Here is a 72,089-nt window from a genome sequence, read left to right on the forward strand (position 1 = left end):
AACTCTACACACTGTTTTTCCCACTTAATTTGAAAATTCAGAGATGCATTGGAACATTTATTTTTATTACTTATTGGCTCATGTTTGGGAAGGATAGCAAAGGTTGCAGGTTTCCACAATCATAAACGGACATGTAGTTGCTTCTACCACCAATTATGTAGAAGACAGGGCGCGTCAAGGGAGGTAATTCGTCACGGTAAACTCGCGTGCAACGGGGTGAACTGAGGTGCACACGAACTATTGTATCCAACGTCTTTAAGAAGCATATGTGGATCTGTTAGAGGAGTGAGTCATAGTAAAATATATAATGAAATGTACTAAGTGATCGCCGGCAAAACAACAAAATGGGTGTATTTCACAAAATGTTCGGTTTAATTCTTTTTCACATTTCTGCCACTTCCACGTATGTAACAAGGTCATCCAACATTCTCCAAATACCCTCACGGAAACTTCGTAGAAAATCGTTTTTGCCATCATTAGTACATGATTGGAATATATTGGATGTACATTTATATATATTTGATGTTGAACCTTTTGTCATCCACTGTGTGTTGTGATATATTATATAAATATTTTTGTGTCGGGGTCTTTAAATAAGTATTGCGCCTGTTGACTAATCCATTTTGAAGAAAATAAAATATTATTTAAACCAAAATGACTGTTCATATAAATGACATGCTACTGAAACAGACTATGAACATAGTACAGTAAAGCCAACCCTGTGGGTGACACGGGGGTGTGTCCACGCACCCAGCAGCCGGACACCCAACTCGTGCCAGAATCCTATATAGATCTCGATTGATACACTGATCAGCTGTATTTCCTTATCAATTTATATACACTTAACAACAAAAGTTCCTGTGACACCAATATTTTAGTGTATTTTTCAAACAAGTAAAGTTTAGTTTTCAATATTGTAGTACATGTATGGAATCAAGTCACAAAAACGCAACTGCCACAGAAAAGCATTGCATTCCATGCAATTTTTGACGTTTTTGCAAGCCCCATGCATTTCACTTCCCAGGAATGAGTATAAAAAACGTGCGTTAACGGGGTTCAATATGCATTGTTTAGCATCGTGCTAAACTCAGAACAACAACAAAATTACGCAATTATTCAACATTACGAAATCCCACGCCTGTCCGAAAATGAGCGTCTGCGAGCCATTGGTATGCTTGAAGCAGGATCGAGTCAACGTGATGTTGCAAGACAATTTAACGTCCACAGAAACACCATTTGGTGATACTGGCAACGTTGGCAACAGACGAATGCAGTCAGAGACCATCCTCGGAGTGGCAGGCCACGCGTAACCAATAATCGACAAGCCAACTGGATTCGAACAACACGCCTACGAAATTGATTCCAGCCAGCAACAGTGACTGCAAGAAGCATGCCTGGCCTTCGACGAATATCTTCACAAACCTTGCGTCGTCGCCGCAGATGTGCAGGGATTGTCGCCAGAAGACCCGCCAGACGTGCCATTTTGACAGGAAACCACCGTCAAGCACGTCTACAGTACACTAGTGGTGCAGACAGCGTCTACGCTGGACGGCCATGCAGTGGGGACAAGTTCTATTCACTGACGAGTCTCGTCTTCACCTCAGCCACAACGATGGACGGATTCGAGTGTACCGACGTCGAAGTGAACGTTACGTCAATCATTGTGTCATAAAAAAGAAGATCTGTGATGGTATGGGTGGGATTACAGCAAGACAGAGGACCCGTTTGATAGTGGTCGAGGGAAATCTCAATGGACAGCGCTACCGCGACGAGATCATCGGCCCTGTTGTTCTTCCTTTTTTCCTCGTCATGACACTCTGAACTTTGAAACATGCTCCAGCAGAAATGGACAGACATCCCACAGGACTTTGTGCGACGCCTGGTCCATTCCATGAGACGAAGATGTGTTGCTTACATCGCATCCAGAGGTGGACACACACGCTATTGATTTATAAATTGACATTTTGTCAAGTTCATGTTTTTTTTATGAAATCACGCATTTTCTGAAGTCTGTGCGGCAAATTAAACCATTTGAACATTTACAGAAGTCTTTTATCTGTTGCAAACCGAAATTGTTTCAGATTTGATAAAAACATAACTTAGCATTAAATTTTATTCAATGTCACAGGAACTTTTGTTGTTCAGTATAGTATATAAAGGATTATTATTATACCAACTAAACATATATACATACTATAACAGTGCGAAAATCATCATATTTTTTTCAAGTTTTATCAAAATCAAATATATTCTTCTACTTTAAGTTTCACATCCCCAAGCCAGTAAACGCTACATAGTTTACAGGACGCCTATCATAATTCGTAACGCATGGAGATGCAAGCTGTCGAAACCAGTCAAACGAACTGGCAGATGCTAATCAGCTAGCGCTATAGAAATTCTAGACCCGGCTGACCAGATTCAGACACAGCTGACCAGCCAATAAACAATTAACTAAGTAAGTCAGCACATCAAAACTTGCATAATTTGAACAACATGTGAGAAGCCATTGTGATCAATTGAAATTCTAGACCCGGCTGACCAGTTTCAAACACAGCCGACCAGCCAATAAACAATTAACTAAGCAAGTCAGCACATCAAAACTTGCATAATTTGACCACCATGTGGGAAACCATTGTTATTAATCCCAAACTGGACAGATGGGTAGTGACATGCTTTCAAACGTGGACTGGAGGTCTCGGGTATAAATGCAGGGGTATCTTGGCATAGAGTCATTCCTGCGTTTCGCCTGAAAACCTCTGTCTGTTTTTGAAGGTAAGTTACTTTTACTCATTACTTTGCCATTTTGGTTAAACGTGCTGTAAATAATTCTAACTTTGTTACTCTGCTGGTACAATGAACTTATGTTACAGTTAATCAAAAAGTAATTTTTCAAAATCTACGATTTGGCTGCTATATGTTAATTTCATACAGTTCATCTAGAAATCATATACTATACTGAATAATAGAGCGTCCTGGATAAGATACTAGCGTTAGTATTCTAGTCGTTTAAATATCAATCTAACATATTACGCCATTTTAGTTATAGAAGTCGTGGATGCTTATTAAACATTATGTTCAACGTGTATAACGTTTCTGTATCAAGTGACTTGGTGGTCAACGTGTTCTATTATCTGCATTTATATTTTTGGTCATGTTATTCGTCTCACTAGTACTGTTTGTATTTTCACGGGAAACATTTCTTGTTTCGATATAATGAGTAGCATAGCATCGGCAGCTAAATGTATGTATTTAAAGATAACCAGTCTGTGACCGTATATGTCTAGAACACAATACACGAAAAGTAACACTGTTTCCGTAGCTAAATACGCACAGATTCGGCAATGTCTTTTACCTATTTATCACATAAGTGCAGCGCCGGTTGATTTTGTGTCTCATATCGTAGAATAGTCTATAAAGATACAGGCAATTCAGTGGCAGTCTAGTAGATAAGAGTTACAATACAATATCCAGCATTTCTTATATAAACTGTTTCTCATGTTATAATTTATTTACTTATAATTGGTAAACGTCAGAAGTTTTTGATTTGTGTTAAAGTGTTTAATCATCATTATCTTGAAGTAAGTGTCGTATCATTCTTAATTATTGATTTCAATATGTTAATGCTGTACTATTTAATTGCTTATTATGATGTCTAAACTATGAAATATAATACTGAGATGTGTTGAATATATGTTGTTGCATTGTGACGTCACATATAATAAAGATTCCTGCATTCCGCCTGAAAACCTCTCTGTCTGTTTTTGAAGGCGTGGAGATCCCGGAGTTAATTCCCCGTAACAATTCTAGGTATAAACGGTCCCCTAAAAAGGACGGTTTCAATATTATAAATACCACAATGAAGCTCTACCATAATAATGCTTATAATACAGGATTGATAAAATATATCAGTCTTATATCTTACAGAAAACAGTTAAAGAACAAGAATTACTTGCCAGCATATTGACTAGAATACAGAAAGCAAATGATATACACACATTCATACAAGTAAAATGGCAGATTGTATATGATACGTATGTGAACTTACATTAGGTTCATCATGAAATTATTTATACATAATTTTTGCAATGATTCAAATCAGCTTTTAGATTATAATCTTATAATAACTAAAATGTATCTTAACTAACCTTTGAGTTTGATCATTCTTAATATAGATTTGATTCCTCATGCAGTGACAGTGTGGTGCAACTAATTAGTAACATGGCGGGTGACATGTAAATTTGAAACAGGACCAATCAGCTGGAGAAATTTGGTCTGGGCTGTTGTTAAGACAATACAGACAATGCCATCAAAATAGATAAACCCAAATAAATCTTAACAACATGTAAACCTACTATGAACCAGCCCTGTGACACAGAACTGTACAGCAAACGCAAAGACAAGATACAACCAGACTGACAACTAATTGTAACTATTAGATCTTGTCAAGCAGGAAACGTTCAGCTCACAAGGGAAAGGACAGGCATATGATCCGCCTGCAGATTAAATATGCTAATATCGAACCTTACTTTGTTCAGGTCTTTGCAACTAGCCGACGAGATTTATCAACAGAAAATACTGAAACGTTTCGCACACGCCTCGCAAACGTCACAACTAATTTAATGTCAATATGTTGTCCCGATAGTCCTGTCCAGTGAACCTCTCTTGCACAAAATGGAGTTGCCTTCGGTCAGTCAAAGTGATGCCACTCCACACCATAACCGATCCACCGCCAAATCTGTCATGATGTCACGGGCTGGTTATTGGCTCTACGTTCACTTCGACGTCGCCAGACACGACCACGCCTATCAAGGAAGTTGAACGTGAATCGGAAGTCATCTGAACAGCGACGATTTCCCCACTTTCAACGTTGTGTACACCTTTGACGTCTGTTGGCGATATGACGAGTAGAAAGAGGCGGCGCAACACGTGGCCGTCGAGCATGGCAATGGGCTGCATGTAGAAAATTTCCCGTAACGAGACTCGTAACTCCAGTTGCCTGATGAAAGTTTGCGGCAATGTGATTCGCCGTTTTAGCTTGATTTCGTAGAGCCTGGTTTCGGATCAATCGATCCTGTACTCTTGTCGTTCACCTGGGGCGCCCTGAACGGGTCGATCGTCAACATTTTGGGTTTGTTGGTACCTGCTCCATAGTCTGCTAATCATGCAAAGATGATGAACGTATTGGTAACTGCACATTGACTTCTGTCTTGCGCCAGCAATCCGAATAGGCCGTAAACCCTCCGTAAATCAAAACTACGGTATGCAGAATCAATAGGATTAACAGTAATAATGGTCCATGGAGATTTATCGACCTTCCATGGAAATGTCAAACTCAGGAATGACATCCTCAAACTCAGGAATGACACACTACGCACGTGTGTTGCAAAACTGCGTGAGACTGTGCAAACTGAAGGATGTGTTTTGGTGTTTTTACAGACATAAACGTTCGTGCATAACATGTTTGTCTCAACACTCTTTGTTCTAATACTTGGTATTAACATTTCTAATCATGATCCCCTATTTTCTTTTCGAGAGTGTGTACAGGCATCAATGCTCAGTAAAACCTCATGAAATACATTGGAAAGAGAGGAGAGTTAAAATAGGGTTTAACGTTGAATCCAAGATTATGGCACTAAAAATACGACATGCGTGCACGTCTCTCTCTCTCTCTCTCTCTCTCTCTCTCTCTCTCTCTCTCTCTCTCTCTCTCTGTGTCTGTGTGTGTGTATGTGCGGGCGTGACTGTTTGTTATAGTCCGGACTGATGCCGATTTATCGTGCTTTCACCCACTGAGATAGCATGCCGCAGTTTAACATGAATACCTCACTCAGACGCAGTATACTGACTCCGAGCTGACCAGTCCTTGTTTTAGCCCCTAAATGCCGAGCGCCAGACAGGGTAACAACAAGTACTATCTTTTAACATCTTTTGGTATGACGCGGCCGGGAAATCGAACCCAGGACCTTCGGGCGGACGCTCTAACACTAGACCGCGGAGGCGGTCATTGGAATATAAGGACATATAAATAATTAGATCTCTGCTGTCGCACCGTATCACCGTAGAGTCTGTAAACCAAGACGTGAAATGAATTAGAAAAAAGCCCGGCGCACAAGCACTGTGTCTCGCTTGTATGATAATGATGCCCTTTGCTTTAATTCCCTGTTCGGCTTGAATATAGCAGGGGCATAGACATTCTTTGGAAATACTTTCACAAATTCAGTTCCAAACAGGTCTGATATCATAGGTCGTTGGTGCCACAGTATTCAGGCAGCATCCTTCCATGCCGATCACCCGTCAAGCCAGTAGAAGTGGCAATAAGTCCACAACACACCAGTTCATGATACTTGAGCGAGTCATTATAGATGTCCCGGTAATAAACTTCCCTCCAGTCGTTTAAAATCTGTTGCAGTAGCCAGTTATGCTTTTAACAGTTGCATTTCGCACAGCTGTGATAACCGCAGATATCAAACATATTTTGTGGTCAAAATAGTCAGGATTTTTTATGTTCGGTCACCTAATATATCGGTAAACAAAATGCATTGGCGCATTTGCGCTGAAGATATTTCATAAACTTTTCCCATTCAAGTAATTTGTGTTGAATATACAGTCTCAGTTTTGAAACTATTCGGGTCTGACAATACTAGCATACTAACGGAAAAAAGTAACTGTGCTACAACAAAAATTAATATCTAGCCATCAGGCGCTAATAAAAGCACTTTTGTTTTGTTTAACCGTAATTACGCTGGAATATTGCTGAGTGCGGCGTTAAACAACAAACCAACCAACCAACTAAGGCTTACGCAATGCCGCGGCTTGATGAAAGAAAATCAACGTCCACTTGCTGTGGGCATGCTGCAAACAGGAACGGCGCAAACCGAAGTTGCCAGACATTTTAATGTTCATCGAAACACAATATCATCTCATTGGAGACTTTATATACAGCAGGGCAACACTCATGTCACGGGATAGTCGTCCGCGTGTGACGTCACCTCAACAAGACAACCATATTCGGTTGGTGCATCTGCGGAATCGATACCAAACTGCCACATTAATAGCTCGGGCAATTCCTTGGTTGAGACGAATTAGTGGCAGAACAGAACGCATCCGGTTGAGGCCACGACGTCCACCGTCAGGTAGGCCTAGCATGGTGTCTGTGTTATGACAAGGCCCATCCGATTACTGGGATCAGGTGCAGCCTCTGGTGCAACGAACTAAACTATGACCAGTATTTCTAGAAGGGTAGTAGTTAATCTTTATAGTGTCAAAACAGTTGAAAATCAATGAATGTGTTTAAATAAAATCACATATCAATGATATTTGTTTCGGAGTCTATGTGGACCCATGACACCATTTTGTTTTATTATCTTATTGTAATTACTAATGTTCTCAAATACAAATAACGAATATTTTATTTTGCTGTATTAAAAATATCGTTTGGATTTTGAACCAGTTTCTTTCAAAAAATAGTTTGTTAACAGTAGCTTCTCATTCCTGACGTTGGAATGGTGAAAATGAATATTTGTTTCAAAAGTGTTTGTTCCGTGAATCTACTGGTTGGATGAATAAGCCAAACATGGCTTCTGTTGTCGTCACCCATGTACATCGTGTTTCGGACATACAGTCGGACCCCCTTATCTCGAAATTCGTTATCTCGAACATATTCTTTTTGCATGTTATCTCGAACCTTGGACTTTGTCTCAAAAATGTGTTGACATTTGCCACATTAACAGCTTTGAAAAGCCCAAATTAGCATTTTACATAGCTGCTAGCAATTATCCCACAAACAGGACGCAAAATTTGGGATGTAATAACCATGTTGTAACCTTGTTGTAATCATACACCCGATTTACATGTTAGTAAGTGTAAGTATAATAGTAAGTATTAAAGATGGTCGCTATCATAACTTCCTAACTATATAAATTTCAAACTTACTCATCAGTATACGTTCATAAATAATTTACTGGTCATGGACAATGCCCAAATGGGCCGCTAGCATTACATTTTGGTCAAACTTGTTCATACAATGAGTGGAAGGCACTCGTGAAGAGCAACCTCGTGGTGAGTGCGGGGTAACGCTAATAGCTCTTCACCCGTGTAGAACCGGGGCAGAATATTCCCACAGCACCCGATTGCTAGTCGTAAAAGGCGATCGAATTGGGCAACCTGTTTGCCGTGGGTTGCGCCATTGTGTCGGCGGAGGACGGGATTCTGGTAGTTGAGGGCACTGGTTCCAGGAACAGTGTTCCTTTGCCCAACACACTACTTTGACCCTTACTTCGCCTAGACGGGTGGTAGAATGGACCCGGTTCTATCGGCTGGTCATATCTAGCCTTGTGCTGGAAAATTATTTGTATAATCTATTACATTATATTGTATTTTGGCTTTGAATGTTAAACTTTATGTAAATACGTTTGCCTAGAGTCCCATGCCAGAAGGCGGTGGTTCATGGGCCAATCTGGTAATGTCGACCTCTGAGTTCTATATGTTTCCAATTTCTTGTTATGAGCAGAACCAGCCTTGCATTATTATTGGTAGACAAATATAGCTATTCATGCCGTATTTACTGGAGTATATCACCCTTGTATCCCCAGTGTTTGCATGCCGGATCTCCGCTGCAGTGAAACACTGTCCTTGTTGACACTCCGTGGTGGGTGAGAAGCAGGGGTGCTGAATCTTATTACCTACATCATGTCGCTTACCCATTCTGGTTCCATAAGAAATGACAAGAAAAGGCGTTTAGAGGCTGATCATCATTCATTTCATGATGATGTTTCAGTTTCCAAGCAACAAGAAACTTGGGCAAGATTTGTAGTTATTGAAGCTACAAATGGAGAGCCACTCAAAATCAATCCTTTTGTTGTATCAAAGACAATTCAATAAATTTGTGGTGAAGTGAAAAACGTTTCCCGTCTTCGAGGTGGTTTGCTCCTTGTTGAGTGTGTGAAACGACAGCAGTCAATAAATTTGTTACAGAAACATCAGTTTGCTAATATCAGTGTTGCTGTTTCAGCACACAAAACACTGAACTCTAGTCGAGGCATAGTTAGAGATAGAGCCCGTTGTCTGGCGGACATGTCTGAGATAGTTGCTGAACTCCAAGATCAACATGTTACCTCACTTAAGCGATTTACTGTCAAGAAACAGGATGGGAGGATTGAACCCAGCAAATCCTACCTGTTTACATTCGCGCTGTCATCTGTGCCAAAATCTATCAAAGATGGTTATTTCAATATCGAGGTAGAGGTGTATATCCCCTCTCCACTTCGATGTTATACTTGTCAAAAGTTTGGACATGGATCCAAATCCTGCCGTAACTCTCCTCGTTGCCCTCGCTGCAGTGAGGATCATCAAAACCCTGATTGCACTAAAGATCCAAAATGTTACCAATTGTGGTGGTGAGCATCTATCCTCCTCCAAATCATGCCCTTAATGGCAAACACAAACCAAAATCCTCAAATTGAAATATGAAAGCAATATTTCCTTTTTTGAGGCTAAAAAAATATATTCTCAAGCAGACTACATATAAACCATCTCCTACCATTACCTACTCGGTTGCTGTGTCCAGAAAACCACAAACAAGTTCTATTTCATGTCAAACTGATCTCACTTGGATAAAATCTGAACAACCAGTGAATACAGTCGCCGTGGAAACTGCTTCTGACAGCCAGTCTACCATGACAACGTCTTCTTCCAAGACCGTTTGTCAGTCACACCCTGAGGTTGCACAACCAGCGGTTGATGTTGATGTACATGTTGACATGCCAAAGAAACAGCGAAATCGTAAACATAATCATAAACAATTGTCCAAGATCTCATCTCCTGTAGAGGTACCCGTAACTGTTGAGGTTCATAACTCCTTTGAACCTCTTGAGATGGAGATGTCTCCATCTTCAGAACACAGGAATAGGAGTCCATCTTTCTTACGTACACGTGAAAGATCCCCCATAGAACTTCCATGAACCAATCTCCTAACTTAATTCAGTGGAATTGCAGAGGACTTAGGCATAATTTCAATAAAGTTCAATTATGAGCACAAGATTATAAACCATCAGCATTTAATTTGCAGGAAACTTATCTTAAGAATACTGATAAATTTGAAATGCGTCAGTACAATTCATATCATTCTTTTTCCCCACCAGGTGATAAAGCCACTGGGGGTGCTTCAATTTTGGTGAGGCAGTGCATTATCCACAGCCCTGTTTCTCTTAACTGTAATCTTCAGGCTGTTCCTGTCCGTCTTACCTTGCACATAACCTTCACACTTTGTTCCTAATATATTTATCCATCCTCGAATCTTCAGCAGTCCGATCTTCAGGATTTATTTGACCAACTCCCTAAGCCCTGTATCATCATGGGTGATCTTGGTGGACATAACCCTCTACGGGGAAGTTCCAATACTAACAATAAAGGGAAAATCCTTGAAGATTTTATTTCTAATAATAATCTATGCATATTCAACGATGGCTCGAACACATATTTGCATCCTCCAACTGGTACCTATTCTGCATTAGATCTGTCAATCACAGATTCTAACATATATAATGAATTTGAATGGTCAGTTCATGATGACCTTTGTGGAAGTGATCATTTTCCGACTGTAATTACAACTGTAAATCCCACTGATATTCCCCCTTCAACACGATGGAATTTTTCCAAGGCCAATTGGCCATTATTTCAGACCATATGTACTGACATATTGAAACCAAACCTTTTCATGGATGTTCCTGATCCAATTCAATTGTTCTCTGAAAAACTGAAGAACATAACTGATGGAACCATTCCTAAGTCCTCTGTGAACCCACATATTCGGAAACCATGGTTTAATGACAAATGCAAACAAGCGAGGAAGCGTAGGAAGAAGGCAGAGAAATATTTTCGACGCCATCCTACTGTACATAATTTAAACAATGTCAAAATCAATTCTGCCAAGGCTCGACGAACATTTAAACATAATAAACGTCAGTCTTGGAAGAATTCTGTTTCTAAAATATATTCACGCACGCCTATGTCAAAGATATGGAATATGATCCAAAAAATCAAAGGCAAAAGTTCCAAAACTGGTATTCGTCATCTAATAGATGACAATAATTTATTGACTGAAAAATCAGATATTGCAAATAAATTGTGCGAAACTTTAGCTAAACATTCTTCTTCATCAAATTATAATCCAAAGTTTCAGAAGTATGAACAACAAGAGAAGAAAAATGTTAATTATAATTCTGACAATGGCTAAGATTATAATGAAGTTTTTTCACTACATGAACTCCACACTGCTCCAGCACAAGCTCATGATACTGCAACTGTTGCTGATGATATTCAGTATCAGCTGTTGAAACACTTGCCTGAATCTTGTCTCACAACACTACTGAATATTTTTGATAATATTTGGACAACAGGACATTTTCCTCCTTAATGGAGAAATGCGATAGTTGTACCCATACCAAAACCTGGCAGGGATCATACAGATCCATCAAAGTATCGACCTATTTCATACACTAGCTGTGTTTGTAAAACCATGGAGCGCATGGTAAATAATCGATTAGTTTGGTTTTTAGAAACCAATAATCTGATTAGTAATATCCAATGTGGTTTCCTTAAAAACCGAAGTACAATTGACCACTTGATTCGTTCAGAATCATTTATTAAAAATGCTTTTGTAAATAAACAGCATGCTGTATCTATCTTTTTCGATCTTGAAAAAGCTTAAGATACCACTTGGAAGCATGGTATTTTAAAATATCTACACGACTTTGGTTTAAGAGGCCGCTTGCCTCAATTTGTATCACAGTTTTTAACAGACAGACAATTTCAAGTTCGTGTTGGATCAACCCTGTCTGATCATTAGAATCAGGATCAGGGGGTTCCAGGGCAGTATTTTGTCTGTCACATTGTTTAGCATCAAAATATATAGTTTATCTAAAGTATTAAATGACTCAATAGATGGGTCATTGTTTGTGGATGATTTTAATATTTCATGGCGTGGTAAAAATATGCATACCATTGAAAGACAGTTACAGTTGTGTCTTAATAAAATACATAAATGGTGTCTTGACAATGGATTTAAACTTTCACAGACCAAGACAAATTGTATACATTTCTGTCGGAAATATAAACCCAATAAAGTCCCAGAACTCTCTTTAGATGGCACTCCAATTAAGGTTGTAAAAGAAGCCAATTTTTTGGGATTGATTTTCGACCACCATTTGACGTTTTTACCACATATCAGGCCATGAAGGCCCTAGATTTATTGAAAGTTGTCTCAAATTCAAAGTGGGGAGGGGATCAGGCAACCCTTCTTCACTTATATAGATCTCTAATTCGCTCTAAGCTGGACTATGGCTCCATTGTGTATGCTGGAGCTTGCAAGAGTAATTTAAAAAAGCTAGATTCCATCCACCATCAAGGACTTAGACTATGCATTGGTGCGTTTAGAACTTCTCCTTTTGACAGCCTCTATATCGAGGCTGATAAACCCTCTCTGAAACAACGCCGTATTTAATTGTCTCTCCAGTATATCACTAAATTATGTTCCAATCCCTCCAATCTTGCTTATGACTCCATTTTTCATCCCCTATATGAAGAGCTGTTTCAGAAAAAAAACAAAGCTGGTTCCACCACTTTGAATTCGGATCAAATCTCATATTAATGCTGCAAATTTAGATCTGGATATTATCTCTCCTTACCGACTTATGTCTTCTCCTCCCTGGCAGTTGGTGAGGCCGGAAGTAGACATTTCCCTCACACGTTTTATAACATCTGACACTTAATCAACTGGTATATCAACAGGAATATTGACAATTAAGAAATAAATACGACACACACCGTTCAATCTTTACTGAAGGATCCAAGGACGGTGGCAAAGTAGCATGTGCCACGGTAGTTGGATCAAAACATTTATCATCTAGAATACCAGACAATAGCTCTATTTTCACTGCTGAGGCCAATGCTATCCTTACAGCCTTGGTATCAAGAACACTCTGCATATAAACAGTTTATCCTCTTTTCTGATTCTCTACCTTGTCTTCAGGCACTGAAAAACGTCTCTCCTAATCATCCAATTATTTTAAACATTTTAGAACTTTATAATGATCGTTCAACTAGCCAATACAATATCGTCTTTTGTTAGTTGCCCAGTCCTGTGGGCATAAAGGGCAACACAATGGCCGATGCTGCTGCTGATGCAGCACTAAACAAATCTGTGACACCACTTCTAATTCCATACAGTGATTATAAACCTGTGATCAGATGTTACATCAGAGTTCTTATGCAGAAGAAGTGGGACACCCAAGTGGGTATCAATAAATTACATCAAATTAAGCCAACTATCGGTTACACCTACTTGGGTTGTCAGTCCAGATTTGAAGAGGTCATTTTACGACGATGTCGTATTGGCCATTCAAGATATACAAATGAATATTTGTTAAAAGGTTGACTGTTAAATGAATATTTATTAAATGCTTGACTGTATTGATTTTGCCATTACGAGGGATCAATATTTCAAAGTTTCATCCATAAAGGAGCTTTTTAATCTCATTTAATAATAAGTTTTTTAAAAGAAGTAGAATTAATTGATAAATTTTGATGTACATAGTTATTTTTTTACTAAATGGTAGTTTATAAAAATTAACCTAGATTGTTTGTGGCTGTGCCCTCGAAGGGGGTTGAAGTAGCGTAAAATTGTTGTCCCCCTGAGAGGGTATCATAAGACCTAATCATTCAGTTTGTTATTCCTACCGTATTTTTTAATCGCAGAATATTTGTTGATTTTAAATAGTGACTAAAATTGACTACAATCACCAGCAGCTGAAGCGATAGTGTAAATCCTGCTGTGGAACCTTGTAGGTAGCAGAAGTATCGTAAGTTCCCACGGTCCCTAGCACGGTGGCCCAACTTTGGTTGTTGGCGATCTATAGACCGTGTTTTATAATGTATTGTCGAATCATAGATTATTCTTTTAATTGTTCGCAACTAGTTTTACTTCTAAACTGTGATAGTCTAGTGATTATACAGGTTTTTATTCATCTAAGTTTAAATTGTATTAATGTTCTCGTCACTATATGGCTGAAATATTGCCGATGTAACGTAAAATTGTAACTCAGAAGAATGAGTTGAATATTCCTAATATATTACTATAAGTACAGTATACACTTGCCGAGAACCACTTAAAGTGCATTAGTTCTAATCTAAAATTGGCACAGGTTGTTAATGGACCATGCCGTCAATGATAGCGGCATTTCCCGTATATAAACCTCGGACTTCTATACAGAAAATAAAACCTACAGGAATTTTTGTAATTATCCTACATTAACATAACTTAATTCATAATGTAATATAACAGCAAAGGCGGATGCAAAAGGTGGGGTAGGATGATTGCTTTTGGGGACGCCGGGATGCTGACTAAGGCCCCAAGCTGTTAATTGCTATTGCCCTGTCGTACACAAGAACGTATGTCGTAAACCCTCGTCTTTCTCATTTTCAAAAAGACGAGAGTAAGCAAGGGAAGGTGAGTTGGTGGTGAAGTACTTGGGTAACTTCAAAGTTGTCTTTTAGTTGTTTGAAGAGGGTTTTATGTTGGTGAAGGAGTTTGGCAGTTGGGTCCTTCTTGATCTTGGAGTAGGTGGTGTGGTCTTGGAGGATGTTGTTGACTAGCTCATGGATGTGGACAGTGTCCACGATGACTATGTTCTTGTCGTCTGTGAGAGATTATGTTTACAATGTTTATTCCTAAAACAGGATATTTACCATCTTTAAAGCACAGACGGGTGATAACCTCTCTCTCTCTCTGCATGCAACCAAAATACAATAGAAAAATCATGGTAACAAATCATTCAAAAGCCACCTTAAGTACAGTCCGTTTGATTCCATCTGAGACCGATGAATTGCTCACTAACTCAAAATTTAATAATTGCAACAAAATCAAAATGTGCACAGCGACATGAATTGGACAGACCAACTCTGATGATTTGTCTCATAATTTTGGACACCCGAATAAAAACATTGTTTAACAAACGATCATCATATTGTTGACATTTTTCGCCATCCCATACCAGGGAGAACCAGTCGCTCATAGAACAGCAAAGTGGGCGAGTTTCATGTGCGAAAGTGACGTAAGGCTTGCCGAGCAAACCATAGATGCGTAAAAAAATGAGAACATCACTCGACGCGAAGTCAATTATTTGCAAGGTCTGTCCAATTCATGTCGCTGTGCACATTTTGATTTTATTGCAATTATTAGATTTTGAGTTAGTGAGCAATTCATCGGTCTCAAATGGAATCAAACGAACTGTAGCATATATCGTTACGAAACAACTTTCACCTAAATTGTGCAGTTTATTAATACTTAATAGGCACATTTGTGACGGCCCTGTAGTTTCATAAAGGTCAGCGCGCGAAAAAGTATTCGTTTTCCTGTCTACCAAGATCAATATGTAGATAACACAATATCACAGGCGTTTTCACACGAGGGTCCTACTCGAGCATGATGTCTTATATTTTATTATCAAAATCAACGGATATTCCATATTAATCCGACCTCGGCAACGTCGGACAAGTCCATTTTATGCACAGATGGGTATTTCCCGCATATTCTCACAATCCTCACGTCAATTACCTGTACCTTTTCTCCTGCACCGAATGTCAAATCTCTCCCGGTTTTGGTACGATAGTTCTGCCATCGCGCTTATCTGCTTTGCCTGGCTCCATCTATGGGAAACAACTCACTAGACACTCTCCTCTCATCAAGTTGCGAGCTCAAGTTCGAATCTCCTGAAAAAACGTCATGATAGAACCATGTATTATCGTGAAATAAACCACGCTTCGTTCTTCATTGTTCTTTGCGATTTATCGATCTTATATTAGGTGATATGCAATACCGTACATTTACAACGTTATATGACTCGATGGTGTGGTCTATTTTAGAATATGAATCTTGTATGTGGGGAATAAATAAAATGCCGTGTATTAATGCTGTACAGAGTCATGCAATGCGTGAACGACGTAGTCTCTCAAACACGTGTCTTGTGTTAAACACATATTTTATCAAACTGCGTGATGTACAGAAAATAGCCTATATTTTGTCAGATAATATTACGTGTCCTCTTACCACAAAAACCGTCATGAAACTAGCATTCAATTCATGTCACAATTACGCATGAATATGTATGAATATAATAGATAGTTGAATATTGTTTCATCTGATAGGCCTACTTGAACATACATACCATGGCTGTCGTCCTGGGAAGGCAACAGCTTCCTCGGCTATTATCAACTCTACAAAACATTCGGAAGGCAAATCATGTGAGTAAATCATGTGTTACATTATCGTAAACGTGTCTTCAATGATTAGTTTATTTATTGCTACGTTGATGTCTCGTTCAAAACATGTTGTGGTCGACAGAGTACAGATCCGCGGATGTTTTTCCACTTTGGTTTGGTCGGTTTGTTGATTAACGCCGTCAGCAATATTCCAGCTACATGACGGCTGTCTGTAAATAATCGAGTCTGGACCAGACAATCCAGTGCTTAATATCATGAGCATCGATCCACGCAATTAGGATCGATGACATGTATCAACCAAGTCAGCGAGCCTGACCACCCGATCCCGTTAGTCGCCTTTTACGACAAGCATAGTCTCCTTTTTACGGCAAGTATGGGTTGCTGAAGACCTATACTACCCCGGAATCTTCACGGGCCTATTGATGTACAAGTATATATGGATAAACTTATGGTCACAAGTCATGTGGGTTCACATTGATATTTATATATTTATGTCTTTGAATTGATATTGTTATTGGTTGGCTGGTTTGTTGTTTAACGCCGCACTCAGCAATGTTCCAGCTATATGACGGCGGTCTGCAAATAATCGAGTCTAGACCAGACAATCCAGTGATTAGCATTATGGACCACGCAATTGGGATACGCTGACATGCATCAACCAAGTCAGCAAGCCTGAACAAAGGCGGTACATAACAAGATATTATGCTTACTGATGTGATAATATTCTGTTGAAACCTATGTGGTGCAATATAAGATACAACAATAGTTTATAAGATTAAAACTCATTTTTAACAATACTGAAACATATTACACAATGTCGTCGCTATAAACTGTAAGATTGCTGATGCGATGTAAAACTTTAACATGTTCCCTATACATAATAATAATAATAATAATAATAATAATAAGAATAAAGTTTATTACAGTGTCATGTGTTACAATGTAATGCAACATTTAGCACATACTTAAAATACAAACACCAGGCCTCAGAGGGCCGAAATGACACCTTAAGACATTACAAATATTAAAATACAATTAGATATAAAAAGTAATCATGCACATTCTTAGTATCTACATATACACATATATTCTAACACAATCACATAATGTATGCATGCATACACACATACATACATACATACGCACGCACGCACGCACGCACACAATCAATCATTCTAATATTCTCCCGCACATACTAAACAGACACCCAAGCACATTCAGATATCCCCCACCCCCTCACTCGAGACTTACACGCACACACACACACACACACACACACACAAACACACACACACACACACACACACACACACACACACACGCACGCACACACACACTTCCATTCTGCACAATAATCATGGAAAACATCTAACGAAGCCAAAAACTACATTAATATTATTGTTACTTGTAATGGCCCACTCCCCGCTTGATATCTTATGAAGGTAACACACACACACACACACACACACACACACACACACACACACACACACACACACACACACACACACACACACACACACACACACACACACACACACACACACACACACACACTCAACCTCACCCACAAATACACCCATACCCAAATTCCTGCATCTACACACACTCCATATCCTTTCTTCTGACCATACCAACCTTCATATCCCCTCCACACACACACACACACATGACCCTATGACCTTTTTTCAAGGATCCCAATGAAATATATGCCACAAGTACTTATGTAACAGCTTTGTGTCGTCATTATCCCATAGCATAACCCTATCACCTGTGGTTGTCGTCATTTTCCAGGTCATCAGTGTATTGCTTTAAGGTGAAAGTAGTGGTATACAAACCTCTGTCCCTATCTATAAAGGGTGTGGTCTGACGAGGGTGTCTGGTATAAAGCAGCGGTTCTCATTTGGCGTTTTCTCTTCTTTGGGGTAATTATTTAATCAACGATTTGGGTATTAATTTAGATGTGGTCATTGATATGAATGTCTAACTGCAGTCAGATATGACTGAACAGATTAGAGGGTCAGTGCAATATCAATGGATGTGAAGTCAACCAACCCACAGATTACGGATTAAACATCAGAAGTGCGCGTCAGGTTTCTCAATGCTTAATTCATTCTTCTGGATAATTTGTTTCTTCTACATGCGCCATACCTGATTTCAACATAAGAAATATATGAATGTTAAATGTAACGGTAGTCAGTATCAGTGTGTAAATAAGATATTTTAGTAGCGCTTTATTGTTTCTCCTCGTTAGTGGCAAGTATGTTTTAGCTCCCTTGGGGTATGCAGCGAGTACCATGCTTTCCGCTGAGAAAGGCCTTTGTGTATCTGCATTCCGACAAGATGTTTGACGGATTTCAGGGGACTGGGTAACTGTGAGTTTCTCTATGTTAGAAATTCTGTATAATAAACACCATGAATACTCAGTTTCTCCGTTTAGAGTTTTAGAAAACATTATATTAACACATAAAGCGCTACGTGTGAAGATAAATTCATATACGTATGACGAGTTTAAGGATTTCAACACATTTGTTTCACGGTCACATTTAGATTCATTCAAATTATGGTAGCATATCACACTTGGAATTGAAAGCATTGCATAAAGTGTAATTCCTACCATCGATGGTACAGAATGGCATTTATTAAAAATATTCGTCGATTTCTGTTAATATTCAAGACCTCTATTTCAGTTCAGTTGTTTCTCTGACAAGTTCTTAACCGCATGTGCAAATGTTCGATTTTTATGAAAGTATTTGAGGTCTCTAAAAATGATGAGAAACCCGGATTATCTGTTGAAGATCGCGAATTTCTTCAAATCATGGACAAGGAAATATATGGAGGCAGAAGTAGCACCACTTCCATTCAAGTCCCCCTTCTAACAACAAACCTCAAGCTATCATTCATTTTATTTCCAATACATATAGGCCACAGGACTTTGTGTACAAAAGGTGAGTACAGACAGGTTTTAAGCTTTCAGTTTCGCATTTCCTACTTCATTTGCATAATGTAGATATTTTGCTAGATTTGTTATAATATGTGTATCTGGTGATGACAGAGGTATATTAAATTTATGAACGTTAGTACGACAATAAAACTTTGCTTTGAGATATAGTTGCCGTAACTTGACATACGATGGACAAATAAGCAGGAAGTGGTACTCGCTTTCAACACAGTCTAATTTACAAAGTTTGCATTTCTTGGGATTTTATAATGACGTCCATTCTCAATTTCCAAAGTATGACAACTCAGTCTGAATTTCGTGAGGGTTGTTCTCATATTTTGCGAATTTAAGAATGACATATAAGGTTCACATTTAACATAAGTTTTAAAACAAGCATAATATGACATTTTTGAACTTGCAAGAAGTTCGCTATGCCAGATCTGCTGAAAAGTGTCTTTCAAACGTTGTTTAAACATATTAAGAAAAACCTTTCGGTTTCCATATATTTGGAACCTCCATACATCTCCGAACCCAAGTTTACAAAGACAATTCCTTAATTTAGTTACCCAATTAACACGACCATGTTCGTCATGCAGGTACAACATACGAGTATCTGTCACACTTGCCCAATACAGCATTGTTTGATGCGGATAATTTTAAACCCCCAAACCGTTTACAAGCATGTAACTGCACAGTTTCCAATTTTTCAACATTTTCAACCCCCCATACCTCGGCACCATACAGAAGCACTGGCCTGTATGTTGTACCTGTATGACGAACATGGTCGTGTCAATTGGGTAACTAAATTAAGGAATTGTCTTTGTAAACTTGGGTTCGGAGATGTATGGAGGTTCCAAATATATGGAAACCGAAAGGTTTTTCTTAATATGTTTAAACAACGTTTGAAAGACAATGTCAGCAGATCTGGCATAGCGAACTTCTTGCAAGTTCAAAAATGTCATATTATGCTTGTTTTAAAACTTATGTTAAATGTGAACCTTATTTGTCATTCTTAAATTCGCAAAATATGAGAACAACCCTCACGAAATTCAGACTGAGTTGTCATACTTTGGAAATTGAGAATGGACGTCATTATAAAATCCCAAGAAATTTAAGTAAATGCAAACTTTGTAAATTAGACTGTGTTGAAAGCGAGTACCACTTCCTGCTTATTTGTCCATCGTATGTCAAGTTACGGCAACTATATCTCAAAGCTAAGTTCTATTGTCATACTAACGTTTATAAATTTAATATGCTTCTGTCATCACCAGATACACATATTATAACAAATCTAGCAAAATATCTACGTTATGCAAATGAAGTAGGAAATGCGAAACTGAAAGCTTAAAACCTGTCTGTACTCACCTTTTGTACACAAAGTCCTGTGGCCTATATGTATTGGAAATAAAATGAATGATAGCTTGAGGTTTGTTGTTAGGAAGGGGGACTTGAATGGAAGTGGTGCTACTTCTGCCTCCATATATTTCCTTGTCCATGATTTGAGGAAATTCGCGATCTTCAACAGATAATCCGGGTTTGTCATCATTTTTAGAGGCCTCAAATACTGTCCTTCTTAAAACCCTTCATGCGACAGAATATCCCATGAAATCTTACCTTGCGGGTCAAACGAGTTGAGACATGGCTTCAAAATAAACGTGCGTCCATTTTTCAAGAGGTGTGTCTTCTTAACATTTACGATGTCAAGTTCGTGCGTAGCACTAGGTGCAGATGATGATTGGCGAGAGGGATTCTTCTGTGCCAGATCTGTTGAAGATCGTTTCAGCTTTTCATCTACATTGATAAAACTGACAAACGGGATTCAAGAATCTACTCCATGGAATATTTTTGTTGGGCGAATAAGTGCTCCAACATGTCGATCAGGTCTTGAGCTAGATCTTGATGTTGTCGTGTCTTGGGAGTAGTGAGTGAGTGAGTTGGGTTTAACGCCGCTTATAACAATATTCCAGTTATATCGCGGCGTGTCAGCTTAATGTGGGAGGAAAGCCCGAAGTGATGCAGGTCTCAGACGTTTACCACTTCGGTGAAACCCACGAGCACGGGTATGGTGCTGACAAACCTAGAAACATAATCGGGGCGAACCGGGATTCGAACCCACAATCATAGGTTTCTGGCGTACCCAAGGGACGCAACTCTGCACAGCGAATCGCGGCGCCTTAGACGACTGGGCCACCCGTTCTTGGGAGTAGGCGGTGACATGCCTAGTATCGACATGATGGCGTCCACTTCTTTTTAGCCGCTTCTTTTCTCCTGGCTTTGCTGATAGAGTCAGATAATTAGGAGAAGGCCTTCTTGGAGAGGGCAGTGTAGAGCTCGTGTATGATCTTCTGTGCAAGTATCGTTACTGCTCTACCAACATGAAGTATGAGGACCCACAGAAACCATAAAATGGACACACTTCTGACACACGGAAGAAGGCGCCATTATTGATATCACAACACACCAAACACCTTCTCTTCTCAAGTGTAATCAATAACTACTTGTAGAATTAATACTAAATAATGGACTAATTGAACTGAGACGATGAGAATAGTGTGGACACATATCCAAGTGCTAGAGTTGGGCAGCTACAGAGATGTTTACTTCAGCACACACGGGAGAGAAGTGAGGATTTTCCCGACTTTGCACTCGGACGAGTTGTAGTCCGGAAGTGCTATTGTGGGTACAACTGGTTATATATTGTTGACAGTGAAGAGGACTTCTGTTGAAAATCTGAAGGTTTAGTTTTAGTGTGATTTATGACAATGACGTAATAGAGGTAGAGGATTCGTAAGAATTATAGACATTTCTACCTGCCCTTGTTTTTTTTGCTTACGTATTGTCGGTATTAAAGAGATCCAAGTCAAAGGTTCTCCATAGTCTGTTTTGTCAACATTATGAACATACATGTATAGACATCACAACTTTCTCTCTCTGCCTTGACATACATGCATATTTTGTTGATAAAATAACTCTTATCCATTTTCTCCATTCAACAGATTCGAGGTGAAATAATTTCCAAACTCCAATCAGTGATAACTGACTATGACTTTATAGTGGACCGCTGGCCAGATTACAGTGCCCTGGTAGTGCGTGTCAATCCTCCTACAGCCAAGGTAGAAAATGCTACAGACTGTTAAATCCTTTCTTGAGAAAATCACACTGAGATCAACAAAGACGCCAACAAACACTGGATCTAAATAACTCTAATTAATCTAATTATCTAATTATTGGACTAACTGCAACAATCAATTGAATAAACACAAGGGAAATATGACTGAAGAGATTGCTGTTTCCCAACATGTTCTTCATATAATTAATTGGTGGTCTCACTCTGGGTAGCCGCGAATAGCTGGAATATTGCTGATGCGGCTTAAAGCAACATTTATTCACTCAATCACTCTGGATTTTGGCTGATTGGGGGTCAACGTGTTTTTTGTTCATGTCACTTATGTGACTGGTCCTGAAACGAATATTTAGCGGAGTGTGGCGTCAAATAATATATATCCCTCACTGCCCCTCTATCCACGAAATAACACAAAAAGTGAAATGTTAGTATCTTGTGTGTTAATTAATTAATTAAGTTAAAATATATCGTTATAAGATGTATATTTTTTCAGTACCGAAACCACCTGATTTTGGAAACCATTGTCCATGCCACAGACTGTGACGCTCTGGAGTCCCTGGTTCAACTGCCTGAAATCATAGACTGGTCAGCAAGAATTGGGTTTGCAGGTGAGATCAGATTGAATGGAAGCGAGTGAGTGAGTGAGTTTAGATTTATACCTCTTTAAACAATATTTGTGTTATGACATGGTCTGCCATTATAATGTTGAAGAAAAACCAAGGGTAACACAAGTCGAAGATAATCCCCTGTGTGTATACAAACTTTGACAAAACTTTTAAGTTGTCATCAAGTGTCGCGTTTTTGTAAATGACTTGTTCAGTTAATATATTCCACAGGTATATATCCTAACGAGTTGCCATCGGTTCTCAGTGTCATGCAGAAGCACCACAGGCCATATCACTTGGATAAGTTCTTTGACATGAAAGTCACGGAAAAGACGCTGAAAATCAGGTAAGATAAGAAGCATGTTTAGATGATACATTACGATGATTATCCTCAAGCCACCAGTTCATATCGTAAAAAAATGTGTAGTTTTTCAATCACACAAAATCAACTTTTCAGCGTTAAGTTTAAACATTTTATCACAGCTCCATCGTCATTTCTTTCCCCAAACATAATCGGTGTCACTTTCGTTATAGTCTAGCCCCTTATCGTGCAGATGTGTCTACAAGCATCAAATTTGGCACAGGTGTAGACCAGAACATACTAAATTCATTTTTGGAGGGCGCCAAATCCGGTGATCATTGGGGCCGCCATATTAGCAAAATCCAAGATGGCCGGTGTCGCGAAATATATTCAGGGTCAGGGTTGGTATAGGGTTTATCGTACAATCGTCATTAAAGTATGGGTGTGGGGGAGGATGGAGGTCGTTATCGTACATTGTTGTAAAGTTATATGTATATATAAACGCCAACCGAATAATCAGGGGGGAGACTTTATATTGAGGGGGGCGCGAAATATATCCGCCCGGGGGAGATATTATTTCAGAACAGATTCTCCGGGGGAGAATCTGTACCGGTATAAAATCTCCGGGGGGAGAATGTCTACGGGGGAGAGTTTATACCGGAACACCGGCAGTCATACTTCATAACCAAAAGTCATAGGATCATGAATGAAGGCTCTTTTTATAGGGTTTTGACCTAAAGGATTCCAAATCTGAGCTTTGATTCGACATTAAAGTGCGTTTGGGCCAATTAAGTGATCCTCGAGAATCGGATATGGTGACGAGATACCACCGCCTTGCTTTTGCCACCCCTATTCACTAAAGTGAGGGATTTCCTGGTGAACTGAGACTGCTTGCTCATGAGCTTAGTTTTAAACGAGACGACTTCGAAATGCAAGTAATATCGTGCCAGCTAAACAAGAAGCGTGTCCAGTGAGTTGGTGTTGCTCCAGAACCCTGTTTGTGTTTTGAGTTGGTTTTATTAAGCGGTACTAGATTTGTATGGTTTCATTTCGAAAAGAATGTCTTTGAGGATGTCAACATTTTCACAATGAATTATTAGGTTGGTTTTCTGGGAGTGGAGGTATGTCTGCAATAATAATGGAATAAAGTTTTGAAATGCTACATTACCAGAAGATTATCTATATGATATGTTGATGACCATGCCATAATTTTCCATATTATTTACGTGGAATGCTTTGTAATAGAGATAATGGCTATTTCTTTACAATTCCGGTGGGTAATTTGTAAACTGAATTTCGTTTCTTGTTTTATGTTGCAGGCCTATTCCAAACGGATTCAAGATAGGAAGTCTTATTCCTGAGCAAGCCCATCTAGTCAACTCTATGTGGTCTTACAATGGAGGGACACACTCTGAGCTATACATAAAGGAACTCATCAGGAAACTACCTTCGTGTTGCCTGTACAACAGGGAAGGCTCCCTGGTTGGGTACGCCCTGACATACCATTACGGGTACCAAGGTGTCTTACATATTCTGGAGGCACACCGAGGGAAGGGATATGCCAAGATGATCATGTCCCACTTGGCCGGTTTGCATCTACAGACGATGGAAGAGGTTCATATTCATGTTCATGAAACAAATAAGGCATCAATTGCGCTTAACAAACAAATTGGCTTTGAGACTAACCTGCCTGAGGATACTAGTTGGTGGATAAACACACCAGCGTCGGAGTAGAAAATGAGGATATGATTACGTGGGATGACTATCAGGGTCAGTTTTAAAACTACAATAGTTGCAATAAATATCACGATAGTTACCACACTACTGCGATACTTTAACAATAATGATACATTTGACGTTTGTTGTTAAGGACCTCTACAGTCCTACAACAAGCCCCTTTCATCATTCGAGTGAGTGAGTGAGTGAGTTGGGTTTAACGCCGCTTTTAACAGTATTCCAGTTATATCACGGCGTGTCAGCTTAATGTGGGAGGAAAGCCCGAAGCGATGCAGGTCTCAGACGTTTACCACTTCGGTGAAACCCACGAGCACGGGTATGGTGCTGACAAACCTAGAAACATAATCGGGGCGAACCGGGATTCGAACCCACAATCATAGGTTTCTGGCGTGCCCAAGGGACGCAACTCTGCACAGCGAATCGCGGCGCCTTAGACGACTGGGCCACCCGTGCCCCCCTTTCATCATTCGACATGATGACAATGACTTAAACACCCACTAAGTGTATGATAATAAAACAGGGGGAGGAGGGCGTGGCATCAACGCTCCCATACTCACCCAACATTCCGGCACAACAAATATGTATATATTTTAAGAAATTGGCAATTGAATCCTGCATAAAATGCTAAAAAAAATATCAGATATATCCATATTAATGGGGATGACTGTGTTCATTTCAACACTTGTATGTTTTGGCCTTTTATAAAATACAAAATGTAGAGGTAAGGGCCAATTGTTTCAAAAAGGATGTTTTTAAAGGTTTTAAGGAAGAATGTTTGAACATTTAAACATAATCAGGTCCTTGGCCTAAACCGATTTCGCATATCATGAGGCATGTAGGTAAACAGTACAGTAGTTGGGCAAACGTTCATCTGTTTTAAGGAAGCATGCTTAAACATTTAATAATCAGGGGAGTATAATTGACCCAATCAGATTTGCATATTGTAAGTAATGTAGGTAAACAGTACAATAGTTGGGCAAACGTTCATCTGTTTTAAGGAAGCATGCTTAAACATTTAATTGTCAGGGGAGTATAATTGACCCAATCAGATTTGCATATCGTAAGATATGTAGGTAAACAGTACAAACATTTGAGGAAACGTTGTCGACTCGAACTCCATCGGAAATATATTGAGTTAAACTGTATTCGAAAAAAGACAACATTAAACAAATGCCTGATAAGTATCATTGTGTTACATTGCCATAAGCCTGAATCCTCGTATATACCATCATCTATTAAATTGTGAAATACATTACCCATTCAACAAAGGATTAGTGGAACCTTCTCGATTTAAATTCACTTTGAGAACAGAGTCCACAGTTCCACCACAGTTCTAATATGGTAACAGAAAAAGTAACAGTATACAAATACAAATTTAAGGCATGGTTAGAACTGGGGTCGCTACAGATAAGTGGCTGGCTGGTGTCTCCTGGTGTCAATGCATGTACATACTAGATCCCTTGCAACTTTGGCCACCAGTACATTGGAAAAACCCTCAGGACCCCTCAACACCAGACTTAAAGAACATCGGACCTCTTTTAACAAACTCGACCGGAAATCCGCCATTTGCGAACACATCCTGAAGAACCAAAACCATAACGTCATGTGGGAAGCCACCAAAGTTCTGTCTACCAACAACAACACATGGCGACAAAGGAAACTACAAGCGGGCCATTGACATCAGGAGACACCAGCCAGCCATGAGCCGTGACCAGGGAACCTATCTGCCTAGTGCTTTGAACTTTGTCGGTGCTAATTACCTATCTGGCTTCAATTTACCAATTGCTATGTCCACTCTTATTACCCCCGGCCTCCCGGTTCCCAGTGTCCATTACATATTACTTAACAACTTAAGTACCATCAGCGCTAATTACTGTCAAGTGTTGGCTTCCATTGTCTATTGCTAATCACCTATCCGCGCTAATCATCTGCTGTCTTCCCTTGTTAGTTCCTACCCTTTGTTATTTTCCATCTTTTGTTATCTTTTGAATTTTTGTTGTCCTTACATGTACATATATATCTTCTCTGCCTCATGGCATTCGTAACAAAACAAATTCCAAATTGGCAGCAGTTCACTCGAGGGGTAATAAGAGTAAACCCTAGAGAAACAGCCGAAGACCTAGAACTCTACACCCAAGAAGGAAACACAAACCAATACCCTCAACCCCAAATAACCAGCACCCGCAGGATAACTTCAAACAGAATCAGCAAAACGGTCCCTACCTTAATCGTTATTGTAAACTTAAAAAAACCTGCTAAATTTCCTGAAGCCCCTAAACACATCTCTTTCGGTGCCCACACTAAACTAGAAGTTAAACCATACATCAAACAGGTCAAACAATGTTCTAACTGCCTTAGATATAACCACACGGCCACCCAATGTACATTTAAAAAACTAAAAGTAAAAAATGCGCCCAAACCGATTGCCCAGGCACATGCTCTGCCTGGTGCATCCATTGCAAATGCATAAAACATACATCACTCTCAAACCAGTGTCCGCACAGACATGCCCTAACACAACAGGCCAACAAACACATAAACATAGATTCGGCCAAAATCCAAACAAGAAAATATGCACCACCTACATCCAAACCTCTCCTCCCCACACCACACTCAAACACCACACACAAACTCCCGGATTCCCTCTGGGGCAACCACATAGAAACCGCACCAACCACATCCACACATCACCTCACACAGCTACCTACCAGCTCCCCCATAACATCAACACCCGCATGCAAAGCAAACAGCAAAACCAAAGACACACAATGACCCTCAGCCAGACATTCAACAGCCCCCAAGGCAACAACACTTCCCCACAAGCAAGCACAACAAAAAAACTCAAACACTGAGGAAAGCACAGCTACACCCAACACGCAAGCACAAACTCAACCCCCCACACCACAAACACCCCCACAAGCCTCCCCAATGGAAACTCAAACAACAAAAAACAACCTAAACGACGAAGACGAGTATTCTTCCACCGAGGAAATACATGAAATCACTTTCTCAGCCACTAAAACAAACAAAAACTTCAGGCACAAAAATCCTCAATTAACTAGCACTAAAACTCTTAATAACCTCACATTACTCTTAGCCTACATGCATAAGCAATACTCACCAAATGCTAGTACTAAAGCTTTTCACTCAGTAGCGCAAAAACTAAAACTCACAACTCTCTCCTTTGAGTTATTTCTCTCCCAACTCATGGAAGCTACCAATTAAACACAACCTAAAACTCAAAACAAACTAATAACCTCTCACCCCCCAAAATGGAAGGACTAAATATATTTCAGTGGAACGCCAACGGATTAGCCTCCCACGGCCAGGAATTAAAAGCTAAATTCAAACGAGACAAAGGTCCATACCACACAACCAACTAAAACCACACAATCCTTCCGACTCCCAAATAACCAATCAATATTCACGGCAGAACTAATGGGCATGGCCTCAGCCCTCCACAATCAAGAATCCAAAAACCACCAAAAAATCCTAATACTTACTGACTCCCTAAGTGGACTACAAGCCCTACAAAACAAAAATACCAAAAACCGACCTAAATTAATAAATCAAATACTTAAAAGCTCCAACGACCTAACTAAGGCAGGCAAACAAATAACCTTCTTGTGGATACCCGCCCACGTAGGAATATACGGTAATGAAAACGCCGATAAAGCAGCTAAACTATCCCTCAAAATCCCAGAAATAAGCTTAAACTTACCCATCTCAAAATCAGAAATTAAAAGTGTAAACAAACAAAAAATCACAAAAAAATGGCATAACCTATATCTAAACTCAAATAGCCAAATCAAAAGAGTGCTCAGCAAACCACTAACCAAACCAAAAATTCTCCATCATCAAAAAAAATCGAGAGAGTAATCACTAAACTCCAAACAGGACACACCAACCTAAATAACCACCTAAAAAAAATAAAAAAACACACTACAGGTAACTGCCCACACTGCAAACAACCAGAAACCCCAGAACACGCACTCATCCACTGCACACACTACCTAACACATCGAACCGCATTACAAACCACCCTCAATCTAAACAAGGCTCTCACTCTAGAAGCAATACTAAACCCACAAAATAAACTAGAAAACTTCAAGGCCTTAGGCGTATTCTTAATCAAAACGGAACTAATAAAACGCATCTAAAAACATAATAACCTACCAAATCAAAATCACATAAACAAACAATCATCCACCATACCCAGCTCCCTTAGTTCTCCACCCCAACCCCATCGGCATCTATTCCAAATCTCAAAATTCCCAAATTCTATATAAGCAACCCCTAAGGCCCCCTCTTGGGTTGCACAGACCACCCTCGCCCCTTTCTGTAACACATTAAATGGCCTGGCCGGGCCCGTGTGCGAAATACGCATCAGTCGGAAAGCGCACGTTAAATCTCCAAAGTAAGTAAGTAAGTAAGAGACAAAGGTCCACACAAAGTCTGTATACAGGAATACTAGATCTAAATTCACCCTACCAGACTATAACTCAATAAGAACAGACCGATCCAAAACAAACCCTGGTAGAGCCGGAGGCGGCCTTATCATATATGTCAGGGAAGACTTAAGCTACAAAGAACTAAAAATAAACATATCCAAAGGGTATCCAAATAACAGGGTATCCAAATAGGGTATCCAAATAACAAATAACAACCAAAAAATTAATATCATAAATATATACCACTGGGTAGAAAAACAGGTCAAACCTGAGGATTTAAACACCCTCCTACAAATAGGCAATAAATCTACAATCTTCCTAGGAGACTTAAATGCCCACCACCCTACCTGGGGTATAGAAGATAAAATAGATAAACACGGAAAACTCATCTCAGAATGGATAGAACAAAATGACCTAATACTACTAAATAACAACCAACCTACTAGATACGACAAAATACACCACAAAATGTCGGCTATCGAGTTAACCATATGCACCCCTGATTGAGCCCAAAGTATTCGATGGGAAGTACAAGGGGGACCACTAGGTAGTGACCACTTCCCCATAAATATAACTATAGGAGACGTTAACATCCCAACACCAACCTAAAACCAGGAACCTAAATTCCACTACAACAGAGCCGACTGGGACAAATTTCAGGAAATTTGCAACCAGGCTAACATAGCTGACCTAGAAAGTAACGACCCCGAAATCTACTGTAAAAACCTCATTGACTATATAATAAACGCAGCTAAAAACTCCATTCCTTTCAAAACAACCAACATAGGCAAACCCTCAGTTCCTTGGTGGAACGAGGAGATAGAACAAACTAGACGTAAATGCAAATCCGCATTCAATAAAGCCAAACGTGACTTCAAACACCTAAAGATAGCACATGAACTAAATCACAAAGTACAAAGCTTAGTTAAAACAGCTAAAACTAGAGACTGGAATTTTTTTTGCGAAGAAATTAACCATCATACAGACGCCAGAACATTTTGGCGCAAAATCCACGCCATTAGGGGCATTAAACGTCATAAAAAAAACTCCTAACTTATACAATTCAACAAACCCCACTGAAAAAGTTAATAACCTAGCAAATCACTTCTCGGCCGTCAGTAGCAATAGCAACTTCAACCAAAAATTCCAGGAACAACTAAAATCAGAAACCAAATCTACCAAAGAGCCAAAAGATAATAACCTAGAAATTAATCTCCATTTCACAATGGAAGAACTACTCCACGTCCTATAAAATAGGAAAAAGGGCACAGCCCCAGGCTTAGACCTTACTTCATACTAGATAATTAAACAACTACCACCCAAACTACTCCAAACTCTTCTAAAACTCTATAACCTCATATATCTAAACGGACAGGTCCAACCACCTTGGAAACAAGCCCTGGTCATACCAATCCGCAAACCCAATAAACCAGCTGACCAGGCAAATTCATACAGACCAATCTCCCTAACTTCTAACTAATGCAAAGTAATGGAATCAATGGCAAAAAACAGGTTACAACACTACTTAGAAGAAAACAACATAATAAATCCAGACCAAAGCGGTTTCACTCCTGGACGCTCAACCTTAGATAACCTCGCCCGACTAGAGCAGGACATTAAAACAGACCAACGTAACAAGCAATATACTACAGGCATCTTTCTAGACTTCTCCAAAGCATTCGACATGGTTTGGCATAACGGGCTAATACAAAAACTACAAAAAATAGGTCTTAAAGGTCAAATAATTAACTACATCCAAAGTTTCCTAACAAACCGCAAAATCACCGTGGGCATAGACCAAACGCTATCGGATCAATGTCCCTTAGAAAATTGCACTCCCCAGGGCAGCACCCTAAGCCCAACACTCTTCAATATTATGATTAACGATCTATTCGAGGGACAATCCCCCAAAGTAACACATCAAAATTCGCGGATGATGGAGCCCTCTGGATCCACACTAAAAGCATTAAAATGGCCCAAAACTTACTACAAAAATCTCTAAATAAAATACAAAAATGGGCTGACAAATGGGGCTTCTCCCTAAACTCAGAAAAAAACACAGGAATAGTAAACAACAAACCAATCAAATTCCAAAAACAAACGAAATTCTTAGGATTAATCTTCGATGAACATCTCACCTGGGATGCTCACATTAAAAACCCAGTAACCAGATGCAGCAAAGACCTAAACACGTTAAGATGCCTAACCGGCTCCAACTGGGGGGCCTCTAAAAACACCCTGCTTTCACTCTATATATCACTAATTAGATCCAAACTAGACTATGGCAGTGCCATTTACGACACCTTAAACAACTCTCTCATTAAAAAACTAGACTCAATCCAGTATCAGGCCCTTAAACTAATCACACGAACTCAACATGGCACCTCCTCCACCTCACTCCAGGCCTTAAAGGGAGAAATGCCACTTAAACTACGTAGGGAACAACTTACCCTATATTTCTGGGCCGCGTCCCAATCAAACCCTCTAATCGAAAACTTAATAAAAAACAATATTAGCCAAGGAAACCAAGTCCTAGCCCGGAAACATCCACTACTTACTCCAATTTCCCAAAGAATGACCAATTACCTAAATGAACACAAAATAAATAATCTTAAACAAAACAATAAATCATCCAATATCTTCACTCCAAAACTTAAAATACCAAAAATAGACACAACACTACCCAATACACTAAATAAACAGACCGATCCTAACCTCGCTAAAACCACTACACTAGCATACATACATGAAAATTGGCCAAATTGGTGTCACACATACACAGACTGATCCTCAGATTCGATCTCAAAACACACAGGTTTCGGAGTCCACATCGCACAACCAACCAAAAAGACACAATCTTACCGACTTCCAACCAATCCATATTCATGGCCGAACTAATGGGCATGGCCTCAGCACTACACAATCAGCAATCTAAAAAACCACCAAAAAATCCTCCCGATTCCCTCAGTGGACAACAAGCCCCCAAAAATAAAAACACTAAAAACCACCCCAAACTAATAAATCAAATACTCAATAGCTCAAACAACTTAACTAAGGCAGGTAAACAAATAGAGTTCATTTGGATCCCCGCCCACGTAGGAATCTTTGGAAATGAAAAGGCAGATAAAACAGCAAAAGTATCCCTTAAACTTCCAGAAATAAGCTTAAACTTACCCAGCTCAAAATTAGAAATCAAAAGTGTCACTAAACAAAAAAATCAACAAAAAATGGCAAAATATATACCAAAACTCAAATAGCCAAATCAGTAAAGTACTAAAAAAAACCTAATTAAACCAAAAATACTACACCCATCCAAACAAATCGACAGAATAATTACTAAACTACAAACAGGCCACACCAAACTCAATAATCACCGTAAAATAGCTAATCTACACACAACAGGAAACTGCCCACACTGCAAACAACAAGAAACACCAGAACACGTACTCATTCACTGCACACACTACCAAACACACATATTCATGAAATCTCAATATAATCCCAGATGCTACAACAGCATACCAGATTATTTATCATCCTTTCAGTTTCAGCAGTTTCGGAATCTAGCACCGAGGCTTGTCCACAGCCACCCACAACACAGACTCTCCATGGCAGATACGGAAAACGATACTGACATGCTATTAAATATCTCAACACAGGAGAATTTTGTTATAAGAAATTGTTACAAGGAATCAGCAGGGAGGTTCAGAAGCCGATACAAGAGCTCCTATCACCTTACCATCATAAAAGAAGTTAACAGTAGCCTTGCAATCTGTTCCAAAGTATGTTCTTCTTCAGGTCTTTGAAAGGCATTTAGAAGTAATACACATAAGGAAGAGAATATATGAATGTCAACTTCTTTATTATGAGGAACACAACGTTTCTGAGTATATGCTTTCTCCTTCATCAGGTGAATGAATGCCATGAGTGACTGACTGACTGATATAAAAGATTTAACGTGCGCTTTCCGACTACAGCGTATTTCGCACACGGGCCTGGTCGGACCATTTAGTGTATTCCGAGAAGGGTGAAAGTGGTGTGTGCAACCCAAGAGGGGGCTTTTAGGGGTTGCTTATATTGATTTTTTGAAATTTTTAAATTTGGAATAAATGCCGAGGTGGGTGGAGGAGGGAACTAAGGGAGCCGGGTGAGGTGGGTGTTTGTATGTTTATTGGAATTTGAATTGGTAGATTAATTAATTTTTAGATGCGCTTAATTAGGTCTGTTTTGATTAGGAATACGCCTAGGGCCTTGAAATTTTCTAGTTTATTTTGAGGGTTTAGTATTTCATCTAGAGTAGGAACTTTATTTAGATTGAGGGCGGTTTGTAGTGTGGTTCTGTGTGTTTGATAGTGGGTGCAGTGAATGAGTGCGTGTTCTGTGGTTTCGGGCTGTTTGCAGTGTGGGCAGTTGCCTGTGGTGTGTCTTTTAAGTTGTTTTAGGTGGTTATTTAGGTTGGTGTGTCCTGTTTGGAGTTTTGTAATTAATCTGTCAATTTTTTTAGAGGGGTGTAGGATTTTAGGTTTGGCTAGTGGTTTTCTGAGCACTTTTTTGATTTGGCTATTTGAGTTTTGATATTGATTATGCCATTTTTTGGTTATTTTTTGTTTGTTTACACTTTTAATTTCTGATTTTGAGATGGGTAGGTTTAGGCTTATTTCTGGTATTTTGAGAGATAATTTAGCTGCTTTATCGGCGCTTTCATTGCCGTAAATTCCTACGTGGGCGGGGATCCACAAGAAGGTTATTTGTTTGCCTGCTTTTGTTAGGTCGTTGGAGCTTTTAAGTATTTGGTTTATTAATTTAGGTCGTTTTTTGGTATTTTTGTTTTGGAGGGCTTGTAGTCCACTAAGGGAGTCAGTGAGAATTAGGATTTTTTTGTTGTTTTTAGATTGTTGGTTATGCAGGGCTGAGGCCATGCCCATAAGTTCGGCCGTGAATATAGATTGGTTGTTAGGGAGTCGGTAAGATTGTGTGGATATAACTGGTTGTGTGGTATGGACTCCGAAGCCTGTGTGGTTGGAGATCGGGTCTGAGGATCCGTCAGTGTATATGTGACACCAATTTGGCCAATTTTCGTGTATGTATGCAAGTGTGGTGGTTTTAGCTATGTTTGGGTCGGTTTGTGTATTTATTTGGTTAGCTAGCGTTGTGTCTATTTGGGGTATTTTGAGTTTAGGGGTGAAGATATTTGATTTTTTGCAGTTTTGTTTAAGATTTTGAGTTTGGTGTTCATTGAGGTAGTTAGTTATTCTTTGGGATATTGGGGTGAGTAAGGGGTGTTTGCGAGCTAGAGCTTGGTTTCTTGGGCTAATGTTTTGGTTAATTAGGTTTTGGATGAGAGGGTTTGTTTGGGACGCGGCCAAGAAGTTAAGGCTTAGATGTTCCCTGCGTAGATTTAGTGGCATTTCTCCTGTAAGGGCCTGAAGTGAGGTGTAGGAGGTGCCATGTTGAGTGCGTGTAATTAGTTTGAGAGCCTGATATTGTATTGAGTCAAGTTTTTTAGAAAGAGAGTTGTTTAGGGTATTGTATATGGCACAGCCGTAGTCTAGTTTTGATCTAATTAGTGTTGTATATAGTGAGAGGAGGGTATCTTTGGAGGCTCCCCAGTTAGAGCCGGTGAGACATCTTAATGTGTTAAGGTCTTTGCTGCATCTAGTTTTTAGGTTTTGGACGTGAGCCTCCCAGGTGAGGTGTTGATCGAAAATAAGTCCTAAGAATTTTGTTTGTTTTGGAATTTGATTGTTTGGTTGTTTAGCTGGAGGATTGGGAAGGCAGGTTTCATGTTTTTATGTTTGAATACTACTCCTGTTGTTTTATCTGAGTTAAGGGAGAAGCCCCATTTGTCTGCCCATTGTTGTATTTTATTTAGAGATTTTTGGATTAAGTTTTCTGCCATTTTAATGCTTTTAGTGCGGATCCATAGGGCTCCGTCATCCGCAAATTTTGAAGTGTTTAGTTTAGGGGATAATCCCTCGAATAGATCATTTATCATTATATTGAAGAGGGTTGGGCTGAGGATGCTGCCCTGGGGAGTGCCATTTTCTAGGGGACACTGGTCCGATAGTGTATGGTCTATACCCACGGTAATTTTGCGATTGTTTAGGAAATCTTGGATGAAGTTTATTATTTGACCTTTTAGTCCTATTTTTTTTAGTTTTTGTATTAGCCCGTGGTGCCATACCATATCGAAAGCTTTAGAGAAGTCGAGGAATATGCCTATGGTGTATTGCTTGTTTAGCTGTCCTGTTTTTATATCCTGTTCTAGTCGGGCAAGGTTATCGAGAGTTGATCGGCCAGGAGTGAAGCCGCTTTGGTCAGGATTTATGATGTTGTTTTGGTCTAGGTAGTGCTGTAGCCTATTTTTAGTCATAAGTTCCATTATTTTGCAGAGATTTGAGGTTAAGGAGATGGGCCTATAGGAGTTTGCCTGATCTGCTGGTTTATTTGGTTTAGGTATTGGGATTACTAGAGCTTCCTTCCATGAGGATGGGACCTGTCCGTTTAGGTAGACTAGGTTGTATAGTTTAAGTAAAGTTTGGAGTAGTTTGGTAGGTAAGTGTTTGATTATTCGGTAAGAGGTGAGGTCTAGGCCAGGGGCTGTTCCTTTTTTTCTATTGTTTAGTACGTGATTTAGTTCTTCTATGGTGTAAGGTTGATTTATTTCTAGGTTGTCTTGTCTGTTTTCTTTGGAGAATTTGGTTTCTTTATTTAGTTTATCTTGGAATTTCTTACTGAAGTTACTGTTGCAGCTAACTTTAGAGAAGTGTTTGGCTAGGTTGTTGGCCTTTTGGGTGGGGTTAGTTGAGTTGTTTATATTGGGGCTTTTTTTGTGCCGTTTGATGCCTCGGATGGCGTGAATTTTGCGCCACACCTTCCTAGCGTCGGTGTGGTGAATTAGCTCCTCACAGAATTTTTTCCAGTTTTTGGTTTTAGCAGTTTTAACTAGGTTTTGCACTTGGTGGTTAAGTTCATGAGCTGTTTTGAGATGAGAGGGGTCTCGTTTAGCTCTGTTGAAAGCTGATTTGCGTTTTAGTCTAGTTAGCTCTATTTCCTCATTCCACCAAGGGACAGTGGGTTTTCCTGGGTTGGATGATTTGAAGGGGATTGCGGATTTGGCTGCGTTGATTATGAAGTTAGTTAGGCATGAGGCAGAGAAGATATATATGTACATGTAAGGACAACAAAATTAAAAGATAAGATAAAATTAAAAGATAAGATAAAATTAAAAGATGGAAAATAACAAAGGGTAGGAACTAACAAGGGAAGCCAGCAGATGATTGGCGCTAACAGGTGATTAGCAATAGACAATGGAAGCCAACACTTGACAGTAATTAGCGCTGATGGTATGGAAGCCAGTACTTAAGTTGTTAAGTAATATGTAATGGACACTGGGAACCGAGGCCGGGGGTAATTAGAATGGACATAGCAATTGGTAAATTGAAGCCAGATAGGTAATTAGCACCGACAAAGTTCCAAGCAGTACAAACATTTGTTGAAACGTTGTCGACTCGAACTCCATCGGATTTAAATCCACTTTGAGGACAGAGTCCACAGTTTCAGGACTTTGGTGGCTTCCCACATGACGTTATGGTTTTGGTTCTTGAGGATGTGTTCGCAAATGGCGGATTTCCCGTCGAGTTTGTTAAAAGAGGTCCGATGTTCTTTAAGTCTGGTGTTGAGGGGCCCTGAGGGTTTTTCCAATGTACTGGTGGCCAAAGTTGCAAGGGATCTAGTATATACATGCATTGACACCAGGAGACACCAGCCAGCCACTTATCTGTGGCGACCCCAGTTCTAACCATGCCTTAAATTTGTATTTGTATACTGTTACTTTTTCTGTTACCATATTAGAACTGTGGTGGAACTGTGGACTCTGTTCTCAAAGTGAATTTAAAACGAGAAGGTTCCAATAATCCTTTGTTGAATGGGTAATGTATTCTTCAATTTAATAGATGATGGTATATACGAGGATTCAGGCTTATGGCAATGTAACACAATGATACTTATCAGGCATTTGTTTAATGTTGTCTTTTTTCGAATACAGTTTAACTCGATATATTTCCGATGGAGTTCGAGTCGACAACGTTTCCTCAAATGTTTGTACTGTTTACCTACATATCTTACGATATGCAAATCTGATTGGGTCAATTATACTCCCCTGATAATTAAATGTTTAAGCATGCTTCCTTAAAACAGATGAACGTTTGCCCAACTATTGTACTGTTTACCTACATTACTTACAATATGCAAATCTGATTGGGTCAATTATACTCCCCTGATAATAAAATGTTTAAGCATGCTTCCTTTAAATAGGTGAACGTTTGCCCAAATATTGTACGGTTTACCTACATGTCTCATGATATGCGAATCGATTTAGGCCAAGGACCGGATCATGTTAAAATGTTTAAAGATACTTCCTTAAAACCTTTAAAAACATCCTTTTTGAAACAACTGACCCTTACCTCTAAATTTTGTATTTTATAAAAGGCCATGTGTTGAAATGAACACAGTCATCCCCATTTATATGGACATACCTGATATTTTTCATAGCATTTTATGCAGGATTCAAATGCCAATTTCTTAAAATATATGCATATTTGGTGTACCTGAATGTTGGGTGAGTATGGTAGCGTTAATGCCACGCCCTCCTCCCCCTGTTTTATTATCATACACTTAGTGGGTGTTTAAGGCATTGTCATCATGTCGAATGATGAAAGATACTCGTTATAGGACTGTAGAGGTCCTTAACAACAAACGTCAAATGTATCATTATTGTTAAAGTATCGCAGTAGTGTGGTAACTATCATGATATTTATTGCAACTATTGTAGTTTTAAAACTGACCCTGATAGTCATCCCACGTAATCATATCCTCATTTTCTACTCTGACGCTGGTGTGTTTATCCACCAACTAGTATCCTCAGGCAGGTTAGTCTCAAAGCCAATTTGTTTGTTAAGCGCAATTGATGCCTTATTTGTTTCATGAACATAAACATGAACCTCTTCCATCGTCTGTAGATGCAAACCGGCCAAGTAGGACGTGAGCATCTTGGCATATCCCTTCCCTCGGTGTGCCTCCAGAATATGTAAGACACCTAGGTACCCGTAATGGTATGTCAAGCCGCACCCAACCAGGGAGCCTTCCCTGTTGTACAGGCAACACGAAGGTAGTTTCCTGATGATTTCCTTTATGTATAGCTCAGAGTGTGTCCCTCCATTGTAAGGCCACATAGAGTTGACTAGATGGGCTTGCTCCGGAGTAAGACTTCCTATCTTGAATCCGTTTGGAATAGGCCTGCAACATGGAACAAGAAACGAAATCCAGTTTACAAATTACCCACGGGAATTGTAAAGAAATAGCCATTATCTCTTTAACACAGCATACCACGTAAATAATATGGAAAATTATGGCATGGTCATCAACATATCATATAGATAACCTTCTGGTAATGTAGCATTTCAAAACTTTATTCCATTATAATTGCAGACATTCCTCCACTCCCAGAAAACCAACCTAATAATTCATTGTGAAAATGTTGACATCCTCAAAGACATTCTTTCCGAAATGAAACCATACAAATCTAGTACCACTTCATAAAACCAACACAAAACACAAACGGAGTTCTGGAGCAACACCAACTCACTGCAGACGGTTCGTTTTTAGCTGGCACGATATTACTTGCATTTCGAAGTCAAATCAAAGCTCAGATTTGGAATCCTTAAGGGCAAACACCTATAGAAAGAGCCTTCATTCATGATCCTGACTTCTGGTTATGAAATTAGGACAAAATCCAATAGGGACTGGCTGCCATCTTAGATTTTGCCAGTATGGCGGCCCCAATGATCACCGGTTTTGGCGCTCTCCAAAAATGAATTTAGTGTGTTCTGGTCTACACCTGTGCCAAATTTGATGCTTGTAGACACATCTACACGATAACCCCCTAAGGGCCTGGACGATGACGAAAGTGATACCGTTTATGTTTGGGAAAAGATATGGCGGTGGAGCTGTGATAAAATGTTTAAACTGAACCCTGAAAAGGTGATTTTGTGTGATTGAAAAACTACACATTTTTAAGGTATGAACTGGTGGCTTGGGGGTAATCATCGTAATGTATCATCTAAACATGCTTCTTATCTCACCAGAACTTCAGCGTCTTTTCCGTGACTTTCATGTCAAAGAACTTATCCAAGTGATATGGCCTGTGGTGCTTCTGCATGACACTGACAACCGATGACAACTCGTCAGCATATTTTCCTGTGGAATATATTAACTGAACAAGTCATTTACAAAAACGCGACACTTGATGACAACTTAAAAGTTTTGTCTAAGTTTGTAGTTTGTGGGTGGATGGTGTTTAACGACGAACCACCGCGTCTCCAGTATGTTCTACTCTTACAACAATATCAGGTTCTTTTCTATTTTACCTCGGAATCTCCAAAGCATTCTCACATATACACTCAATGTATAATCTTCGATTTGTGTTAAGCTTGGTTTTTCTTCAACATTATAATGGCAGACCATGTCATAACAAAAATACTGTTAAAAGAGGCATAAATCTAAACTCACTCACTCACTCGCTTCCATTCAATCTGATCTCACCTACAAACCCAATTCTTGCTGACCAGTCTATGACTTCAGGCAGTTGAAGCAGGGTCTCCAGAGCTTCACAGTCTGTGGCATGGACAACGGTTTCCAAAATCAGGTGGTTTCGGTACTGAAAAAATATACATCTTATAAAGATATATTTTATATTAATTAATTAATTTACACACCAGGTACTAACATTTCACTTTTCATGTTAATTCTTGGAAATAGGGGCAGTGAGGGAAATATATTATTTGACGCCACACTCCTCTAAATATTCGTTTCAGGACCAGTCACATAAGTGACATGAACAAAAAACACGTTGACCCCCAATCAGCCAAATCCCAGAGTGAGTGAGTGAGTGAGTAAATGTTGCTTTAAGCCGCATCAGCAATATTCCAGCTATTCGCGGCTACCCAGAGTGAGACCACCAATTAATTATATGAAGAACATGTTGGGAAACAGCAATCTCTTCAGTCATATTTCCCTTGTGTTTATTTAATTGATTGTTGCAGTTAGTCCAATAATTAGAGAATTAGATTAATTAGAGTTCTTTAGATTCAGTGTTTGTTGGCGTCTTTGTTGATCTCAGTGTGATTTTCTCAAGAAAGGATTTAACAGTCAGTAGCATTTTTTTACCTTGGCTGTAGCAGGATTGACACGCAGTACCAGGGCTCTGTAATCTGGCCAGCGGTCCACTATAAAGTCATAGTCAGTTATCACTGATTGGAGTTTGGAAATTATTTCACCTCGGATCTGCTGAAGGGAGAAAAATGGATAAGAGTTGTTTTATCAACAAAATATGCATGTATGTCAAAGGTAGAGAGAGAAAGTTGATAACATTGTCATGTCTATAAATGTATATTCATAATGTTGACAAAACAGACTATGAAGAATCTCTGACTTGGATCTCTTTAATACCGACAATAACTAAGCAAAAAAAACAAGGGCAGGTAGAAATGTCTATAATTCTTACGAATCCTCTACCTCTATTACGTCATTGTCATAAATCCTGTATTTATGCTGCAATCACACTAAAACTAAACCTTCAGATTTTCAACTGAAGTCCTCTTCACTGTCAACAATATATAACCAGTTGTACCCACAATAGCACTTCCGGACTACAACTCTTCCGAGTGCAAAGTCGGGAAAAATCCTCACTTCTCTCTCGTGTGTGCTGGAGTAAACATCTATGTAGCTGCCCAACTCAAGCACTTGGATATGTGTCCACACTATTCTCATCGTTTCAGTTCAATTAGTCCATTATTTACTATTAATTCTACAAGAAGTAGTTATTGATTACATTTGAGAAGAGAAGGTGTTTGGTGTATTGCGTTATCAATAATGGCGCCTTCTTCCGTGTGTCAGAAGTGTGTCCATTTTATGGTTTCTGTGGGTCCGCATACTTCATGCTGGTAGTTTTTGTCTAAATATATATGTATTAGTAATGTACTTCTCGTCACGATATGGCCGAAATATTGTTGTGACGTTAAATCTTAACTCACTCACTCACTCATGCTGGTAGTGCAGTGACGATACTTGCACAGAAGATCATACACGAGCTCTATAGTGCCCTCTCCAAGAAAGCCTTCTCCAAATTATCTGACTCTATCAGCAAAGTGAATGTTAAGAAGACACACCTCTTGACAAATGGACGCACGTTCCTTTTTAAGCCATGTCTCAACTCGTTTGATCCGAAAGATAAGACTTCACGGGATATTCTGTCGCCTGAAGGGTTTTAAGAAGGACAGTATTTGAGGTCTCTAAAAATGATGACGAACCCGGATTATCTGTTGAACATCGCGAATTTCTTCAAATCATGGACAAGGAAATATATAGAGGCACAAGTCGCACCACTTCCATTCAAGTCCCCATGGCCAAGACCATTCCTTCCTAACAACAAACCTCAAGCTATCAGACGAGACAACACTCTGGACTGTAGTATCACACAGGATCAAGTGAAAAAGAATCATCTACTGGATTTCAAGGAAAAGATATTTGAAAACAAGCATGCGGAAATAGCCCCTCCTCTAAAAAAACAGAAAAAATCTACCATTATTTGGCATATATCACCCCAAAAAACTAAATCAAGTGCAAGTTTCATTAAAGAACGGTCTTTTGCAAAGACCAGATGTGACAAATATACTCTTAAAAAAAGAAACGCAATACGGATATTTTTGGCCATAAAAGCAAAATTAGCGGACCAAGAAGTGCAAAATGAAGAGGATTTATATGTTATAGTGTCAGTGACAAATTTCCCAGATCAAAATGACAAGGACATGCAAACATTTAGTCGGGAAACACGTACGATTCGGAAAAACGCACCCAGTGCATTAACACAAAGGCCATGGACCTGCACGCACTGCACGCGCAGCAGCACTATAAACGGTGTTAAAGTGCAAGGTTTTTGATTGGCTGGCATATGCGTCAATCGAACAGTGACATTTAAACAACATTCCAAAATTAAAAGAAGTGCAAAGAAACAACGCCATAGGCCGCTTGCAGACAGGGGAATCCCAATCACCTGTAGCCAGGGTTTTCAATGTAGCACCAGGCACCATCAGAAGGCTATGGGATCGGTTTCAACAGCATGGGTCAACACGTTGGTTGGGACGACCAAGAGTAACCTACCCCGTCCAAGATCGCTACATCCGATTGCGCCACCTACGTAAAAGGACGACAACAGCAACCTCAACCACATCCCAAATACCCGGACTGCCCAGAATCCCCGACCAGACCGTACGAAACCGTTTAAGAGCAGCAGGTCTACGAGCAAGACTTCTTGTTCAACGCGTCATACTGAGTCGACAACATCGTCAGCAAAGACTGCATTGGTGTCGTCAACACAGGGTGTGGCCTCAACTGCGATGAAGAGATGTCTGGTTGAGTGATGAATCAAGATTTCTCCTCCGTCGAGTGGGATGGAAGAGCATGCGTCTAAATACGTACAGGAAGTAAATACGTCTCCAGCTATTGTCTCTTACGGGCCTTGCAAAATAGTTGGAATTGGAAAAGATACTTTCAGAGACGTGAGTGAGAGTGGTTTTACGCCGCTTTTAGCAATATTACAGCAATATCATGGCGGGGAACATCAGAAATGGGCTTCACACATTGTATCCATGTCGGGAATCGAAATCAGGTCTTCGGCGTGAGGCGCGAGGCAAAATCTTACACAAAACGTGGAGTGCTCTCAACCATCAATAGTCCGTATGAGCATATGGGTTTTGTTGCCCCTGTCATTGTCAAAGAAAAGATTCTCTGTTAGACCTGTTAGGAATTGGAATGGGATGATATGTTACCCGTGGAACTTCGACAAGAATGGCTGAACTTGAAAAATTCATTACTCGAGCAGTTACAGATTCCTCGGATATTCTTAACCATGTCTCCATTTCTTACAAAATCAGGAGATTTTCTGTTTCTGTAACGAATAAGGTAGCGAAAATAAGAAACTTGGTCATCTTCACAAATGTTGCGACAGTTTTAAATCCCTCAGATTGTGCAACAAGAACAATTCAAGCCAACTTGGAAACAGCCCATGGCTTCACGTTCCAACTCCCCCCAAAAGATCAACGCACTTGTTTAGCGAAGACGCGGAAAATAGCACAGACCTGTTAAACGAAGTGGCCTCATGTGTTACCAGTGTAGCAAACAGAAAAGAAAAGGCTGTCGTCCGAGAGAAATCAGCAACAAGATACACACGTCCCATCTCAGAGATGAAGGTGTTGCCATCTGCAGAACGTTATGTTGTGTTACTCAACATACTAAAGTTTGAATGTTATGTTATGCATGTGTGTGTGTGTGTGTGTGTGTGTGTGTGTGTGTGTGTGTGTGTGTGTGTGTGTGTGTGTGTTACCTTCATAAGATATCAAGCGGGGAGTGGGCCATTACAGGTAACAATAATATTAATGTAGTTTTTGGCTTCGTTAGATGTTTTCCATGATTATTGTGCAGAATGGAAGCTAGATGTCAAGATCGCTGAGACAAAAGAAATAAACTATCCTTCAAATATGGAAATATGGAACTGGAAATAGTAGACTCTTATGTATATCTTGGTATAAAATTTCATGAAAATAGAACATTTGCACATGCGGTTAAGACCTTGGCAGAGAAACAACTGAACTGAAATAGAGGTCTTGAATATTAACAGAAATCGACAAATATTTTTAATAAATACAATTCTGTACCATTGATGATAGGAATTACACTTTTTGCAATGCTTTCAATTCCAAGTGTGATATGCTACCATAATTTGAATGAATCTAAATGTGACCGTGAAACAAAAGGTGTTGAAATCCTTAAGTTCGTCAAACGGATATGAATTTATCTTCACACGTAGCGCTTTATGTGTTAATATAATGTTTTCTAAAACTCTGAACGGAGAAACTATTCATGGTGTTTATACAGGATTTCTAACATAGAGAAACTCACAGTTACCCAGTCCCCTGAAATCCGTCGGAATAGGAATAAACAAAGGCCTTTCTCAGCGGAAAGCATGGTACTCGCTGCATACCCCAAGGGAGCTAAAACATACTTGCCACTAGCGAGGAGAAACAATAAAGCGCTACTAAAATATCTTATTTACACACTGATACTGACTGCCGTTACATTTAACATTCATATATTTCTTATGTTGAAATCAGGTATGGCGCATGTAGAAGAAACAAATTATCCAGAAGAATGAATTAAGCATTTAGAAACCTGACGCGCACTTCTGATGTTTAATCCGTAATCTGTGGGTTTGTTGACTTCACACCCATTGATATTGCACTGACCCTCTAATCTGTTCAATCATATCTGACTGCAGTTAGACTTTCATTTCAATGACCACATCTAAATTAATACCCAAATCGTTGATTAAATAATTACCCCAAAGAAGAGAAAACGCCAAATGAGAACCGCTGCTTTAAACCAGACACCCTCGTCAGGCCAAACACTTTATAGATAGGGACAGAGGTTTGTACACCACTACTTTCACCTTAAAGCAATACATTGATGACCTGGGGAATGACGACAACCACAGGTGATAGGGTTATGCTATGGGATAATGACGACACAAAGCTGTTACATAAGTACTTGTTGCACAATATGTAATTGGGATCCTTGAAAAAGAAAGGGTAATATTTTGAGCACACGAAGACGTATTTGCCTTGTATTTGTTTTGTTTGTTGTTGTTTAACGTCGCTCTCAGCAGTATTCCAGCTATATGACGGCGGTCTGTAAATAATCGAATATGGACCAGACAATCCAGTGATTGACATCATGAACATCGATCCACGTAATTGGGATACCATGACATGCATCAACCAAGTCAGCGAGCCTGACCGCTCGATATTTGCTTTGTACATAAGAACAAGTAACTGTACATTAACATTTTCTTTGAAACTTGTGGTTTTTGCTTTTGAGTCAACAGAACTTTGCACGAAGACCCTTCTATTGGAAGATATCATTGTTGCAGCCTCCTCGTGTAAAACGTCATGAATGTGTTTAAACAACTGTATCAAAAACGAAGTGAGTGAGTCAAAATGCAACACATATTTGAATAATATAATATATTTTTCCCCGATGTAATGAGTTTGGACACGAGCTGGATATTGAGTATTCTCTGGCGTTGACGTTTTGCATTTTATTCAAGCCACGGCATGTTATCTCAATCAGTCAATCCCAAACAATCTCTTTCAGGGTTTATTTATAGAGCAGTTTTTCAAATTTATCAACTGAGACATTAAAATCAAGATCTGAAGAATGTGATTCATTATCAGCTTAGCTTTATCGGGACAGTTACTTTGACGACCTATATAGAATTATCTGGGATTTAATCATTCCGACACCAAGCACTCTATAGTTAATATGTTCAAGTTTTGCATCGCATCAGCAATCTTTCAGTTTATAGCGACGATATAATATGTGTAATATGTTTTAGTATTGTTTAAAATTGAGTTTTAATATTATATAATATTGTTGTATCTTACATTGCACCACATAGGTTTCAACAGATTATTATCACATCAGTAAGCATAATATCTTGTTATGTACCGCCTTTGTTCAGGCTTGCTGACTTGGTTGATGCATGTCATCGTATCCCAATTGCGTGGTCCATGATGCTAATCACTGGATTGTCTGGTCCAGACTCGATTATTTACAGACCGCCGTCATATAGCTGGAACATTGCTGAGTGCGGCGTTAAACAACAAACCAACCAACTAATAACAATATCAAATCAAAGACATAAATATATGAATATCAATGATAACTATAAATGTGACCACAAATGACTTGTGACCATAAGTTTATCCATATATACTTGTACATCAATAGGCCCGTGAAGATTCCGGGGTAGTATAGGCCTCAGCAACCCATACTTGCCGTAAAAGGTGACTATGAAAGTCGTAAAAGGCGACAAACGGGATCGGGTGGTCAGGCTCGCTGACTTGGTTGATACATGCCATCGATCCCAATTCCGTGGATCGATGCTCATGATATTAATCACTGTAGACTCGATTATTTACAGACCGCCGTCATATAGCTGGAATATTTCTGAGTGCAGCGTTAAACAACAAACCAACCAAACCAAGTATACATCAATAAACACAGGCTCTGTCCTGAAATGTTGTATCCTGCTTCACTTGGCTTGAGCAAAGTGGAAAAACATCCGCGGATCTGTACTCTGTCGACCACAACATGTTTTGAACGATACATCAACGTAGCAATAAATAAAGTTACCATTAAAAGACACGTCTACAATAATGTAACACGTGCTGTACTCACATGATTTGCCTTCCGGATGTTTTGTAGAGTTGATAATAGCCGAGGAAGCTGTTGCCTTCCCAGGACGACAGCCATGGTATGTATGTTCAAGTAGGCCTATCAAATGAGTGAGTGAGTGAGTGAGGTTTTACGCCGCTTTGAGCAATATCCCAGCAATATCACGGCGGGGAACACCAGAAATGGGCTTCACACACCTATCAAATGAAACAATATTCAACTATTATATTCATACATACTCATGCGTAATTTTGACATGAATTAGAATGTTTTTTTTAGTTTTATAATGATTTTGGTTGTAAGTGGACACATAATATTATCTGACAAAATATAGGCTATTTTCTGTATATCACAGGTTGATAAAATTTGGGTTTAACACAAGGCACTTGTTTGAGAGACTACGTCGCTCACGCATTGCACGATTCTGTACAGCATTAATACACGGCATATTTTTGTTTCCCCACATACAAGATCCATATTCTAAATCAGACCCCAATATCGTGTCATAACGTTGTAAATGTACGGTATTGCATACCACATAATATAAGATAGCTACGCGAAAAATCGCAAAGAACAATGAAGAACGAAGCGTGGTTTATTTCACGATAATCCATTGTTCTGTCATGACGGTTTTTTTCAGGAGATTCGAACTTGAGCTCGCAACTTGATGAGAGGGGAGTGTCTAGTGAGTTGTTCCCCATAGATGTAGCCAGGCAAAGCAGATAAACGCGATGGCAGAACTATCGCATCCAAAACCGGGAGAGATTTGACAATCGGTACAGAAAAGGTACAGGTAATCAATCAATTGATTTTGATAATAAAATATAAGAAACCATGCTCGGGTGGGACCCTCGTGTGAAAACGCCTTTGATGACTGGATATTGTGTTATGTGCATATTGATCTTGGTAGACAAGAAAACGAATACGTTTTCACGCGCTGACCTTTATGAAACTCCGGGCCGTTACAAATGTACCTTTTAAGTTTTAATACACTGCACAATTTAGGTGAAAGTTGTTTCGTAACGATATACATGTATACTGAAACGCAAAAGAAACGACAAAAGGATAGATATATGAGAAACCTTATTTGTCCAAACACTGTAAACATACATTGAAAAGGTGAATCTTCGCAAAACTGATCATCAAGGTGGAAATGTCAAATGTTCCTAATATAAATTGAAACACGACACTAGTCTCTGAGAAAATGGCATCACAAGTCAGTATCACGTATGTCCGCCATGTGCATTGATGACTGCTGTGCAAAGTCGATACATGGAATGGATGAGGTGGTTGATGAAGGCCATAGGCACTTGAGCCCACACTCTGAGGAACGCCTGACGCAGTTTAGCTGCAGTTGTCGGCTCTGGTCGGACGTCATTTGAATTACGTCCCACAGGTGCTTAATGGGATTTAAATCGGGACTGAGGGCAGGCCACTGCATGGTTCTGATGCCATTCTGCTGTAGGAAGTCTCTTGTTGCTCTCGCAGTGTGGGCACGAGCGTTATCATGCTGAAACTCGTGGTTGCGGCGACGTGCCAAATGATTAATGGCGTGTGGTCTCAAGACTTGATCAATGTACCGAGCTGCTGTGACACCATTGCCTCTCCATGGACCGATATTCTGGAAGCTCACAGGGCAGACCCTCTGTGCAAGATTAATTCACCCCACACCATGATGCTCGGACCACCCCACGAGTCTTTCTCAACAACACAAGCATCCGAATAAGGTTCCCAACAGCGTTGCCAGACTCCTTCTCTCTGCCATCTGCTGATGAGATACAGTAACGGCTCTCGTCTGAGAAGAGGACTCTTCTCCACTGCTGGTGGCGCCATTGCTGGTGCTGTGTTGCCCACCGAAGACGTGCTGTCAGAATAGGTCCTCGGTGTGGCAGTGACAGTGGAGGTGTCTGCTCGCCAATCGTCGACGCACGGTGTCCGCACTAATGTGTCGCTGGTGTGTCCCCATGGTCTATCGAGCAGTTTCCGCAGCAGTGACAAAGCAATCTTGAAGATGCTGTCGCACAATCTGACGATCCTGACGTCGGTTGGTGACCCTTGGTCTTCCACTACGTGGTCGGTCATCTGTAGCGTTGGTGGTCTGGTACCATTGCTGGAGCCCGTATATTGTCCTCCCGTGGACTTGAATGCATGGCTACTTTCCGGGCGGTTTGTCCAGCTTGCAATCGACCAAGGGCTTAGTGTCGCTGATTACTTGTCAAACTTGGCACGTGGTAGCAATTCAATAACGAATGAATGTTATCCAATCTGGGTGGATTTTTATAGGGGAAAGCATGTGCATTTCAATTTGCACGGAACTCACGTGCATCAGGTTACCATGGCCTTTCCCGTGATGCGTTTGGGGGGTTGGTTATATTGACATCTGCTTTGTTTGTTTTTATATTCATCAAATGTGATATTTCCGGACAAGGTAATGTTAAATATTAGAAACTTTGACAAAAATTACCCAGATATTTAAATGGCAACTGTTCATGCAATGTTACTTGGGGTTCCGTTTCTTTTGCGGTTCAGTATGTGTTACTTAAGGTGCCTTTTGAATGATTTATTACCATGATTTTTCTATTGTATTTTGGTAGCATGATCGACCGCATGGCATTACTTTTAAAATACAGGGTGATGTAAACCACAAATATATATAGAGAGAGAGGTTATCACCCGTGTGTGTTTTAAAGATGGTAAATATCCTGTTTTAGGAATAAACATTGTAAACACATCCTCCCTTACAGACGACAAGACCATCAAGATTGCCCCTGATGACAAGGGCAAGTCCATAGTCATCGTGGACACTGTCCACTTCCATGAGCTAGTCAACAACATCCTCAAAGACCCCACCACCTACTCCAAGATCAAGAAGGACCCAACTGCCAAACTCTTTCGCCAATATAAAACCCTCTTCAAACAACTAAAAGACAACTTTGAAATTACCCAAGTACTTCACCACCAACTCACCTTCGCTTGTTTACTCTCGTCTTTTTGAAAATGAGAAAGACGAGGGTTTACGACATACGTTCTTGTGTACGACAGGGCAATAGCTATTAACAGATTTTGCTGTTGGGTACGCACAGTTACATGGTGTGTAGCTTGGGGCCTTAGTCAGCATCCCGGCGTTCCCAAAAGCAATCATCCTACCCCACCTTCTGCATCCGCCTTTGCTGTTATATTACATTATGAACTAATTTATGTTAATGTAGGATAATTACAAAAATTCCTGTAGGTTTTATTTTCTGTATAGAAGTCCGAGTTTTATATACGGGAAATGCCGCTATCATTGACGGTATGGTCCATTAACATCCTGTGCCCATTTTAGATTAGAAATAACGCTCTTTAAGTGGTTCTCGGCAAGTGTATACTGTACTTATAATAATATAATAGGAATATTCAACTCATTCAAGATTGTATGAACAAGTTTGAGCAAAATGTAATGCTAGCGGCCCATTTGGGCATTGTCCATGACCTGTAATTTTTTTATGAGCGTATACTGATGAGCAAGTTTGAAATTTATATAGTTCGGAAGTTATGATAGCGACCATCTTTAATATTTTAACACTTACTAATATGTAAATGGGGTGTATGGTTACAACAAGGTTACAACATGGTTATTACATCCCAAATTTTGCGTCCTGTTTGTGGGATAATTGCTAGCAGCTATGTAAAATGCTAATTGGGGCTTTTCAAAGCTGTTAATATGGCAAATGTCAACACATTTTTGAGACAAAGTCCAAGGTTTGAGATAACATGCCAAAAGAATATGTTCGAGATAACGAATTTCGAGATTACGAATTTCGAGATGAGAGGGTCCGACTGTATGTCCGAAACACGATATACTTTGGCGACGACAACAGAAGTCATGTTTGGCTTATTCATCCAACCAGTAAATGCACGGAACTTTCCATTCATTCTCACCATTCCAACGTCAGGAATGAGAAGCTACTGTTAACAAACTATTTTTGATAGAAACAAGTTCAAAATCCAAACAATATTTTTAATATAGCAAAATAAAATATACGTTATTTGTATTTGAGAACATTAGTAATTACAATAAGATAATAAAACAAAATGGTGTCATAGGTCCACATAGACTCCAAAACAAATATTATTGATATGTGATTTACTTTAAACACATACATTGATTTTCTACTGCTTTGACGCTATAAAGATTAACTACTACCCTTCTAGAAATACTGGTCATAGTTTAGTTCGTTGCGCCAGCGGCTGCACCCAAACCCAGTAGTGAGTGAGTGAGTGAGTTGGTTTTACGCCGCTTTTCACAGTATTCCAGTCATATCACGGCGTGTCAGCTTAATGTGGGAGGAAAGCCCGAAGTGATGCAGGTCTCAGACGTTTACCACTTCGGTGAAACCCACGAGCACGGGTATGGTGCTGACAAACCTTGAAACATAATCGGGGCGAACCGGGATTCGAACCCACAATCATAGGTTTCTGGCGTGCCTAAGGGACGCAACCCTGCACAGCGAATCGCGGCGCCTTAGACGACTGGGCCACCCGTGCCGCCCCCCCCCCCCCCCCCCCCCCCCCCCCCAATCCCAGTAATCGGATGGGCCTTGTCATACCACAGACACCATGCTAGGCCTACCTGACGGTGATGTGATGAGGATGTTCTGCCACTAATTGGTCTCAATCCAGCAACTGCCCGAGCTATTAATGTGGCTGTTTGGTATCGATTCCGCAGATTCCGCAGATGCCGCACGACTGTCCCGTGACATGAATGTTGCCTTGCTGTATATAAAGTCTCCAAAGAGATGATATTGTGTTTCGATGAACATTAAAATTTCTGACATCTTCGGTTTGCGCCGTTCCTGTTTGCCGCATGCCCACAGCAAGTGGACGTTCAAGCCGCGGCATTGCGTAAGCCTTAATTACGGTTAAACAACAGTGCTTTTATGGCGCTTGATGGCTAAATATTAATTCTTGTTGTAGCACAGTTACTTTTTTCCCGTTAGTAGCTAGTATTGTCAGACCCGAATAGAAAACTGAGACTGTATATTCAACACAAATTACTTGAATGGGAAAAGTTAATGAAATATCTTCAGCGCAAATGCGCGAATGCATTTTGTTTCCCGATATATTAGGTGACGCGTCATACCAAAAGATGTTAAAATATAGTTGACATCCAGAACTATAGCCGTATTGCTCATGTTTATATGACAGTCTTATGGATTCGAATAGTGTTTGCACCTTATACACTCTGAATTCAATGTACCTGAATACACAAGTTTAGCTATGTTTGCTGTTTAGCACACCATGTACATGTTCTCATGCGTAGACATTGCAAATGCAAGTTTGAGCATCCGTTATTTTCTATGCTTATAATCTTGTTTGTAATTGAAACCTAATCAACATACATGCAATCGTTTTCTAAACCCGTTGACATGGTGTCGGGCGAAACGATTTGATTTAGAAAATCATTATTTCACACGTATAATGTCAGTTTTCAACAAAAGGAATATGATAAGTAGATGACTTATTTTTCTTTGTTGCAACAAGTATATACTTTAAGTTATGACGATTTTCAAGGTTACTATTCTATAACAGTAATTGAACTCAATACTTGTGAAATGGAGACACCAAACGCTGGACCTGCTGAATTATTGCTCGACAAAAGAGAAAGTTGCCTATTGGAAAGTCATGTGCTTTAAAGTGTTTCATTCTGTGAATTTTCAATGCGTTACATGTTTGGCATATATCAAAATGAACTGAGTTTATCTGAGTTTATAACGGAGAATTCTCTACATGTGCCTGGCCACTATCTCAAGTTCACCTTTGGTCTAAATGACTGCACGGCACATCTTGCCCATGGAACCAAGAATCCAACGGAAGACACCTGGTTGAATTGCAGGTTGTTCTTCCTGAAGATGTGGACGGAATTACTGATTCTGTGGTCCAAGATGACACAACGTCTGTCTAGCTCATCCCACAGATGCCCATTTGGGTTGACATCTGGTTACCTTTACGACTACGGCAAAAAGATTATGTTCGGGGCTCTCAGGACTCTTCTGTGTGGGGCAACATTGGCATGTTGAAAATGGCACTTCGTGCTTGCAAGAGGATGGACAATGACAGGATGTATGAGTTAGAAGGTGAAGGACCCAGATATAGCGATCCTGGGCAACTGTTGTCATGTGATGTCACCCTTATCTTACGCTATTCGTTTACATTTTAAAGAGTATATGTATCGCCCCGATTATGTTTCTAGGTTTGTCAGCACCATACCAGTGCTCGTGGGTTTCACCGAAGTGGTAAACGTCTAAGACCTGCATCACTTCGGGCTAGCCTCCCACATTAAGCTGACACGTAGTGACATAACTGGAATACTGTTAAAAGCGGCGTTAAACCCAACTCACTCACTCACGAGAGATGAGAAGGAGGAAAATAGCTGGGATTCAGCCTCCGGAATGCTGTTTGAAACATTATGTCTCAATTAATTAAAGATTTTGCTTACGGTATTATGCGTGTGAATTTTTTATGTCAGTTCTTTATGATAACTGAATAACAGGTGCAAATTCAAATTAAGTATTTATTCATTATCTACATGCAAATAGGCAAATTGTAATTTGACAATTAGTATAATTAAAAACATCATTTGTTCTAAAAGCAATTAAATTCTTTTCTCGCAATGATAATTTTTAATTTATAATTAATAGATGCGAGGTGAGGTGAAATGGGGTTTAACGTCGCGTCTAAGTATATAATTAATAGACACGCAAAGAGCTGAGAAGATAGTGTGAGGTTGTTCCCAACAGTAGTGTGCGCCTGCAGTGACGCGTGATCCGATTTCCTTTGTAATCAGTCTCGTTGCTGTCGTCTTTGTCAAGTATATTCTTTATTGATCAGGTATTGTAGGCCACAGGCCCATTATACATTACAGAGTATACAGTGAGAGAGAAACATTATAATACAAAAGTAAATTTAAGGTGATTTACACATAAGTAGTTTCATTGTTTTTTTAATGAATTCGGATAGATTTTGATGCCATTGGAATATTTAACGTATGTATGGAGGGGTTACAGGTAAAACTTTTGGGGTATATATTTTCGTCTTAAAGGTATATATCGATCACAAACTTAAAAATTGATAATTCTTTTAAATATGTTTCTAAGTCTAAATTTGTTTTGAATAAACTGTAAAGAGTTGGTTTTGAGCTTGATGAAAGAGCTGCGTGCCAATTTTGTTCATAAGATAATTTTAGACGGAGACATAAAGCTGGAGATATTACTTATAAATTGTTGTTCCCATACGTAACCAAAACCAGTAGAGAATAGGATGTGTTTTACTTTTGATGCCCAGTTAGTTTTACCATTACTACAGTCTAACAATAATAAGTTACCAAACGTTATTCAGGCATATTAATTATTTTCCACCAATAATTAACAACACGTTTAAATGCAGATATGTACATTGGGTATCTTCCGCATTTTCCACAACGTGGTTTGCGGATGACTGCTTATCACATAAAAATCTCTTACAGGCAAACATGTGCCTTCTATTTCTTCGTAATTATAAACACCCCCAACCAGGGCCATACAATAGAATTGGACTGATTTGGGAATCAATGATTTTTAAAAATATATCATGAGGTAATGGATTTAACATACATAATGTTTTAATAATTCCACACAGAACCGTTTTTGTCCGAGTTGATGCACTATTAACATGCGCAGACCACATTAGTGATCTAGAGGATAATAATCCCAAGTATTTGTAACATGAAACACATACAAGCTGGTGCTCGTTTAACTACCACTTTTTCACTCTTGATAAATTTCCACTATTTTTAAAAACAACGATTTTAGTTTTAGCTAAGTTAACAGACAAGTGGTATTTATCACAAAAGCAACTTAAAACGTTAATTCGTTTTTGTAGCCCACAGATGGTATCTGCAAAAAGAACAATATCATCTGCAAATAACAGCAAAAATACCTGTATGATATCGTGATGCAGCTGCACCCCTGCTGCACATGAAGATTCTATTTGTCCAGCAAGCTCATTTATAAAAATAGAAAATAAGAAGGGGCTCAACACGCAACCTTGCATGAGGCCTGTAGGACAATCAAAACTTTCAGATTTTATGATATTTGATTTAACACATATTAGGATCAGGCTTATCACCTGATTTATACAAAGGAATATATGATACCTATACCCCATGATTCAGGGAAATAAGATGATTCAAAAATGACAATAAACGACAATTCCATGTATGGCAACAATTTTATAGATTGCCTCTTGTATCTCTTCTTTAGTGATCGGAGAATCCAGTATACAGGTGGCCGTATCATCAGTATTTTAGTCAGTATCAGAATGTTCAGTCTGTTCTGGCAAATTAGTGTCACATGCTTCAAATAATTGTCAAGTGACCGCGCCTTTGTATTTATGCACTTGTGTTGCGTGGTATGTGGACCTGAAGCCGTAACAGTATATAAAGATCTCACCCACACCCAGTATTATTGATATCTCAGGAATTGCCATTTTGTGCTGTGGAGCATTTTGTTTTAATTCTCTTCACATGCACCCACTATTCAAATGGCCAACAATTTCCAAACATGTTCGTGCACGAGGAATGGGATGAGGTGTAACAGTCGTCATTCATCTTCCGTAATGCTGACTGAATTTGAATCGCCGTGTCAAAGTTACTGATCATCATTAAACACCTAACTCGTACCTAAATATATTAATTTGTGTCATTTTGGAGATAAATTTAACACTTGAAGCACAGACATTAGCCTTTGGACAAGGTATGGCGCTCTTTATACATTTAAACATGCTGAAACATTTTTTTACATTGTAATACTGTACTTGTATATATGTCAGACGTTGAAAGTGTAGCGTAAGCCATCATGATGTGGGCAACTCTAACGAAATGTAAGGTTTCGTTCTACGCCACAGATCATTATTATGACGTCACAGTCTGATATACCAATTTTCAAGCTCACTGTTGTTACAAAAACTTGAAATACAATCTTTTTGTCGTCTTCTATCATTCTTTCTGCCCATAAGGTATTGCGAAACATACATTTTACTTTGAATATTGAAGTAACCAACAATAAATGAGAAAACAATTCTTTTCTTATCTTTATCTTATTATGATTGGTGGGTGAAATCAATTCCTTAAATCATACGTGGTCATTGTGAGTGAGTTTGGTTTTACGCCGCTTTTAGCAATATTCCGGCAATATCACGGCGGGGACTCCAGAAATGGGCTTCAATTATTGTACCCAGGTCGGGAATCGAACCCGGGTCTTCAGCGTGACGGGCAAACGCTTTAACCACAAGGCTACCCGACCGCCCTGGTCATTGTGAACTCTGATTGACTAGCTGCAGTAGAATATTTTCAAAATTCATGGTAGAAATGTTAATAGCTACATATGCCACACCTGTCATGTGCATAAGGTTGATTTTCTATACAAAAAAAATATTAAAAAATAATATCTCCAGCTGCGTCCAACTAGTATCATTCAAAAGCATTCATGTGTGAAACTAGTGATTATGTATATCAATGGAATTTTGAAAATATAACACACATGAGTACACAATGACATGATCGGACGTGTAAATTGAATAGTGCATAATGTGAAATGCAGCATCTGTACAGTGGCGTAATGGTGGAGACTGTTGTGATCCTTCTGCCATGTTCCGTTTTTTTTCGGATAGCCAACGTTTTTTGAAGGTATAAATTGCAGAGCTGGTTACGAGAATGTGAGCACGCAGCTCCCCTTGCAGCCGGCAATAGTGTTCCTTAGCCCAACATACCAATTTGACCCTAACATTGCCTAGACGCGTGGTAGGATGGGCTCGATCCTATCAATCGGCTGGTCATGCCAAGCCCTGTGCATAATATTGTATGTACACACCTGTGATTTACTGTAATGTATATTTTGGTCTTGACCATGTATCACTTCTCAGAATTCACCAATTATTGATGGATTAACTTGCCTAGAGTCTTATGCCAGAAGGGGATGGCTCATGGGCCAATCTGGTGCTGTTGACCTCCGAATAATGTATGTCTCCAATGTCTTATCAAGGGACGAACCAGTCTTCCTTTAAATTGGTGGATAAATATAGCTATTCGTGTCATATTTGCTGGAGTATACCACCCATGTATCCCTTGTGTTTGCATCCTGGAGATCCGATGCAATTTAACACTGTCCTTCTCCTTTGGGGATGGGGAGCAGGGTTGCTGAATAATTTTCTTTCACCATTGCTCTTTATCATTCTGGTTCAAAGCATAGACACTTAGAATCAAGCTAATCTGATGAGACTGTTACACATTTTGATTCCTGGTCTCGATTCCTTGTGATCAAAGCTGCAGATCATTTACCCATCAAACTGAATCCCTTTGCCATTTTGAAAGCTAATTCATGGATATTGTGGAGAGGTGAAAAAGGTGACCCACCTTCGTTCTGGCTCCCTTCTTGTAGAATCTGTGAGGAAACAACAATCCCCCAATCTGCTATTAATCAGTCAATTTGCCAATGTTGAGGTTGTTGTTTCCGACCACAGGACACTCAACTCCTGCCGGGGCATTGTCCGTGACAGGTCCCGTTTCCTGTCCGACATGTCAGAACAGGAAATAGTTGCAGAGTTGTTAAATCAAGAAGTGTCATCTGTGAAACGTTTCATCGGAAAGAATAAGGATTCCACTATTGAACAAACGAACACGTACTTATTCACTTTTACGCGCTCTTCAATCTCACAGTCAATTAAAGCTGGATATGTCAACATCAGAGTGGAGGTGTATGTCCCCAATCCATTCCGATGCTTTAGATGTCAACATTTTGGCCACGGCTCAAAGTCCTGTACTCGTTCCGTTGTGTGTCAACGCTGTGGCGACAGCCATGAAAATATCGATTGCCAACAAGCCCTCAAATGTGCAAACTGTGATGGCCAACATATGGCCTCCTCCAAATTATGCCCTGTTTGGCGACATGAATCTAAAATACTAAAAATAAAGTGCGAGAAAAACATCACGTTTTCGAGAGGCTAGAAATCTGTTTAATTCAAACTTCAACATTAAATTACTCTGCTGCTTTCTCCAAGCCAGCTCAAACTTCATTTGTCTCATGTCAGAGGCAAGTGCACCTGCCATAAAGCCTCACCAATCTGATGCGCAATCATCAACACGTTCAACTTCTCAGGCAGAGAGTCAGACTCCTCTTTGAGCAACCTGCTACTGAAGCTGTCCGTCTGTCAGGGTTACAAAGAAAACAATCACCCAGGAATCCCTTTCCTTCACAGGTACCTCTTCACAACTCCTATAGTGCTCTGGACATGGAAGTAACACCATAGTCACAGAATTCTGGTAGGAGTTCTTCCTCCTCACGTTCGCCTGAGAGATCACCTATTGAACCACCATGATTCATTCACCTACTGTACTTCAATGGAATTGCAGAGGACTAATGAAGAATTTTAATAAGATACAATTGTAAGTTCAAGATTATAAACCGTCAGCAATATGTCTCAAAGAGACATGTCTTAAACATACTGATACATTTGACCTGAGACAGTCATCATTCATTTTCTCCTCCGGGTGATAAAGTGACTGAAGGCCCTACTATTTTAGTCAGACAGAACGTCATTCACAGTCATGTCCATTTAAATGCTAATCTTCAAGCTGTTGCTATCCGCATTACCTTGGACATTGCATTTACTTTGTGCTCTTTGTATATCCCAACTTCATCAGCTCTTCGACAGTCTGATCTTCAGAATCTATATGATCAGCTCCCTAAGCCCTGCATCATCATGGGCTATTTAAACGGGCACAACCCTCTATGGGGAAGTGCAAGTACAAACATCAAGGGGAAAGCTATTGAAGATTTTATTTCTGATAATACTTTATGTCTGTGCATAACGACCTCTGTGAAAGTGATCAGTTCCCTACTGTCCTGAAAGCTGTAACACCGGATAACACCCACCTTCATCACGGTGGAATTTTAGCATGGCCAACTGGTCCTTGTATGAACAATATGTGTTGATATATTACAACCTTACAATTTCATAAATGTGCCTAATCCCATCCAGTTATTTTCGAGTCATGTCAATGATATTGCTGACCAAACAATTCCTAAGTCCTCTGCATATCCCCATATTTGTAAACCATGTTTAATTATGATTGCAAACAAGCAAGAAAGTGTAGGAAGAAAGCAGGAAAATATTTTCGCCGTCATCCTACAGTTCATAACTTGAATACTGTTAAAATTACTAGTGCCAGGCACGATGTGCTTATAAACATAATAAGCATCAATCTTGGAGGAACTATGTCGAAACTCTTGCCAAAATCTCTTCATCGACAAATTATGTCCCTGAGTTTCAGAAATATCAGAAACAACAGGAAAAGAAAGAAAGGTTTAATTTTGATTCTAATAATGGTGAAGATTAAAACGAAGTATTTTCATTTTATGAGTGACATACTGCTCTTGAGCAAGCTCGTGATACTGCTACGGGTGATGATAATATCCATTATCAGTTACTGAAGCATTTGCCTAAATCGTGTCTTGAGACACGTTTAGACATTTTTGACCAGACTTCAGGGAATTTTCCTCCTTCGTGGCATAATGCCATTGTAGTACCCATACCAAACCTGGTCGGGCTCATAGAGAGTCCTCAAATTACCGTCCTATATCTTTAACAAGTTGCGTTTGCAAAACCATGGAACGAATGATGAATAATAGATCAGTATGGTATTTAGAAACTAACAATCTTATTACTAATATTCAATGTGGTTTCCGCAAAAGCAGAACTACTATTGATAATTTAGTACGATTAGAATAATTTGTTAAAAATGCTATTGTTAATAAACAACTCGTAGTATCAATTTTCTTTGATCTTGAGAAAGCCTACGATGCCACCTGGAAGCATGGCATTTTAAAGGATTTATATGATTTTGGTTTGAGAAGTCGTTTACCTCTTTTTATATCACAATTTTTATCAGACAGGCAATTTCAAGGCCGAGTGGGTTCCACCCTGTCTGACCATTATAATCAGGATCAGGGTGTCCCGCAAGGCAGTATTTTGTCTGTCACTTTATTTAGTATACCAATAAATTGTCTTTCAAAGGTTTAAGTGATTCAGTAGATGAATCACTTTTCGTGGATCTTGTCGTGACAAAAATATGCATACAATAGAGAGGCAGTTACAAATCTCTCTCAATAATAATAATAAATGGTCCTTCGGAAACGGGTTCAAATATTCTTCAAAAACTAACTGTCTACATTTCTGCTGAAAATATAAGCCGCATAAGGACCCTGAACTGTATTTAAATGGCACTCCTATCAAGGTTGTAAAGGAGGCCAAGTTCTTGGGCCTTATTTTCGATAGCCATTTAACTTTCTTTTCACATGTTAGATACCTTAAAGCTTAATGTCTGAAGGCACTCGATTTATTGAAAGTAGTTTCTAATTCTAAGTGGGGAGGGGATCAAACAACCGTCTTACACTTGTACCGGTCCCTTATCCGTTCAAAACTCGATTACGGCTCCATTGTCTATAGTGGAGCCTCCAAAAGTTATTTTTTAAAAACTAGATACAATCCATCATCAGGTCCTGAGGCTTGTCTTGGAGCCTTTAAACGTTTCCCTTTCACAGTCTGTATGTAGAAGCGGACGAGTCTTCTCTTAAACAACGCCGTCTAAAATTATATTTGCAATACATCTCTAAATTATATTCTAATGAGTCAAATCAAGCTTTTGAATGCATATTCAATCCTCTCTACGAAGATCTTTACAATAAGAAATCAACACTCACTCCTCCACTCGGAATCATAATAAAATCTACCATATTGGCTTCTAATATTAAACTCCAAGATATAGCTCCTACTCAACTTTTTTCTTCTCCTCCTTGGCAAATGGTTAAGCCAGAGGTGGACCTTACATTAACAAAACTTAAGAAATCAGATACTAACCAATTAATTTACTAACAAGAATACAATAAATAAAGAAACACTTATAAATCTATATTTACAGATGGATCCAGGGATGGTGGTGCAGTTGCTGGTGTCACTATCATTGGGACCAGAACAATATCCTCACGATTACCAGATAACAGTTCTATATTTACAGCAGAAGCAAACGCCATTTTTACCGCACTAACATATATCAAATACCAATCTCAACATGAACAATTCATTATTGTTTCTGATTCTCTTTCGTGCCTTCAAGCGATTACAAAATATGTCTTCCAAACATCCACTTTCAATCCAAATTCTGAAATTAATGAATGATCTTGCTACTGGCCAATATGGCATCGTCTTTTGTTGGTTACCAAGCCATGTTGGTATCATTGGTAACACAATGGCTGATGCTGCTGCAAAAGCAGCACTCGACAAATCTGCGACACCACTTCTTATACCATACAGTGATTATAAACCTGTCATTAGATCTTACATCCGTGAACTAATGCAATAGAAGTGGGACACCCAAGTAGGTATAAATAAATTACATGAAATTAAACCACATATCGGTTACACCAACTTGGGTTGTCAGTCGAGATTTGAAAAGGTCATTTTGCGACGTACTGGCCATTCAAGATATTATCATGAATATATATTGAAAGGTGAGGATCCTCCATACTGTATCCATTGTGAGGAAAGAATCACCGTCAGGCATGGGCTGCTTGATTGTATTGATATTTCTATCACCAGGGATCAATATTTCAAAATTTCATCCATAAGGGATCGTTTTAATCTACGTTCTCTTTTAATCATAGTTTTTTAAAGAAATAACATTAACTGACAAATTTTGATGTACATAGTTCTTTTATACGGAATTTTTGTGTATAATTGTTAACAGATTGTTTGTTTCCGTGCCCTCGAAGGGGACTGAAGTGGCGTAAAATTATACTCCCCCTAAGAGGGTATGATAAGGCCACATCATTCAAAGCTTGTTATTCCTGCTGTAGTTTTTAATCGTAGAATATTTGTGAATTTTGATTGAAAGCTAAACATTGACTACAATCGCCAGCGGCTGAAGCGATGGTGTAAATCCTGCTGGGGAACCGTGCAGGTAGCAGAAGTATCGTAAGTTTCCACTGTCCCTGATATGGTGGCCTAACTTTGTTTGCTGAAGATCTACAGCCTGTTTTTATAATATGTCGTCTGGTTAAATTATTTTATTGTTCTAAAAACTAGGGTTTTTTTTATAGAATTGTTCAAGTCATGATATGGCTGAAATATTGTCGATGTGACTTTAGATACTAACTCACTAACTCAACAGCAACAACCAATTCTTGGGTCTCGTTAAATCCATTACCATGCAAGTTCGTTTTTGTTCTTTTTTGTTAAATCCCTTACCATTCACGTTTTTTTCCCGTTAAATACCTTACCTTGTCAAATTGTTTTCTTTAAACCCCTCACGATGCAAGTATTTTTTTTTCGTTTAGTCCCTTACCATGCAAGGTTTTATTCATTAAATTCCTTACCATGCAAGGTTTTTATCGTTAAATGTCTTACCATGCAAGTTATTGCTCGTTAAATCCCTTAACATGGGTAGAATAGGTCTTCAGCAACCCATGCTTGCCGTAAAAGGTGACTATGCTTGTCGTACAAGGCGACTAACGGGATCGGGTGGTCAGGCTCGCTGACTTGGTTAATGCATGTCATCGATCTCAATTGCGCGGATCGATGCTCATGATATTAATCACTGGATTGTCTGGTCCAGACTCGATTATTTACAGACCGCCGTCATATAGCTGGAATATTGCTGAATGCGGCGTTAAACAACAAATCAACCAACCAACCAACCACAGTCGAACAACGTGAACGAGCCTTGGGCATGGTACAGATGGGAGCCACCCACGCCCATATTGCACGAACCTTCGGTTGCTCCCGTGTTGCTGTTACCAACTTGATGCAACGTTACAGACAGACAGGGCGGACCGCTGACAGGCCCAAAACAGGCAGACCAGGGGTGACCACGCCCCATGATGACCGGTACTTGCGTACCTTGTACCTCCTAAATCGCTTCCTGACAGTGACGTCATGGACAACAAATGCCTTAGGTCACAGCGTTTGTCGACAGACAGTGGCCAGGAGACTCAGGGCTCATGGAATCAGGGCTTTCAGACCATACAGAGGACAGCTATTGACAGCGCAACATCCTCGTCTGCGATTGAGATGGGTCCGGACTGTACGACGTTGGCAACGACGTGACTGGCAGAGGGTTGTCTTCACTGACGAAATTCGATTCTGTATGTTTAGGGCTGATAGAAGACAACGTGTTTACCGCCGAAGGGGTGAACGAACGGCGGCGTGTTGCGTGCAGGAGGTCGTACCATATGGTGGAGGGAGTGTCATGGTGTGGGGAGGGATCTGTGGGCAGGAGAGGACACCGCTGGTCATCGTTGACGGAAACTTGACAGCCCAGCGTTACATGGATAACATTCTTCGTCCAGTTGTCCTACCATTTCTCCAACAGCAGCCACGTGGTGTCATTTATCAGCATGACAACGCTAGAGCCCATACAGCCAGAATTGTCACTAACTTCCTCGCAGCCAACAACGTCAACGTCCTGCCGTGGCCTGCACGCTCACCCGACATGTCCCCCATAGAACACCTCTGGAACTTGATGGATCTTCGTGTTTGACAACGACCACCCTCTCCAGCCAACCGGCAAGAACTGATCTTGGCCCTCCAAGAAGAATGGCGTCAAAACACCCGTGACCTCATCAGACGACTGACTTTTTCTGTGCGTCGAGGAGTTTTTGCGTGTATTGAGGCATTTGGTGGTCACACACGCTGCTAATGACTTGTTATTGAACGTGAACGATTGTTTTTGTACTCTGCCTATTGTCCATGATTCTGAAAGCTCGAGTTTTGTACCACACCCAACTTTGGGGGGCTCTGACGTCATTCACGGTCGCGGTATGATTGTCATTTTCAGTGTGGATTATGTTGATATATTGATCTTCTCAATACACTTTACTTCATGCATGTATGTTTTGTTGTTTTTGAACAAGAGTGATTTCAAACTCTGGTAAAGTTTCTTTTGGATGTCAGTTTATATATAAATGAACATCAAATATTTTCCAATCATGTACTGATGATGGCAAAAACGATTTTCTATAAGTTTCCGTGCGATGTGAGGGTACTTAGAGAATGTTGGATGATCTTGTTACATATGTGGAAGTGGCAGAAATGTTAAAAGGAATTAAGAGAACATTTTGTGAAATACACCCATTTTGTGGTTTTGCCTGCGATTTTACTATGACTCACTCCTCTAACAGATCCACATATGGTTCTTACGGCATATAATTGTAGTTTTTTCTAATAGCAGTTCTTGGCCCTTCGTACAATTGTTCCTGATGTAATCATAGTAATCGAATATTGCTAATATTCATGAATGAGTTATACAAAGTCTGTAGGCTGTTTCTATCCAACTGATATTTGAAACTTCTTAAGCAATTAACCATTGGGTTTACTTTGGTCATAATTTCATTAACATACAGTTGCCACTGGCCATCCCTTTACAAACTAAGTCCAAGGTGTTTATGGGAATCTACAGACTGAATCTAAGTCCCTTCAATAAAAAAGATCGGGCACAGTGGTTATTGATTTCCTGGTAAATAAAATTTATTCTGTTTTGTTAGGATTAAACATTATTTTCCAAACATTAGTCCATTGTGATAACATTTCTATACATCTAAACATATACTTGATGACACTGGGTCACCAATAACAACGTATAAAAAAAATCAACAGCAAATAATTTGATATTACATTTTATGTCTTCAACTATACTGAACCGCAAAAGAAACGTCACTATGGATAGATATAAGAGAAACCTTATTTGTCCAAACACTGTAAACATACATTGAGACATATTAAAAAGATGAAACATGGCAAAACTGATCATCAAGGTTGAAATTAAAGTGTCAAATGTTCTTAAAGTAAAACACAACAATAGTCTCTGAGTAAACGGCCATCACAAGTCAGTAGTCCGCCATGTGCATTGATGACTGCCGTGCAACGTCAATACATGGATCATTCAGCCGTCTTTGAATCTCGTCCCACAGGTGCTCAATGGGATTTAAATCAGGACAGAGGGCAGGCCACTGCATAGTTCTGATGTCATTCTGCTGGAGGAAGTCTCTTGTTGCTCTCGCATTGTGGGCACGGGCGTTATCATGCTGAAACTCGTGGTTGCGTCGACGTGCCAAATGAGGTATGGCGTGTGGTCTCAAGACTTGATCAATGTATCGAGCAGAGCAGACCCTCTATGCAAGACTAATTCCACCTCACACCAAGATGCTCGGACCACCACAGGAGTCTCTCTCAACAACCCCAGCATCCGAATAACGTTCCCCATGGCGTCGCCGGACTCTCTTTCTGCCCTCTGCTGTTGAGATACAGTAACGGCTCTCGTCTAAATGACAACTTTTCATGCAATGTTAACTTGGGGTGACGTTTCTTTTGCGGTTCAGTATATATCAAAATACAAATTAAGAACAAAAGTGGTCCCAGCACTGAACCTGGAGGAAGGCCTGCAAGAAGAGATTTGGAATTGGGTTTATATCCGTTAACTACAGTACATGTACATTGCTTTCTGTTAGTTAGATACCTTTAAAACCAATCTTAGAGTGGTCTTCGTATTCCATTTAAATAACACTTATGTGAGATACCTTCATGCCAGACTCTATCAAAGACTTTGCTAGTATCGCAAAATACTGCTCTAATCTCCTAACCATTGTCTAATGTTTTTGCAATAATATTTGATAAGTGAGTTAACTGGTACACAGTAAAATCTCCTCCCTTAAATCCTGATTGTTATGATGATATTACACAATTATCAAGAAAAAAACTGGAACCTGTTTGTAAACACATTTTTTCCAATACCTTCGGTAAATAATTTGAGCAGTCATGAACATCGTTTTTCTTATGTCTTGGGACGACAGAAGAACATTTCCATATATTGGAAATTTCGAATGCGGAAGTGAACCGTTAAATAGTTTACATAATGGTTTGGATAATTGCGTAGCTAAGAACCTAAAAATACGATTGCTTATAGCATAAGGTCCAGCTGCTTTCGAAATCTTCAGGGACAATATTATATCTCTTACTTCGGATTCTTCTAGTTGTATATTTTGAAGACAATAGTCCACCTTAATCAGGTCATAGTTAACCACTATTTTCATCATCAGGATTATCAACTTTTTCTTTCGTTTTTCATAATCATATTTTTTTAAAGTTGTATATAACGTATGAATCCCTTCTCAGATTCACCGCCAGCCCGATTGTAACAATTACATGATCACTTTGCTTTGTCGATGCCGGTTGATGTTGTTCAATACAGGCTGATAGTGGGTGTTTTTTAATCTATTCTACATGCTAATCATTTCGGGAAGATGATACACATTTCTCTATATTTTGGGTTACTTTGCTTATATAATTTCCGATTATTATTCTTAGTTTTACTTTTTCTCTTCTGCTGCGGTGATATCCATCCGAATCCAGGACCTTTGCATAGTCAAGATTTAAAGATTATATATCTAAACGTACGCAGTCTTAAAGACAAAGTACATTTTATCAGTGCTGAATTAGATAGTTATGATGTTGTATGTTTAACAGAAACCTGCTTGCGCCATGATATTCTAGCCACTGATATTACACTGATACCATTTTCATATCGTAGCCTGTATTAAGGAATATATTTTAGATCTAAAATCAGAGTATAACGGACAGCCTGAGCTGGAGGCGCGCGTGGATATATTGACAGTGTTTACGTAGTTAGTGTTAAAACCGAATGTTTGCGAGGATAAATAAGATTTCTGACAGTTACCAAATAAAATATGCTGAAATATCAATTCATTATGACCATATTTCATAATCTATTTTTTAAAGTAACCCTCCTTACATTAAAGATAACTATTTAAAGAATATAGTACTTAAAGACATTGCAACAACCCCCCCCCCCCCCCCCCCCCCCCCCCCCCCCCCCCCCCCACACACACACACACACACCCAGGTTGTCCTTCCTTTTCGAACATACCCTCTTCGGCATAACCACTAATTGGCCTGGCGGGCCCGTGTGCGAAATACGCATAAAGAAGGAAAGCGCACGTAAAAACACCAACTCTCTCTCGCGTGGTTGCTGTGAAGCTATCAGATTCAGATTCAGATTCTTTATTCTCCATAGACCACCGACGGTGGTACAAGAGCATACATAAAGTACAGGGATAAATATAATATGTACATCAAGACGACTGTGTGCATTTAGATTTAGCATTCAAAGTGTTAAATACAAATAATACATATTTTGATGGAAGTTTTAACTCGTTTAGTTTGGTCGTTGAAAATAGGCTTCTTAATGAAAACACATTTGACCAAGTTAAATATCTTCTAGGAATAAGTGCAAGTCTTTTGTTATCAAAAGCTGGACATCGAAATATATAATGGAATTCATCTGCTATTGCTGTTGACTTACAGAGTAAACATAGACGTTGTTCTATGGGTTCATTATTCCAACGGCCAGTAAATTGTGGTTATTAGTGCGAAATTTTAAGAGCGGATAATAAACAGATTTAGGTAGGTAGAGATAGTTTTCGAATAATGGCATTTCTTTAAGATATTTATAATAGAAACCTTTTGAACTCGACAATATTGAACTTCTCCAGGATTATAGAAAATGATCGGTCAATATTCTTTCCACAGAAGAGACTAGCTACTTGGTGTTGAAATTACATGGCATATCATAAACTTGGGTCAGGCCACAGGAGCTTAATAGACATTCTAGATTACATAACCAAGGGTGAATATTGGAGTTTACGTGAGCATCCATCCTTATGAATTGATATATTAGAGTCGAAAACTTATTATGTTGAGATCGTATAATATGTCTATGCCAAAAACCTATAATTCTCTTAGCTACTGTAATATTAAGGGGGGTCCTGCCTAATTCTCCATAGACCATAAAGGAAGGAGTTGATAATTTAAGGAATTTTAAATGAACTTTTTCAACCATATTCAAATATTCAAATCCCCACACTTCCGCCCCGTACAGTAAGATTGGTAACACCATAACATCAAATGCTTTAATAATACAATCGAGTGGGAGACTGATATTTCTGGCTTTCTTCGGGAGACAGTACATACATTTTGTGGCATTCTCGGTTAAAGTTTGGATGGCAAGTCCAAATTTCCTATTTTTATTGAATTTTATTCCTAAATAATCATAGAAGTCTACCGTTTCTAATTCTTTATTGTCGAAAATGAAGGGGGCAATTTTTTTCTTTGTAGTACCACTTCCAAACACAACAACTTAAATTTTAGATATGTTAACCGTTAGTTTCCATTTTCGACAGTATAATAAGAGAGAGTTTAAAGAAGTTTTGCAGAGATCTAGGATCGGTACCAAATACCTATATCATCAGCGTACAGCAGTAACAGGAGCTGTACACAGAGAGTAAATGTTTCCTCTGGCAGCGTTAACTTGACACCTTGACAAAAGTTTTCTATCAACCACGGTTCGAGGTCGTTAAGGTATATTGAAAATAGAAGGGTAGATAAATTTTCTCCCTGGCGAACTCCAGTGTAACTTGGAAAGAAGTTAGAAGTGTGTTTGCCTATTTGAACACATGACTTAATGTCACTATACATGTTTTTAACTAATGTTAAAAATTTACCCGTAATTCAAGAATGTAACAATTTTGACCAGAGACCCACCCTCCAGACATTATCAAAAGCTTTTGAAAAGTCAATGAATACACAATATAATTTTTCTTTATTATTTTTTTGAATATTCATTAGCATATTCAAAACAAAAATATTATCAATTGTAGAAAATCCCTTACGAAATCCAGCTTGGGCTGGCGAGAACATGTTATTCACATTTAAATAGATAGTTAATCTAGTGTTTAAAATACCAGTAAATAGCTTACCAAGACAACTCAGTATTGTGATAGGTCGATAAGAAGCAGGGTCTAGCGGGTCACCCTTTCTCTTGTATATAGGCTTAATAATACCAGTTGACCATGCATTAGGGAGTATACCCGTGGTGAATACAGGATTGAATAGTGATTTGAGTAGAGGCAGTAACAACTCAAATGCGTCAATCAAATAACTATTATCTATCAAATCAAACCCACAGGCTTTATTTCGTTTCAAAGAACTAATTCCCTCTTTTACTTCTTCTGTTGAAATAACTTTATTCAGTACAGTAATGTCATAATTAACTGGTTCAGTATCGTCTATTAACTCATCATCATCATCATCATCATCATCATCATCATCATATCTTGTAGAATTGATGTGCTTAAAAAATTCGTAAAATCTATCTACATCCGGGATAGGTCCATTATTAGTGTTGTCTGTCCCGTTTAATATTTTCCAGAACTCTTTGGGGGAAGCCTTAGCTTTTTCTCCTCAATTGGGTACTAATTTCGTGTTTGTGTTTACAGAAACAACAATGTCGATTTTGAAACATTTACTGCAATCAACACGAATGTCACTGACCCACTTTTACAAATATGGAAACGTCATAGAACAAACCAGATGACGTCACTATTGAACGTAACGTCACTTATCCCTGTCCTAAGACGTCACCTAACAACGGGCCTGATAATGGCCCGTCGTCAAGTAATATCAGGGCATTATCAAGTTACAGTGGCCCGCTCATTTCTGATAACATGCGGGCGTTTTTATAATAATTCTATCCATTTTAGCTATATACCTCCCGATCTTCTCCCTGACCCCGTTCTATGTTGCAAATACAGTTTATAGCCTCCAATTTGCAGATCGTCCAATACATCCGTTTTCGTTTCTTGAAGGGCTATTATATCATTAGCGTGAATAAAATTTCCAAATTCGGGGAATTCAAGTCGTCTTCTGAGACCACATACATTAAGACTTGCGAGACGAACAACATTCAGTCAATTATCACTATCAGTTATACTTTCAGTAACTAAGTTGGTACTATCATCACTAATACTACGGTGACTATTTTGAAAATAAACATGTGTACCGAAAGGTGCTTCTGAATTGGGGACGTTAGCATGTCGGAAGGTATTGCACTGATCAGGATTTGCACCATCGTATTTTGGCTTCTAATCAACAGATGCGGTAACGACGTGGACATTGTTGTACACATTTTGGTCATTATTTACATGTACATAGTTCACATTGTCAGTATTGCTTACAATATTCTGGGTATTGGTAATACGATCCTCATCACTGACGTCAACAAAGTTTGAGGGGTTTATATGAACCTTACTAGAGTAACGAGTGGTCAGTGAGTCATTCAGTGACAACAATGTCGAGATGTGGTTCTCACCAACAAACGTGCTGCTGCACGCTACTTTGCTCTGTGTAGGTGTCTTAACCTCAGTATAGCCATATGTTTGACCCACAGACTTAAAACAGTTAAACGTGATCCACGCGGTACACTACCCTGTGGTGATACACATACATTACAAGTTGTAACAGAGTTGTCTTTGGTTTGTGTAAGAGTAGAATTGATAGCAACTCTACCTCCTGCTACATGCAGGGACACACAGTACTGAGCACGTTCTCGGTTACTGTCGTTATCTCGGAGTCAACTTTGAATGTACATGTACTCACAGTACTTGAAGGTTGTGACTGTCTGTCAGTCGTTGTTGTGTTAAGTTTGGTCCTATAACACAGGGAATTCTCTCCAACGTTCCAGTCCTGGGGTAGTGTGTGGCAGGCTTCGCTACTCCGACCACCCGCGTGTTCCTACGAGAGCCTCAGTCTGACGTCTTCCGGTCGTCTGCTCTGGGCCACCCTGTATGGTGGAGGTGAGTGGCCAGTATGCAATACATTATTTATATACAATTTATCAACTGACATTGAAGCTCTCTGTCCTTTGTTCCTCGCATCTCTGACTAGGGGCATTAGAGTATCCTTTCGTTATTGTCGGATTTCCTCTGGGAATTGTTCTATGATTTGGAATTTCTTTCCTTTTAATTCCTTTCCCTGGGACTTTACTAAATCCCACTCCCTCGTGAGCTATGACAGATCTATGCTTCACATCTCCTGTCTGACCTGGCGATCTACGAGCACCTATTCTGTGTACTCTTTTAAAATGTAGTGTGTCACTGCAACCAAGTTTAAGCTCTCTTTTGATAATATCCCTTAGTATACACTCAGTATCCGCCCACGTTTCATCAGAGCCCACACCACCAGTGTTCACTTTTTCTGGTATATTGGTAAATATGAGGTTATCCCGCATAGACCGTGCCTTCTGATCGATTATTGACTCTCTTAGTGACATATTCTCTCGCCGTACTCCCTCAAGATCAGTTGACTTATCTTTGAGTGATTTAATGTCTGCTTCAATTCTCGCTTTGTCACCCACCCAGTCATCGAAGGACTCACTCATGTATCTGACACTCTCCTCAACGCTATTCACTCATTCCTTCAGTATGTCGACTGAGTGGACTTTGAGCTCTAGGTTAGCAATTTGTGACTTCACTTCAGTGATATCCTTCTCAATACTGTCCAATTTCGACAATTTTCTATCGATCGCCCCGAGTTTGTTCAAGATGGCTGAACTATTATCATGAGTGGGTGTCAATGCTTGGGAGAGATAATTGTTAGGGTACGCTACCTGTTGCATCTGTCCTTGTTTAGGGATAACCATAAGTTGTGGTTGCTGAGGTTGCTGAGCAATCCTTTCTGGAGAGTAGACAACGTTGAGTGACTCGCGAATAATACTGCTGGTAGCCATACTCGTTGGAGAGTCTTGAGCAGAGGTGTCACCTAAATTCGAGTCAGAGGTAGAGCGTACAACTTTTGGCCTCTTCTTTCTCTTCTTGCGACGTTTATCTGGGTTAGCGGGTGTATGTTGATCGTACATTCTTATGGGCTTTCATTTCTTACGTAGAATACTTCATGGATGTATTATTTACGGGGAAATTGATGATTTTCGGAGAGACGAAACAAGCACGTCTGCACGCCGCCATCTTGATCACCTCCAGTATACTCCTAAAACATACAATCAACTGTATATAAATATATACGACATCTAAAACAATCGAAGGATTATAGCAAAGGCCGCTGAATCCTTAATACACATATTAGCTACTCACTATTTGGCAATGTTTGATACTGCATATACGTACGAATAGTGTATTTACACAGTTATGAAAATCTACGCATTCACTCAATAAACGTTCACACACAGATATATAGAATGATAAGAAGCATTTAAAATGTTTACTTAGCCTTATTTTATTCGTAACTTATCAATAAGGCTACGCAATCACCATACCAGAGACAAGCATTTTAAAGGTACTGAAATAGCATTCCACATAACTTAGAACACAGA

The 72,089-nt window shown here is 39.4% G+C and overlaps 2 protein-coding genes across 2 annotated transcripts; one reads left to right on the forward strand and one right to left on the reverse strand.

Moving 5' to 3' along the window:
- The first annotated feature begins 16,221 nt into the window (after window positions 1-16,221).
- LOC139473672 (glycine N-acyltransferase-like) lies at window positions 16,222-24,980 on the forward strand. Its single transcript, XM_071256367.1, has 5 exons — window positions 16,222-16,296; window positions 22,213-22,329; window positions 22,834-22,948; window positions 23,177-23,291; window positions 24,566-24,980. The coding sequence occupies exons 1-5, from the start codon at window positions 16,222-16,224 to the stop codon at window positions 24,978-24,980; spliced, it is 837 nt and encodes a 278-aa protein (XP_071112468.1).
- Window positions 24,981-38,316: 13,336 nt separating this feature from the next.
- LOC139473677 (glycine N-phenylacetyltransferase-like) lies at window positions 38,317-46,861 on the reverse strand. The gene is made up of 5 exons (XM_071256378.1): window positions 46,787-46,861; window positions 40,661-40,777; window positions 40,037-40,151; window positions 39,577-39,691; window positions 38,317-38,731 (listed from the first exon to the last, which is right to left on the reverse strand). Exons 1-5 carry the CDS (start codon window positions 46,859-46,861, stop codon window positions 38,317-38,319), a joined length of 837 nt encoding a protein of 278 aa, XP_071112479.1.
- Window positions 46,862-72,089: the final 25,228 nt, after the last annotated feature.

This window comes from Haliotis cracherodii, unplaced genomic scaffold (genome assembly GCF_022045235.1).
Source record: "Haliotis cracherodii isolate W230 unplaced genomic scaffold, xgHalCrac1.p SCAF_3, whole genome shotgun sequence".
Taxonomy (NCBI): domain Eukaryota; kingdom Metazoa; phylum Mollusca; class Gastropoda; order Lepetellida; family Haliotidae; genus Haliotis; species Haliotis cracherodii.

Coding starts and splice junctions, on each gene's coding strand:
- LOC139473672 (XM_071256367.1), top strand. CDS start 16,222: ATGGCTGTCGTCCTGGGAAGGCAACAGCTTCCTCGGCTATTATCAACT. Junction 22,330..22,833: donor TCAATCCTCCTACAGCCAAG/GTAGAAAATGCT, acceptor ATATTTTTTCAG/TACCGAAACCACCTGATTTT. Junction 23,292..24,565: donor GAAAAGACGCTGAAAATCAG/GTAAGATAAGAA, acceptor TTTATGTTGCAG/GCCTATTCCAAACGGATTCA.
- LOC139473677 (XM_071256378.1), bottom strand. CDS start 46,861: ATGGCTGTCGTCCTGGGAAGGCAACAGCTTCCTCGGCTATTATCAACT. Junction 40,152..40,660: donor TCAATCCTGCTACAGCCAAG/GTAAAAAAATGC, acceptor ATATTTTTTCAG/TACCGAAACCACCTGATTTT. Junction 38,732..39,576: donor GAAAAGACGCTGAAGTTCTG/GTGAGATAAGAA, acceptor TCCATGTTGCAG/GCCTATTCCAAACGGATTCA.